The sequence below is a fragment of the Urocitellus parryii genome, chromosome 10, assembly GCF_045843805.1.
Source record: "Urocitellus parryii isolate mUroPar1 chromosome 10, mUroPar1.hap1, whole genome shotgun sequence".
In the NCBI taxonomy this organism is placed as follows: domain Eukaryota; kingdom Metazoa; phylum Chordata; class Mammalia; order Rodentia; family Sciuridae; genus Urocitellus; species Urocitellus parryii.
This window is the reverse complement of record NC_135540.1, coordinates 140,938,459-141,007,353: the sequence shown is the minus strand read 5'-3', so window position 1 is coordinate 141,007,353 and position 68,895 is coordinate 140,938,459. Positions and strand designations below refer to the sequence as shown.

Below are 68,895 nucleotides of genomic sequence, written 5' to 3'. Positions count from 1 at the left end.
ACAACCCCGGGCACACAGACAGCAGGCAGAGAGGCAGAGGCACCTGGGGCCAGGCCGAGATCTACGCGCTGGCTCCCCTGCCCACCCCCTCCAGCCGAATTCCCAGCTGAGGCTGGGCTCCTCAGCCACGTGGGCCCCGACCTGCCCCCTTGCTCTGTCCTCCCCGCACCTGTGCTCATCCTTCTGGCTGAGCAGGTCCCCTGGTCTGAAAAGCTTCCTCTCACTCTCCCCTCCTGTTCTACCACCAACCTGAGGTGTCCCTGTCTTTGCCTGCCTGTGACAGTGGAGGGACCACCTTTCACTTTCAAAAGTGGCCCAGTTTGTTGACACATGCTATAGCCATCCTAAACGCATGCTCGGGCCACAAGTCTCAGCAGCTGGTTGAACAGCCCTGTGCCCAGGGCCAGGTGACACCTTCCCAGCATAGTCTGCACTCACCAAGGAGGCCCTTGTCCTAATCCCTGGCGGGGTCCTGTGATTATGCGGAGTTGCATACATCTTGTAATTATGAATACATCATAGATCACATGGCAAAAGGAAATAAGTTGAAGCAGTTAAAATTAAGGGTCTGTCTGGGATGCAGCTCAGTGTTAGAGCACTGGCCTCACATGCACAGGTCCTAGGTTCAATCTCTAGGACCAGGAAAAAAATAAAATTAAATGAAGGGTCTTAGATAGGGATGCTTCCCCAGCAGGTGTGAGGCTCTGGATTCCAGCCCCAGCCCCACAGAAAAATTAATCAATTACTTCAGAAAGATCTTAAGGAAATTAACCTGTGTATTATAGGTGGGCCAATCTAATCACAGAGTCCTTAAGAGCAGAGAGGGAAAAAGAGAGGCAGAAGTGGTCAGAGCTCCCAGGTATGAGGTGGCTGCCCTGCCATGCCAACCCACGTGGGCAGAGCCTTGGGACTGAGCTTCACAGCTGGTTGGTTAGCTGGTTGGTCTGGACAGATTCAAAGCACAAGAAGAATTTGATAAAACACTGCTGGTTCTGAGATTCAGGTGACCCCGGGCAATGGCCCGAGAGTGACCTATAGGGGTGGAAGGTGGTTCCTAGCTGACCATCAGCAAGGGAACAGGGATCTGCATCCTACAGTCCCAGGAACTGGAATCTGCTGACAGCCTGAACGATAGGGGAAGCAGTTATCTCCCACAGCCTCCCCCGAGGGCCCAGCAGCCCGGGGTTCCTAATTTGGGGCACGGGAGACCTGGAGTGGAGACACCAGCTGAGCCCACTGTGCTTCTGACCTTCTGAGCTCTGGTGATTGAGCTGTGTGGTTTTGTGCTGCTGGGTCTGGTCGTGGCAATCCTTTACCTTAGCAGTAGAAGTGAGAGAGGGAAGGTCTGGCTGAGCGTGGGCCTGGGTGCAGCCTGCAGGACATTTACATCTGGTGAGGGGAGCCGAGGCCCCTGCCCTCCCTGTTCTTTGTAAGCATGAGAGAAAGTGCAGCCAGTCCTGGAAGCCTTCCCTGGAGAACTCTCTGGTTCTTTTTATACAGTTTAGATCCTTTTCTTTTTCCCCAGAGTGTGTGTTGCAAATATCTTCTCCCAATGGAGACTTGACTGCTTTTTTAAAAATAGACTTTATTTCTTAGATGTTTTCGGTTTATAGAAAAACTGAGATGATAGAACACTTTATTTTTTTCATAAACAATATTTTACTTTGAAGTTTTGTGGTAAAATAGGCCACTTTGACCTGAGTGTGCAGTTTGTGGCTTTAAGCACATGCACACGGCTAGTCCAGCTCCAGAACTTCCATCTTCCCAAACTGAAGTCTGTCCCCATTAGACACTAGCTCCTCATCCCCTCCCCAGCCCTAGCACCTGTCATTCCACTTTCTGGCTCTAGTCTTTTAAAATTTCAAGGTGAAATTCATGTAACATGCCATTAACCACTTGAAAGTGTAAGATTCTGTGCTATCTAGTGTCTCAACACCGCTCTGCAGCCACCAGCTCCCTCTAGTCTCAAAACTTTTTCATCATCCCATAAAAATATGTGGCACCTGGGGCTGGGGCTCAGTGGCAGAGCGCCTGCCTCGAATGTGTGACCCTGGGTTCGATCCTCAGCACCACATAAAAATAAATAAATAAAAGTATTGTGTCCGTCTACAACTTAAAAAGTATTTTAAAAAACTATCTGGCACCCAACAATCGCCTCAGCAAACTTAGAGCTCGGAAGCCCCCTGGGCACCTCCGGAGACGCCTGGCCGGGTGGGGAGAGATACCTACTCGGACTTTAAAAGGGAGGCCTCAGAACCCACTGCGCGATTGACTGAAGATGGCGACGAGAACAGCGATGGTGGTCCCCCCATCCAAGTCAACACGAGAGCGAAGGAGCAGACCCAGAAAATTTGAGTGACACCATGGATTTTCACACTGAGGAGGATGTTGACCACCTCGTCACAGCAAAGAAAGCACAAGACGAGGGGAGGGGGAGGAAGGTGGAGAACCCCGGCCTGGGGCGTGGCAGAGCAGTGAGGAGCAGGCGAGCAGGGCAGAGCAGATGAGGAAGGGCCCTGGAGGAGTGGTGACTTCAGAGGCGTCTCCCTCCTGCCCTCTCTCTGGCAGGTCCTCCACACTCCAGGAACGGCTGCTGGTCCCAGTGCTCATTCTGTACACGAGGCCCGTGGGTCAAGAGCCTCTGTGCAGCAGTTCAGCTTGCAGTATGGTCTTGACGGCCGTTAGGTTGTGTGACCATGGTGCATTTTAATCAGTGTGGCACCTGGCTGGCCAGTGGTACTGAGGACCAGAGGGTGACGGTGTGGGATTGGATGAGGAAGCAGCCAGAAGAACAAAAGTGTGTGCCAGACTCAGGGCAGCTTCTCACCAGCTGGCTCTGAGCCAGACTCCCCTGTAAGTCCCTAACTTCAGGTGAAGTTACCATTGATCTCAGGCAAGGGCAGCAGCTCCAAAAGTGGTGGTAACAAAGAGAAGGAGAAGAAAGGGGGACTGTGGGCAACGTAGGTGGAGCCCAGCCACACCTGCTGGTGTGCAGTGGGTGGGCGAGGTCAGTGCATGAGGCTTTATGACCAGAGACAGGCCAGTGAGAAGGAGAACAGCGGGCGAGAATCCTGTCCTCATGACCTCGCCGTGGGATTCCGAACTGATGAGGCCAGTTTTGTGGGCAACCACGAGGCACAGAGCTCCACGGGGCTGCGGTGACGACGATTAAGAGATGGAAGGGCCACAGAAAAGGTGCCACAGTGAGAGGCCTGGATTTCTAGGGCCCCAGAAGGGAGTCTGTGGTGAGCACTAGTGGCTGCGGCCCACGTCCTCGGGGAGAAAGCATCTTGCCAGATCCATCAGTCCGTGGTGGGAGACAAGGGCGGTAGGGCTACTGTCCTGAAGCCCGTCCTCGCCTGTCTTAATGGCAAGCAGTGGCCTGGACACGATGGCAAGACCTGGGCCCCACAGCCCCAGCCTCCACTGAGCTTTCCAGCAGAACAGGCGGGAAAGAGGCCCAGGGAACTTGCACCCCCACCGCGTGACAGTCCCAAGCTTGGGCTCCTCATGAGTCACTTACACAGGTCAGTCATTGCCAGCACTGGGAGGTCCGGCCTTGAGGGCAGGAGTGCAGACTCCCTAAGTCTTCTAGAACCTCTGAGAATCTGGGAGGAAGAACCCAGACTGTGCAGAGCCGGCCATCCTGGGGGTTCAGCCCCTCGAGCTAGGAGTCCCTGTAGACTGGACTCAGATTCAGCTGAAACACAGATTTCCTTTGTCTCCTGTTCCTTCCTGTGAGGTGGAAACACTCCTTCCTCCAGCGCTCCTTGGCCGCACCCTCCCTCTCCCCGTCCTTCTCTCGCCCTGCCTTCATCCTGATCCTTCTGTGGACATATAAGTGAACCAGCTGTGCGGCTCTTCCTTTGTTCCATTTTAGTCAACCTCTGAAATTTCCAAAGTCTGGTAACTTCTCATTTCTGACCCTCTAGAAATTGCCAGTTTTAAATCTTTAGTAATTCACTTCTGAATATCAAGTTCTTCATTTGTCCTGAAATTTTTATTTTTTTTTATTTTTTTAATTTTTTTTTTAAAGAGAGAGTGAGAGAGGAGAGAGAGAGAGAGAGAGAGAGAGAGAGAGAGAGAATTTTTTTAATATTTATTTTTTTTTAGTTCTCGGCGGACACAACATCTTTGTTGGCATGTGGTGCTGAGGATCGAACCCGGGCCGCACGCATGCCAGGCGAGCGCGCTACCGCTTGAGCCACATCCCCAGCCCTGTCCTGAAATTTTTAGAAATATGTTTGTGCTTGAGAAGTAAAATAAACCATGTTTTTGTTCCTTGAAAAAAAAAAAATCTGGCACGTTTATTAATCACTCCACGTTCCACCCCGGGCCTGGCAACCCCGGTCTGCCTTCTGTTTCTGGGTTTTTCTATCTGGACACGTCACGTGTGCTCGGGCTGCCGTGACGATACCACCGGCTGGGAGGTGGGAGCGAGAATCTGTGCTCTCACTGTTCTGAGCCCGGAAGTCCTACACCAAGGTGCCAGCAGGGCTGGGCTCTCCTTTGTGACTTGAAGACGGCCTCATTCTCACTGTGTCCTCCTGCCCCTTTCTCGTGCAGACACCTCCCTGTGTCTCTCCCTCTTCTTATAAGGGAACCAGTCACACTGGGTTAGGATTCCATCTTTATTAACTCACTTAACTTCTTTTTTTACTGTTGAAAATCTTTTTTATTTGATATTTCATCAAGTGTAGTGTCGATGGTTTGGTGTCTCCATCTGTGGCTTTCTTTGGGGAAGCCAGTCCCAGGAGGGACATTTCTCCTTAAATTACTCCTGGGGATTGATAGCTGCAGGGGCCATGCCTGTGGGACGTCAGGCCTGTGAAGGAGGGTAGGTTCAGGACTCCCATTCCATACCCAGTTCATTAGCTGTCCTTAATATTGATGTTTCTTTCTTTTTTAAAATTTATTTTTTATTCTAACTTGTTATACATGACAGCAGAATGCATTACAGTTCATATTACACATAGAGCACAAGTTTTTATATCTCTGGTTGTACACAAAGAATATCCACACCGTTTGTGTCTTCATACATGTACTTAGGGTAGTGATGTCCATCTCATTCCACCATCTTTTTTTTTACCCCCCTGCCCCCTCCCTTCCCCTCCCACCCCTCTGCCCTATCTAGAGTTCGTCTATTCCTCCCATGCTCCCCCTCCCAACCCCACTATGAATCAGCCTCCTTATATCAGAGAAAACATTCAGCATTTGGTTTTTTGGGGTTGGCTAACTTCACTTAGCATTACCTTCTCCAACTCCATCCATTTAACTGCAAATGCCATGATTTTATTCTCTTTTATTGCTGAGTAATGTTCCATTGTGTATATATGCCATATTTTCTTTATCCATTCATCTACTGAAGGGCATCTAGGTTGGTTCCACAGTTTAGCTATTGTGAGTTGTGCTGCTATAAACATTGATGTGGCTGTGTCCCTGTTTTACTCACTTAACTTCTATCACCTCTTTAGAGGTTGTATCTCTGTTATGGTCTAGATATGAGGTATTCCCTAAAAGCTCATGTGTGAGACAATGCAAGAAAGTTCAGGGGCAAAGAGCTTGGGTCATGAGAGCCTGAACTTAATCAGTGCATGAATCCCCTGATCAATAGGGATTGACCGGGTGGTGGCTGCAGGCAGGTGGGGCGTGGCTGGAGGAAGTGGGCACTGGGGGTGTGTGCCTTTGGAGTTTACCTTTTGTGGTGGTGAGCACAGCTGTCTCTCTCTGCTTGCTGGTTGACATGTCCTGAACTGCTCTCCTCTGCTGCTCCCTCCACACCATGTTCTGCCTCACACTGGAGTCGGCCGTCTATGGACTGAGACCTCTGAAACATTGAGCACCAAATGAACTTTTCCTTCTCTAAAATCGTTCTAGCCAGGCCCTTTGGTCACAGCGATGCACAGCTGACTAAAACAATCTCCAAATCCAGGCAGGGCTTAACCTGAGTTTGGTGAAGACACAGTTCAGTTCATAATGTAACAAGAAGGGACTCACACCAGCTGGGGGCTGGCGCAGTGGTGAGCGTTTGCTCACACTGTGAGGCCCTGGGTTCTGTCTTCACCAATGGGGAGAAGAGGAATCACACAACATGTGGTTTTGTGTGCCTGGCTTCTTAGTGTGTGCACGGCCCTGGGGAGGAACCCAGGGCCTCACACATGCCAGCAAGCAGCCCACTAGGAGCCCGTCCCAGCCTTTAGCCCAATATTCTCAGGTTCATCAGCTTGTGGCGTGTGACAGCACTTTGTTCCTTTAAGTGCTGATAGGGTCCCCGGTGTGGCTATTCCAGTCTGTTTATGCTTCCAGCCATCGATGGCCATGGGGCTGTTGCTACCCTTGGGCTATTATGAAAAGCATTCTGTGAACATTCGTGTACGAATTAAGATTTTAGTTTGGTGAACACAAAATATCAAACTTTACTTTTATGCTTTGTTGTTTTGGTCTTAAGAAATCCTTTCCTACCCTTTATACTCTCTGAAATACTTAGTGCTTAGATTTTCCTATTTGTGGCTGACCCATCTGGAGATGATTCTCAAGCTGTTTGGGGCGGGGCCCTTATTGCAGAGCCTCCACCCGAACTCCACACATGGCTGGTTGTCCTCGTGCCACATGCTGACTCTCCTTCACGACCCAGGGTGGCAGCGCAGCACCGGTCAATGCGTCAAGCCTCCATGTTTGCCACACCTGTGTCAGGGCTGTCCGCGCTTGTGTGTGGGTCTCCATGTCCTGGCCCCTGCTAGCTCCTCAGGAAGGACCTGTGCTCGGTACAGTGTGGCAAGTGCCCTGGAGAGTCCTGGTTTTTCTGGTGAGATTTCTGTTGGGCTGCTGACCCCTGGACCAGTCCACAGGACAGCAATGCCCGTCAGCCGTCTATTTAGCTATTCTTTAATGTGTTTTATGTCATTTCATGCATAGAGACATTTCACATGTTACAAATTATACATGCCATGTCACAGTCCCAGCTGCCACTTGAGCTGGGTTGAATGGTGTCCCTCTAAGACTCATGTCTTGGAACCTCAGAAGGTGGCACTGAAACAGAGCTTGGCAGATGTGATTAGTTAGGACTGGGTGTCAATTGCTGGGTCAGGGTGAGCCCTGATCCACTGATGGTGTCCCCCTGTGAAGGCCAGTGACCACCGTGGCCCACTGGACTGATGAGCTGCAACACAAGGAGAGCCGAGGCTGCCAGCAGTCCCCAGAGCCGGAGGGGTCCTCCCTAGGCACGTGAGAGAGGGCACAGCCCTGCAGCACCCCAATGCCACACTGCTGGCCTCCAGAACTGGGGACAAATTTCTATTGTGGCATTTTGTTGCAGAATCCCTAGGAAACAAATACACATCAACAGTTTTTTGTGGATCCTATTATAAATGGTACCTTTTAGAAACTACATTTCCTCTTTGGTTCTGGTGGAGACGCTCCTGACTTCTGTGCTTGTGTTGCCTCTGGAAACCTTGAAACGCTGGGGACCCCGTTGTCCACACTGGCGATTTGTCTTTAGGTCCTTGACTCAGTGGTGTTTTAAAAACAGGCCATGACTAGAACGCGGGGTGGCGCTCACCGCGCTCTGAAAAGCACCCAGATTCTTGCTACTCCAACAAGCAGAGCTCCATCCCCTCCCCTGGACTGCGGCGGCTACAGACGGCTGGGCTCTCAGCTACAGACGGCGGGGGCAGAAGCCGTGTGCCCTGATACCAGGCTGTGGAACGTGGGTTCTCGTGGGCACTCCCTCTGGGGGCTGTGGTACCATGTTGGGAGTTCCCCAAGGGGAGCTCGATGTGGCAAGAAGCCCTCTCGGGAAGGACAGGGAACACGCAGCCTACAGGAGTCATCCAAAGCCACGGGGCAGGGGGCTGGGGCTGGGGCTCAGGGGTAGAGCACTCGCCTAGCGCGCGCGTGAGGCACTGGGTTCCATCCTCAGCACCACAGAAAAATAAAATAGAAATATTGTGTCCACCAAAAAAAGAAAAGAAAAGCCACTGGGCAGGAAGAGCAAAAGCCCCAGGGAAGCCCCTTAGCAACTGGCCCTCTTTCTAGAACTGCTTTGCCCCCTCCCCTCTGGGTGGCCAGCCGACGCTCCTGGAGACTCTTCTTCATCCATTACCTTCCCAGGCCACCTGTGGAGTCCAGCTGGGAAGTGCACCCCTCTAGGGCCATGCAGCCTCTGAAGCCTGGTTCCTGCTGGTGTGGGCGAGGGCTCAGGAGGGCCCTGCAGTGGACGCCTCAGGTTCTAACAGGGCCAGCTTGTTATTTCTTTGGCAATATAATGTTTCCAAACCCCAGGAAGCCTCCTGTCCACTCCCACCATCCACATAGTGTAACAGAAGTATCCAGCTCTGCTGGTGCTCGATAAGGCCAGTGACTCGGGAGACAGTGGCAGGAGAAGAGCTTTACTCAGTGGAGAGTGGGGAGGGGGCTTTGCTCACAAACCACCTCTCAGCTCCAGGGAATTGAAGAGATGGGACAGGAGAATGGGGGAGGGAGACAGGCTCCTAGAGGGAGCAGTGGTCAAGTCTGTCCTGGGAATAGGCAGAGAGCTCCCTGGAACTCAGGGGCCACCTCTTGTGGCTTCTTTTATGGTCTGGTGTTTCAGATCATGGCGGCTGGTGGTGCCTTTAGCCCCAAAATTCAGGCCGCAAAGCAGAGAGACCCAAGATGAAGACAGATGCCGAGCTTCTGCCTCTGGTTCTGGTCACCCTACGGACACCTGCAGGCCCAAGTGAAGAGCCAGTGCTCTGAATGAAAGAGCCTCAGGTCCCTGAAGAGTAACCCAGGCCATTATTGGCATGGTCCTCGCGGCAGAGGCGCCAAAGGTGGTGGGAGACAATGTGTCACCCCGCTGTGTGACCTCCAGAATCAATGATTTTTAAGTCAGCTAAAAGCAAGTGAAGCTAGAGGTCTATGTAGGCCTTTCCTCAGGGACGTGGTCACAGCCAAGTCTCCCGCAGTCTTTGGTTTGGTTCTGGTCTCTGCTGTTGTGGCCCTGCTCTCTCCACTGGGGTGTCCACGTGGGAAGGGGAAGGTCCTCATCTAGTCCTAGCTGGTTCGGCAGGTACCCCCAGCTGGGGGCGCCGGAGGGAGCTGCTCAAGGACAGCCCGTCTGTCCTGATATGGCTGCTCCTGGTGCTGTTCCAAACTGCTTTAATTTGGGGTACAGAACCCCCTGCATTTTCAACCCTTTGAGGCCCTAAGTGACTGTGCAGATAGCCTCTCAGACCGGTTACAGAGGTGGCTGAATGACATCCTCCAACTGTGGCATCTTTGGCTTCTCCATGTCAATTAGGTGGAAGCCACGCCCACCCCTCAGAGGGACCAGATTCAGGACTGAGCCTATTGCTTCCCCACGATGAGCGGGGCAGAAGACCCTGGACGCCGTCCTGCGACAAGTGTCCAGCGATGTTCTCCACTCCTCCAGCCCACACCTGTGTCCAGGCCTTTGCAACTGGAGCCACCATCCGCCTGGGCCTCATTCTTGGAGAAGACCTGCCCTCCACCCCTCCTTGCCCCTTGCTGGTTAGTCTGTGAAGGGAAAGCCCCCATTTCCCCACGTCCTGTGTGCCATCCAGGAGCTGGGTCGGGGCTCCACGCCCTCCCCTGCCCCACTCTTGCCCACATGGATTCTCCTGGGTGCTTGCTAACCATCTTCCAGCCTCCCTGCCATGCCCACCTTCATTCCCATCATTCCCTGCAGCTGGCTGCTGGCTGTCCCTGCCGCTGCCGCTGCCCCAGTAAGTTCCACATTCACATGACCACTAGCCCACACCTGGGCCTCCTCACCTCCAAGGAGCTGCTCCACTCCCAGGGAAACCTGCCGCACCTCCACAATCACTAGACAGCTTCATCCCTCCAGGGGACATTTCCACCATAATCACCGACACATTAAATAAAAAAAAAAAAAAAAAAAAAAAAAGCCCTGACCCTCCCATTCACATCAGCTTTCTCCATCTTTTGTTCCTGCTCATCATTTCCCCACTGATCTGTTTGGAGTACCTAGCCCATCACTGCAGCAATGCCCCCACCCAAACTTGTAACTTTTTGTATTAGCTTTTCATTGCTGTAAAATGCTTGATAAAATCAACTTAGAGGAGGGAAGGTTTATTTTGGCTCACAATTTCAGAGGTTCCAGTCCATTGTCAGCTGGCCCCATTGTTTCTGGTCTGTGGTGAGGCAGAACATCATGGTGGAACGGCAGAGGAAAGCTGCCCACCTCACAGGGGCCCGGAGGCGGGGAGGGAGAGCAAAGGGTCTGAATACGATGTAGTTCCCAGGGGCACATCCCCAAGGATCTACTCCCTTCAACCAGTTTCCACCACCTTCCAACTGACCAATGAGGTCAAAGCCCTCATATCCCATCACTTCCCAAGAGCCCCACCTCTGAATATTGCCACTTGGGGACCAAGCCTTCAACACATGAGCCTTTGGGGGACATTCCAGTTCCCAAACATACCACTTCAATTTCCCCTTTTCCTTCTTCATTCCTCTCTGGTGAAAATACAGCCCTAAAGAACCCAGTTGTCGTCACCCATGTAGGCACCAGAGGGCTGCTGTGACCATCAACTGGGCTGCAGGGCAGCTAGGGCTTGTAGAAGGGTAGCTTCAGCTGTGAGAGTTGGTAAAGAACGTTTTTTGAAAAAGCAAAGATGAGTTTGGGAATAACAGCCTGGCGTATCTTGTGAACCAAGAATTAGAGTTTGAAGCGGAGGAAAGGGAACTAATCAGTATTTTGAGGATTTGGGCAGCAACTGAAGCAAGCTCTGGATGGTTTTAGTGGATTTACCTGGCCACAGTGCTAACCAGGATCACAAACCCCACTTACACCTGAAAGATAGTAGACGCCTAGGGTGCTCCATGTTTACCTGCTGCCTGGATGGGAGATGATGGACAGAGCCAGGTATTTGACTTTGGGCATCCTGTCCCCCTGGAGTCATTAGAGGGCAGAAAAAGTGAATGAGTGACACAGGAGGTATTTATTGGACAATGATCCCAGGGAGGCAAGAGAGATCACAGTGGAGGATACAGGTTTCAGGAGGAAGCTTGGCTTTTGAGCAAGGCCAGGAAAGGAGGAAAATATCTTTTTCAGTAACCTCAGTCTAGGTTTAGTTTTTTAACAATCCCCAAATCTCAGAGGGTTAAAACCACTTGTTTTTATTTTGCTACAACTTTGCCATAGATTGTCAGGAAACTATGCTCATCAAAGGCACACAGGCTGACAGCCAACCACCATCTCAAGTGTTGCTAGTCCCCATGGCATAGGAGACAGAGGGCTCTGGAGGCCATCATGTTGGAGGTTCTGGCTTGGATATGACAGGTGTCACCTGCCAATTAGTCACATGGGCCCACGCAAACACAAGGTGGTCAAGATGTGCAATCATACTGTGTGCCCAAAATGTAGACAACTGGAACTTATTTGAACAGCACTAATGATCCCTACAGCACTTCATCCCAAAATAGCTTCAGTGCTAGAAGTCACTCAGAATGCGAGGGCTGCAAAGAACGTGGGACAAGCCATGTCAGCCTAAGATCACTGAGGGCAGGTGGAGGATGAAGGGAGGCCAGGTCTTCCCATACTCTCTGGCACTGCCCTGAGCCTTTATCTTCAGCGGATCTGCAGCTCTTCAGTGTTCTCCCTTCCTCTGGGTTAGACATCTGTCAGTGTTTTGTCCCCAAGAGTTGTGCCACGGCTGTTGCCGGTTCTGGCATGATGCCTGGCAGAATTAAATCTGCTTTGTTCCAAAGGGCCTTGGCAGTTCTTCAAGGCCTCCTTGGCTTGATGCTGACCAAGTGTTGAAGCTGCAGGCTTCATTCTCCATACTTGCCCGTTTCTCCTCAGGGCCTGTTCCACACCTGTCTTCCAGATGCCTTTTCCACTCTCCCATGTTAGGAGACACCCTGCGCTCCCACAGCCCTGGTGACTTCTCTTGAGAGGGGAAAAGACTCACAGATCACATAGTATACGCCAGAAAATTTTAAAAAAGTATGGGAGAGTGTGCACAGAAACACACACATCACAAATGTGGACTATTCATCAGGTTGCTGGTATAAGGTTGTTTCTTAGGTGAACTGAGATGCGGGGGAGAGAGGAAGGATTGCTCTTTTATCCTGAATATTGTCTCATTAAGTATTATCCGTTTAAAAAAATCAATTACCCAGTGCAACGTAGTGCCCTGAGTGAAAAAGGGCATTAGTAGAAAACTGGTAAAATAAGAATAAAGTCTAGTAGCATTAGATCAATGTCTAATTTCTTAGTTATGACCAAATACAGCTTAGGTAGTTGTCTCCTGATTCATAATTCCACAAGGCCCAGTTTTCCCCGCTAGAGAAACACAGGGGGAAAAAAAAACCCCTCTGGATCTCTGGCATTTCCTTACACTTTTCCCAGTGACTGGCATGTTCCCCATCCTTCCTGACCTTGGAAGCCAAGTTCACCAATTACTTCCTCTGGACAGGTTTCCCAGGCACTCCCTCAATGCTCTCCTTAGATATGGTATTAGCGCTGTTGATACATGACTTTCTTTAGATTTGCCTACCAACTAGGTCCCCCCCAGGAAGTAGACTTCCTGCTGCTAGTTTACTAGATGAAAATTAGTACAGGTAAGTTCTTTAGGAACCAATACCTGAGGAAGGTAAGGAATGTTAACACTGGGCTGTGATATAGTCCTAACCAAAGCTTCAGTAGACCCAACAGGAGTTCTGAAGCAGAGATGACTTATATTGCCACAAACTGGGAGAAGAAGGCCCTATCTGGATGTGGACCACCCAGGAGCAGGGGTGTGGCTAGCTAAAGCAGCTAGGGGAGTAAGTCCTTCACTTCCTAGGGGGGTGTGGCTCATCATCACATTGTACATTGATCCACCCCACTGTAACTTTATTTTATCATTATATTCCCAGTGCAAAGAATAGAAACGAATATGTTATGATTTGAAAGACTAAAGTCATTTGGTTTCTTAGAAGACAGGGCCTGGACCACAGGATTACATGAAGTTCCTTCCTACACCAAGAGCTACCTATGTTTTTTTCTTTATCCTACTCCTTAAAGAGCACTCAGAGTTGAAGCTCCCTTTCACAACAGCTTAAGACCACAGGATGTCACCCCCACTCAGGAACAAGGACAGCCAAGGAAAAAGACTTAAATTTTAAAGATCAAAAATTTCTTAATAACTTTCTAGATATTCTGTCTTTTCAAGCAAATGAATACTTTTATTAACATGGTAAGTTTGTTTACTTTTTTAAACATGGTAGGGTTTTGACCTCAAATATTTAGCAGGCCTGCTATTCAAATAAACTTATAGCTGGACAACATATGAACCTTGAAGATGCCTCTTCCCTGTCCAGTTTAAGAGTTCAATGCAGACAGTTCCAGGCTTCCCTTCCCAGCCCCTGAAGGGTCTTTGCAAATATCTTTCATTTTATGTCCAGTATCCCCTAAAATACATACGGGTGTCACATCAACCCATACAGAACACCAAGATCTCACCTCCTACTCTAGGTTCCATGGCAAATAGAGCTGAATTAGGTTGTCCAAACAAACCCACGAGACAGGTTACATCCGATAGTGTACCACATAAAATTTAAATTTTGAACAAAATACATCTCTCCGCCTTTGGTCTCACACAGAAATTAAAGTCCCCCAATACAAACAATACCATCCTCCACCCGTTCTCCAGACTCATCAGTCCTAGCCAGGTCAGGCCCATCCGCATTCCCAGTCCAAGTCTGGCCCCTTCCTCAGCAGCTGCTGCGTGGAGTGGTCTTCGGAGTCCACGCAGCTCCTTGGGCATCTCCAGAGCTGGAGAACACTGAGTCTCATGTGTTGCACACAGACCCAAAGTTCCAGGGAGCTATCAGGTCACACTAGAAAGAGCAAAGCACCTCAAAATTCAGAAATAACAACCAAACCCAGGAACAAATGTGACTGCCGCAAGAGCTCACAATCTAGGCCCTAATTCCTGTATGTGAGAGCTTTTTCCAAACAAAAGTTACTTCCCCAAACAAAAACATTTAACAATCAAAACTCATATTGAGGTCATCAACCCCCAACCACAGCAGAAACGTAGTGTAGGTGAGGACAGAGTGTAGACAGAGAAAAAGGGAAAACAAGAGGCTCTCTGGTTTCAGCTTCTCCAGGGTGTCACCAATCTCCATCACTGGACCAGGACCCGCTGCGGAAACCTAGGGCACAAACGGGAGACACGCATCAGAGAGGTCAACGCGGGGGGGGGGGGGACCCGCAAAGCCCACCACGCAGGACGCCCCTCTCCGGAAGCCGCCTGACTCATCCCGGCCTTCCAGCAAAATCTGGGACCGTCCAGCGGCTGCCGAGGGCCACCGTTTCCACGCCCCGCGGCTGCACGCCTTTGGGTGCCGCAGGTCGTTTATTTCGCAGTCGCTCCCGCGGGTGCGACCTGGGCGGACACCGAGCCGGCCTCCCGCGCAGCAGCGCCCCGCCGTCCCCGGCCGCGCGGCCCCCGCGCCCACGTGGCCGCGCCCGCTCACCGCCGTCACGCCGACTCGCCCTTCTCTATCCGCCGCACCAGCGCCACCAGCATCTCTGCCATCTTGGCCAGCTCCTTGGCCTTCTCCTCCGCCTTCTCGCAGCGCGGGGCCGCCCGGGGCGCCGCGCCGCCGTCCGCGCCCTGCAGGTGGTTCAGCGCGCTCTCCTCCGAGGCCTCCACCTGCGTCTTGATCTGGATGAGCATATTGTCCATCTCCCACAGCTTGCCGCGGTTGCGCGCGTGCGCCCGGCCGCGCTCGCGGGTCAGCGCCGCGATGTCCTCGCGCATCTCGTTGATGACCGGCAGCAGGAACTGCTCGAAGTCCTCCTCGGGCTCCAGCACCTCCACCTCCTCGGGCTCGGCCAGCTCCACCACGTCCAGGGGCCGCATCTCGCGCTCGGGCCGCGCTGCCGACGTCTGCGGGGGCAAGGTGGACGCTCGCGGCGCTCAGCCACGCAGCCGCAGGGCGGTCTGTGTAACTTTCGCCCTTTTAAAACTTTTCCCCTCAGAGCAGCCACGGAAACGGCGACTGGAGAGCGAGAGGCGACGAACAAAATGGAGTCCTGGCCGTCAACCAGCGCTCTGCGCGTTGCGGCCCCTTTCACGACTCGGCCACGCCTCGCTTTACGGTCACGCTGTGAAGCGCGGCCGCGCGCTAGTCGACGCGCGCGCACACGAGACCCTGGTCCCGTGTGCGATACCCCGAGCTCCGCCCCGTTTTGCCCAGGTTTGTGGGCGTGGGCTTCTGTCGCGACCGCCTCCCGTGGCGGTTCCCTGGCACGGAAGTTTACGTTGAAAAGGAGGTTTTCCCGCGCTGGACGCGGAGAAGGCGGGGGCCCAATGCCGACGAAGACTGTAGCATCTCGAGCGACGCTCGGAGCCCTTCCTCTTGGACTCGACCATTGAAGCGCGCCTCCGTCTCCGCGCGTCGGGGGTCTTTTCTCCACGCAGACCCCGCACTCCGGGGCCCGCGCACCCCCGCGCACCCCCTCGCCAGCTGGCCAGCGGCGCCAGTCTCCAGCGCAGGGCGCCGCGGCCTTCGCTCAACACAGAACGATATGCAAACTGTGACTTAACTGGTATTTTGACCCAAGTCCCCCCCCCCCACCCCCAGCGATCTCCAGTTGACAGATAAAAAGTCACAGTTGGGAACTAAGATAAAAATCATGAAAGTACTTTGTAGACACCAAGCATACACATGTGTAAAGTGCATCTCTTTTATTTAGGCCTTTGTCAGATTTGTTTTTGTTTTTGTTTTGAGCGGGGGTGGGGTCCTGGGCTTTGAATCCCAGAGTGCAAAGATGATTTATCACTGAGCTACATCCCAGCTTTTTATTTTTATTTATTTTTGCAGTTGAGACAGGGTCTTGCTGAGGGCTTGAGTTGCTGAGGCTGGTGGGGAACTTGCTATCCTCCTGCCTCAGCCTCCGAGTCACTGGGATTACAGGCGGTTGCCACCGTGCCTGGCCTCGTTTCTTTATATTTTGGTTGCTCCTCTTGTAAAATTCCAGGTTTTGGGGCTTTCTTGATATATCAGAAGCACCTATCTCAAATTTTTCTTAAGTAAGAATTAATGGCCCAGATGACAATGAGATTCCATTACACACTTATTAGCATAGTTAAGATGCAGAATATTAACAATACCCAATGCTGGTGAGGATGTGGCTCAACAGAAACTCTTGTTCCTTGCTGGTAGTGAAAGACCCCAGCCCAACAACCTCAGGCCTAGTTGCAAAACCACCGAGGCATGTCACAAACCTACGCAGGCACCAGAGGTGTTTTTCAGACAATCAGTTAGGTGTAACCGGTTGAGAAAGCACAAAGGACCAGGTCCTAAGGCATGCCTGAATGAGCAGCAACAGGAGGACCAGAGTGCTAACATGTAACTTTTATGTGGCTTTTCCAGTAACATAAAGTGAAAAACAACTTTGCCCTTTAGGTAGCCTATATGCTGGGTTTAAAATTAACTAATAAGAAACCTATTGTTTACTGTGCTCGAAAACTGCCCCTTTACCCTATAAAAATCTCTGTATCCCCAAGCCCCGTGTGCCAGCTCACCAAAGCTCCGGCTGAGGTTCTGCTGGGCACCCGCAGGCGCCTGTGTCCCAATAAATCACCTCTTGCTTATTGCAGCCACTGTTTCGTGTGATTCTCCTTGGACAGGGAAACGGGGGTCTTTTCAGTAGGAGTGCAAAATGGTACAACCACCCTGAAAGACAGTGTGGTAGTTTATTATTATCATTTTGTGGTGCTGGGAATTGAACCCAGAGACTGATGCAAGTTTGGAAAGTGCTCTTGGCAATGTGCTCATTGAGCTACATCCCCAGTCCTGGTAGTTAATTTTTAAAACTAAAGAAACTTCTTAACTATGTGATTCTGCAATCACACTCTGATATTAATTCAGCTGGGTTCAACCTGTTTGTTCTCACAAAAACTTGTGCATAGATGTTTATGTCAGCTTTATTCCTAACTGCCCAAACTCAGTAGCAAGTGGCCTTCAACGGGTGAATGGATAAACTATATCCCAGATAAATGGAATATAATTCAGTCCTAAAAGAAAACAGGCTATCAAGGCATGAATGACATTGAGGAAACCTTGAGTGCATCTTACTAAGTAAAAGCCAATCTCTACAGATTCTACATGATTCTGATACTTCCGGTTTTCTGTGATGAGTCCTGCTTCCCCACATGTTAAAGTTTGAACGTTAGAGAAGCGCGCTGAGGCAAACATATGAAGCAGGGTTTATTTAAAATGGGGGAACATAGGGTTGGGGCTGGGGCTCAGCGGTAGAGCACTGGTTTAGCACGGTGAGGCCCTGGGTTTGATCCTCAGCACCACATAAAAATAAAAGGTATTGTGTCCAACTACTCTTAAAAAAGAAATGTTTAAAAAAGGGGGGGGCTAACATAGACCTAAACCGTGAGGGAGAAGGGGGCCATAGCTGGTATCCCAAGAAGCAAGGTGTTCTGCCCTTTTTATGAGTCCTAGGCTTCCTTTGTTCTCCTGCCTTTCTCCCACTTATCTTTCTTTTTCCTGCTTACCTGACAAGGCCTAGGAAATGCTCGGTGGGAGGGCCAGAAAGTGGAAAACCCTCGGCCAAGGGGGAAGGGCAGGGTGGAGTAGAGAGGGACCCTTTAACAATCTGATAACTCCCTGGAGAGAGGGGAAATTCCTGGGACAGGTGACCTTGGCAACAGGTTGGAACAAGGGCAGGTTCTTGTTAAGATCCTTCAGGGGACAGTCTCCAACTTCCCAGACTCACTCAAAATTGGCCTCCTTGACCCGACCTGACTCGATTTACCTGTTTATACTGACTGCCTGACCAATTCTGGCTTCAATTCCAGCTACTATGGAGATAGCAAAAAGCTCAGTGGCTGCTTGAGGAGAAAGGGGTAGGCAGGCAGAGCTTGGCGGACCCGAGGTTCAGGGCAGTGAAACGGCTCTGTGTGAGACTATCCTGGTGGATACGCGTCTGAACCCTCAGAATGTATGCCACCCCGAATGGACCCTAAAGTAAAGGCAGGACCGGGTGACGATGGTGTGCCAACATGGTTTCACTGATTGCACACATGCTGTGCTCTGCTTCCGGGAGCAGTGGTGGTTGGGAACTGCGCTTGCTGCCCAGTTTTGCTGCAAACCTAAAACTATTCTAAAATAGAAGGTTGATTTACAGGGAGTGAGGGGCAGATGACTCACACCCTGCCAAAGAACTGGAAAACACTGCCTCTTCTCCAGGATGAGGTGAGGTGGGTCCCCTCCACCATGTACTTTCATGCCCGGCATAAGATGCCAGGTGTCCAGTGTTCAGTAGGGGCCAGGTCTCCAGCATTTCTTTATTTTCTCTGTTAACTGAGTTAGGACACCTAGCGCCCAGATCTCTCCTGTTATTTACAGATAAACAACTCAGCAGGGTGGCTATATGCCTAGGAACACTCTGTGGGTTTTCCAAGGACAAGGGTCACGCCATGTCCCTTTGGACAGGCCTTGAGATAGAAGCTGGGTTTTCAAAAATGGAGTCATCAGTTTCTCAGTAGATGGACACAATATCTTTATTTTTATTTATTTAGTTTTATGTAGTGCTGAGGATCAAACCCAGTGCCTCAGGCATGCAAGGCAAGTACTCTGCCTTGAGCTACAACCCCAGCCCCTCATTATTCTTTATTTATAAGTACACTTATTCCCACTGTAATTTTTGCTTGACAAATTATTAAATTTTGAAAAAATGTTATTCAAGCCAGGTGTGGTAGTGCATACCTGTAATCCCAGTGGCTTGAGAGGCTGAGGCAGGAGGATTCCAAATTCAAAGCCAGCCTCAGCAAGTGAGTTGCTAAGCAAGTCAGAGAGACCCTGTCTCTAAATAAAACACAAAATAGGGCTGGGGATGTACCCTGAGTTCAATGTCCGGTAACCCCCCCCCACCCCCCGCCAAAAAAAAAAATGTTTTTCAAACATCCGAGAGCCATTTATGCTCTTCTGATTTCTAACTTAATTGCATTCTGTTTAGAAATGGAGTTTTGTTTTATGCTGTTTAAAATTTGTTAATATTTGTCTAATGACCTGGACAATTTTAGCACGCACTTTGCATATGTGCCTGAGAAGATTGAGCATTCTCCAACATTTTTTTTTTTTTTTCTGGTGCTGAGGATAAAACCCTGGGTCTTGTGCATGCTGGCCTCCTCCACTAGTTTACCTCTCTAGCCCCATGGAAATGAAATGGATCCATTAGACCTCCCTTAGAGGCCACACCAGAAGCCACATGGATTAGAAGATCCGAAAATAAAGAGAAGGTTCTGTGCCAGTCATAGGCAGAGGACATTTTCCTGTTGCGACCACTGTGTGCGTGTGCTATTCTTCACTGCTGTACACATGATCGACAGTGCTAGGTACTTCTTTGAATCATCCAGTTTTTCTAGCTGTTCTGAATTGCCTGGAACCTCTTAAAAGTAGAGGTAGTAACAACACATTTTGTAAATATCTTGTTAAAATTCACCAGAAATGTTGTTTTGGGGAGAATAGCCTAGCTCCTTTGTTTGTGTGTGGGTCTGGGGAGAAGGGGTGCAAAGAGCCCAATGTTAGAGGGCTCGCATGAGGAAGAGTAGCCTTGTCCTTGGGTCCTGTGCTGTTTGCCTTTGCTGTGTGCACTGTGTAAAAAAAGGAGAGAGTGTCAGTTTACAGCATCTGGTCTCTAAATGTTAAGGAAATTACTGGTGCATGACAGAACCGGAGCTAGTGTGCACACTCCAAGTGTGTTCAGAGCCAGGGGCTGCTCCTAAAACCAATTGTGTACCAAGGGGAAGTTGTTACAACCCCGTATGCATCACAGAAGCAAGCACCTGGCCACTGGCTGACAGGAGAGGGAAGGGGAGGGCTCTAGGTGGGAATGCTCCTACACAGAAGCCACTTTCTAATTACCGCCTTCTTGGTCTGCAGACCAAGGCCTCTGTGCACAGCAGGACGCCTCAGCCCTGACTGGAAGCTTGCAGTCTTTCTAGATGTTGAGAAGGGCACCACGTGGTGGGAGTGGGCTGCAGCAAGCTCCTTGGCAGGCTTTCTGCAGTTTCACAGAAGTGTTGCACTGGGAATTGTGAACTTTGATGCGTCGGAGACTGTGTGGGGCCTGGGTAGTGGTGGGTGGAGCAGGAGGCAGGATGCAGAGGCTCTGCCCCAGCTATGTTAGTTTAGCTGTCCAGCCATTTTAGTCAATGTATTAAGGATAAGCAGGCCACATTGCCCCCAGTATACTTAAGGTGGAGGTGGTGAAATAATCCCTGTGTAACCGTCCTTTTGTTAGTTGTTAGGAAGTACTGTCTCTGGGAGCTAGACTAGTGCCATGCTCCGTGGCTGGAAAGGTCAAGGGGGAGCAGAGCAAGGTGTGTGTGTGGGGGGCTCCTTGCTAGGACTTCTGCAGCTCACAGCTGGTTTAGATTGTACCCGTAGGTCTGGTGCTTTAACATCAGGTACATGTGTTTAATGTGGAGCGAGGTGGGTCTTTATTTTGAGGCATCAGGCTTTGTAGATGTCCTGCACTGACACCTGTGGGGAAAAGTGAGCTACTGAATGAGCTGATTTAAATATCTTTGACATCGTTGAGAGAAAAGACGCATCTCGATGTGGAGTTGTTTCGCCACCTGTCGTGTTCCTCGCAACTAAAACACTCAAGAGTCACTCCAGGGGAACTGGGCTGCACGAAATAACCACACAAGAGACAGAGATGCCTTTTTCTTTGGGTCCTGTGACGCCTCCTCTGACCTTAAGGGTCTGCAGAATGAGAGAGTGAGAGAGTACAAGCACGTGCTGACCCCTTTTATTGAGGAGCAGCCATTCAAATGAGGCAAGAGGTCAGGTTTCAAGGGGCTGAGTCTAGCTTCATGATGTATGCTGTCAGCTAGGAAGGACGGACCCAAAGGCAGAGCAAGAGAAGGGGACACACAAAGGGTGTTTCCATGGAGACACTAACCTAAACAGGGCAAGGGGGTAATATCACAAAGCTAGACCTGTGGGGCTACAGGAAGGCGCGCCTATGCATGAGGACATATTTTGTGACATTTTGCGACTTCCAAGATCGGTGTAGCCACCTAGAGCCACTTTGATGTGGCCAGATCACTTGGAAGTGACCGACAGGGCCTCAACTGATCAGGGAAGGAAAATGCTGGTCACATAGCGCGATGGCCTCCCACAGCCACCTCTAGGCAGTGTGTGTCAGGACTTGACAGTGGGCGGCAGCAGAGGGTGGAGGGACAGGGAGAGGTGTGTGCACATGCATTCAGGTTTACTTTTTGTCTTTCTCTTCATGGTGCTGGGGATGGCACCCAGGGCGCGGGTGAGCCAGGTGAGTGCTCTCGCCCCTGAGATCCACCCTGGCCTGTGGGCACCTCTCTGGCTGCACGTGGGATGTCAAGCAGTCAGTGGCACAGATCTTCTTGCTGACGCGTGAAGTGTGGATGTGGAAACAAGCGCTCCTGAAACCGTGCCTCGTGCGCCCCGTGGTCTCGTCTTCAGTGGGGCGCGACACAGAGCAGTGTTTCACCATGGCTCTGCCGGTCCTTTACCTCAAAGTTGTGCCATTTTTGTGTTTTGTGAAAAAGGCAAGATTACATTTCTTTTTTGCCCAGACTGAATTTGCAGTGTATTCTTGGTTATCAAACCATGTAGCGCTGGGATTTTGAGTTGGTAAATATTCATGATGTGTGGGAGGCATGATATGCACCAACAGCCCGACCACATGAAACTGGACGTCATGTGCATTGGGGACCTAGAAGGACACGCAGCTGTAAGCTGCCCGTGTGTTGATGACTTTGTTCATTGTGTTTTTCTGTTTCCTATAATGCACATAACTTTTTTTAAAAATAAAGGTTATTTTAAAACCAAAAGAAATTAAAAGAAAGGAGGAAAACATCCTTCACGTGTGAGGAGAGTGGGGGCGGGCTTGAGCACTGGAGAAAGAACCCAGACTTTGTAATATAAATTTTATTAAAAAAAATAAGAGAAAATCCCAAATAGGACCATTTTCTGCTGCCAGCCTGTGGGATCAGCAGCTCGTTCCCGACCCCAGACCCTCTTGATGGCTCTTCCTCTGCTTCGGCACTGACGGCTGGGGCAGTCCTGAAGCCGTGGCAACCCACTCATGGCTGCTGGAAGTCAATGAAGAACGTGCGGATTTCCTTGGGGTAGACAGTGACGATGGGGCCTCTCTTCAGTCTTGAGGGAGAGGTGGGATGGCCTGGGGGAGCACAGAGTGTGTCCAGCAGGGTGCTTCTTCCAGACTCCCCCCAGAACCTGCAGCTGCATACAGCCTGCTGTGGCTCCCATGGTGACCAAGGCCCTTGAGGCCTGTGCCCACCGGGGTCCTTACACAAATGGGTCTCTCCACATCTCCTCTCCTGAGGCATGGCCCAGGCGGAGCATGTCATACAGGCTGGCCCCGGCCCCAGTGGACGGGTTTTCCCCTGGAGTCTGTACTCAACACCTGCGGGCTTTCTAACTGGGCCACCTGGTAAAACATGGCCACTGAGGAGGCACACGTGTCCTGCCTCCTTCCTCACCTGGGTCCCTCCTCTTCTCCCTGCCACTAAGTGTCCACTCTGCACTCGGCACCATGCTGTGTGCAGTGGACAAGAGGCGATGCCCAGGATAGAGGAAGCACTGGGGCAGGAGAGCAGCAGAGCCACCTGCCTAGCGGGGACTTGGGGAGGCCAGAGCAGGAGCTGCCAGAGAACAAGGACAGGGACCTTCTGAGGAGGAGGGAGGGGATGGCAAAGCTGGAGGCATGAGGCTGCCCAGCCTGTGGGAGCTAATGGTGGGTGTAGAGTGGGCACAGGATGGCCACTCTGCAGGGCCAACTCTGGCAGAACCCCTGGGCCACACTCAGGAGCTTGGGGGCTCTTGCCCAGGGCACGGGCAGGGTGTGCGGTCCGCGTGTATGTGTGCATTTCTCACACACATGCACGCTTGTGTACGTGCCTGCGTGTGGCGTTGGCAGGCAGAGACTGATCCAAGCCTTTCTTGACCTACTCTGGAAATCAGGAGGCTGCAGGGTCATGGGGGAAAGGGCCCCTTGAGACCCCGTGGCCAGGAAGGTGGATGGCTGCATCCACACCAGGTCTGTCCAGCTCCGGAGCCTGGCTGGGACCTGGCTGGGACTATGGCAGGGGTTCCCACCTTTCTGGTGGCCAGTCTTCGTCCTCCAGTTCCAGCGCTGCAGCGAACGTATGTCCCAGGTCCCAGTGAGCGAGCGCTCCTTGACCGCCACCAGGGGCCCCAGCCCCCGCAGGATGGTCTGCAGGGACAGAAGCAGAGTGAGGGGTGTCCCCAGATGCCCTAGATCCGAGCAGAGCAGCAGTGGGGGTGGCGCCCATTGTCCAGGGCAGGCCCTGCCTTGCTGGACGTGTCTGTCCAGCTCTCCACTCTGAAAGGAAGGGTCTGCCAGCCCATTTACAGAGGAGGAGACTGAGGCCAGGCTGTGTGCTTCCCTGTTGCCTGGCCGGATGAGGGCCTGGGGGACAGGCACCACCCTGGGGGGATGCTGCGACCCTCAGGTGCCTGCGCTTGTGGGCAGGCTCTCGCTGCATCTCCACAGCCTTTCAGCCGAGTACTCCCTGTCTCCCCAGCTGACCAGGAGAGGAAGTTGGCCCAGAGGCTGGTGGGGTGGAGACAGCCCAGTGGTGGGGCTGGGTGGCCCCTGGACCTCTAAGTCATCTTCAGAGGAAGGCCGCCACAATCTGCTTTGTTCCTAATTATGCAAACGCTGTCTGTGTTGTCAGTGATCAGAGGGGAAGCAGCAGACTTGCTGTAACTGACAAAGCCAGGAGACCTCGAAGGAGTACTCACTCTGCAGGGCCAACTCTCGGAGTACCCTCGGGGGTACTCACTCAGGGCCTCAGACTCTCCTGGGGAGGCCGGCCACAGTGGTCTGCGGGGATGGGCCAGGGGCAGTTACCTCCAGATCCACAGTCACCGGCTGAGACAGGAACGGGTCCTCCTTCGCCTCATACAGGTGGTGCAGCCGCAGCATGACGCGGTGCAGGTCGGCTTGGGCCTTTGGTTGGTGGCCTTTAAGGACCAAAGATGGCAGTGAGGACCCTTACCAGCCAGCCTCAAGGCCCTGGTGTGTCCCAGGTGCTTTACATTTGACTCATTCCACATCCTCAGCCTCTCTGAGAGGCAGCTGCTCAGTCCCCACTTGACAGCAGAGGAAGCCAAGGTTCAGGGGGAAGTCCCTGCCCATGGTCAGGAAGTTGGAGTACCGAGGAGGGAGGACTCCAGGCCTCCCAGCCTGCCATTCGGGGTCGGAGGCCGGGTCCTCTTTCCCTGTGAGGTCATCAGCGGGCTGTCTTCACGGCTCCAGTTCTCTCCTGCCCTGCCTCCCAGGCGAGGTGCAGCCACACCACCCAGAGTGGTGGGAGCCAGCTGTCACTTCCCACAGTAAAGAGGAAGCAGGTGCTGCAGCACAACCTGCACATGGCGTCCTGGGGCCTCAGTGAGAGCGGCTTTCCTGCCGACCCCCATGGAAACACACGGGGAGGAATGAATTCATGCTGCAACAAGTCAGGGGTCCCTGCGACCACGGCACGACCGGTCACCCGGCCTGACACGCTGGTCTTGTTCGCCCTAGTGTCCTGGGATCTCATGTCCTACCCTTGGCCGCCCCTCACGGGAGGCTCGGTGCTGACGCTCCTGTCTTACAGGAGAGAAGGCTCAGGGGAAGCCCTGGGTCCAAGGTTCCGGGAAGAGGGCCCGCTGACTGTGAAGCCCTGGCTCAGGAGCCCAGCCCTGCAGCCACCCCGGCTGCCGGCAGACTCTGGGCTGGCGCTGAGGTGCTGAAGTCCTACAAAGCTCGCCCTGAGGCTGGAGCTTGCTGGCTCTCAGATGGCACACAGGAATGGCTGCCAGGGCCCACACAAGCTAAGAGGTTTGTAAAAGGCGTTTCTGTATGCTCTTGGTGGAATGGTTACGGATCTGAAACCTGGAGTCAAAGAACGACCCCACCTCCTGCCCTGAGCAGTGGGGTGCTATGGGAGCCCACTTTACAGGCAGTTGCAGGTATCCGGGCCCCTCATCTAGCAAATGGGGATGGACCACAGCCTGCACACAGGCGAGGAGTGGTCAGAGTCAGCCAGCACGCTGGGCAAGTGGGCTCCAGCCCAGGACCAGCCACCCATTCTTGGAGTGGTACCTGCCCGTTTTCTGGGAGATGGACCCTGAGCAGCCCTAAGAGTTGGGCAGAATAAGGACAGCCATCTCTGGGGGTTTTCCGCAGAGAAGGGACCAGATAAGGGCCCCACAGAACTGCAATGACTCTGAGGTAATTCCTCTGTCTGGTGCTGGGCTGAGGGGTCTGGTGGTCTCCTGGAAGAGTGGGTCTGGACCGCTGGACGCCTGCCTCACCTTTCTGAAGGTACCTGTGCTTGGTGTGGACTCTGCTGTAGTTCCAGCCAGGGATACTCAGGATCTGCAGGTGCAGATTTGGGGGCAGTGTCACGGCTTCTTGCTCCTGGGGTACTGGGAGCTTTGGAGCAGATCCTGCAAGGCAGACAGACAGGGTGAGGAGGGGTTCAGGACCAACTCCTCCTTCTGGCACTCAGAACTCTCCATGTGGCGTCTCCCCGGCCTCCGGCCCATCTCTCTCCCATCCTGTGTGCAACCAATGCCAGTCAGCCTGAGACCTGTGGTCCTGGTGCCCCAGGCGTCCATGCCCTTGCCCTTGCAGGCCCTTCCCCCTGAAGGCTGTTCCCTCCACATCCAACGGCTGGGATCACAGAGCTGAGGGGCTGGAAGGATCTGGAGCCTCCCCAGTCTAGACATTCAAACGACAGATGATACTAAGGCCTAGAGAGCTCGTCCAGGATCCCGCAGCTCTGCCTTCTACTTGAGGTCTGGGAAGCCAGTTGCTCCTGTCCTGACATCCATCTGCCCTGCTCGGAGGCACGCTCAAGCTGCAGCTGCGCACGGCACCCCAGTCACACAGACACCTCACACCAGCAGGACCATCAGAAGCCTTCCCTGGGCCTACTGCACTTCGAGATGGGAAGTCAGAGTCTCAGTTTTGAGTGGTGCTATGGTTTGGAACTTGTCTGTCCCCAGAGGCCATGTGTTGAAGACTTGGTCACCAGCCTGTGCTCTTGAGAGGGAGTTAGCTCACTGGAGGCAGGTCTTTGATGGGGACACTGATTCTCAATCCCTTCTGTTTCCCAGCCTCTGCAAGGTGAGCTGACATCCTCCACCAAGGCTCCAAACATCACGGATTGCTTGCAATCCGGGACTGGAACCTCTGAAACCATGTGCCAAAATAACCCTTCTCCTTAAAGTTGGTTTTCCCAGAGATCTCATCACTGTGATGGGAAGCAGACTAATCTGGGGAGCGGGAAACAGGTGCCGTCTGAGCGCAGCATGTCCCAGCTGGGAGGACACCTGGAGTGGTGTGTGACCTTCCAGCTGTGCTCCCCCTAAGGCAAGGCACCATCATGTCCCCCCTTCAGGCTGTGAAAACTCCTGCAGGGCAGGGCTGCATCTGAGGCACCCTTGCCCTGCAGTTGGGGAAATGCATGCTACAAGAACCCTGGGAAGGTTCTGGTCTGAAACTGAAGGAGGAAATACGTTGCAAGCACACCCTAATCAACACCTCTGCAAGTGGGTAGGCAACGAACTAAGTTCCAGGATCCTGAGGATGGGGCCAGAATGTAGCTAGGTCTTTACTTTTTCAAAGCCTGCTCCAAGGACCGTCTTCTGGTGGAATCCGGGTTTAATGTTACTCTGGTTCCACTATTTTAATGATACAGAACTGCTTGGTTGCTAATCTACAGATGCCTCCATGGAGGCAAAGCGCAGCGTTGCAGGCCGGGCCGCCTGGTGAGCATGCCCAGACTCAGACAAAACCTAGCTTTCAAATGATGGGACCCCAGGCCTCAAGTGGCATGGTGACAGTGTCACATTAAGACACATCCGGGAGAGGTGCAGAGTGGCACAGCTTTGAGCCCCCGCTCTGTGCTTGCCAGCAGCGTGCCCTTGAGAGACCCATTGTTTGCCCTCAATCTCTGAGGCTCCTCCTTGCCCCAAAGCTGCCCAGATCCCTGAGGGCATGAGTCCCTCCTGAGGCCACCATGGCTCAAAGGCTCGTTCTGGGGCAGAAGCGATACTTACGTGCCATGGGCACCCCTTTGCTGGCCAGCTCTCTGACCAGCACGATGGGCCTGTGCTGCAGTGCCAGCCCCATCCTTGGGCGCAGGGCAGTGGTGACTGAGTGGGGCCCCAGCAGAAGCCAGAGCATCGGGGAGACAATCGAGGTGTCATTCAGCGTGAGGTTGTAGTTCAGGTTCCAGGTCAGGTTGTTCCACAGCCGCCGATGGAGCATGACCTGCAGGAGGGGCTGTCTGAGGGCCTCCCTGTGTAGAGCGCTCACGGGTGGCTCTGAGGGGCTGCAGAAGGTCAGACCACGCCTCCTACCTCCACCTGTCCGTTGTCCTGGCTGGAGATGCCGTGGGCGCGTTCCGACAGCAGCACCAGCCTGCTTTTGTTGTCCTCGATGAAGGCCGACTGCACCATGGGGAAGTAATTCTGCAACATAAGCACCACAGCGGGCATTCTGGGTGAAGGGTGGTGCAGGCTGCCCGGCCAGACCTCAAAGGCTTGGTGGCACACAGAGGAGGTGCCCTGACCTTGGAGGCCAGTGCACGAGGGTTCAGCTCTCTGCTCTGTTGCTCCCTAGCCATGTGGCCCAGCTGATGGCTCTAGGCCTTCAACACACAGCAGCACACCAACCCTCAAAAGGACCCACTGACAAAGCACTGATTCTTCAGAAGAGGAAAGAGGTATAAACCGAGCTCTCTCATACATATGTGGTAGCCCCAGAATCCAGTCACAGTCTGACTGGGAGCCTGTGCGCTCAACCCTGCGTAGGCAGATCTGGGGTACGGGGGCATTAAAGGAACTCTCTCCAGAGGCCTCTGCTGCTTAAAGGGGTCAGGCAGCGTGTGGCAGGGTGCAGTGTGTGGCGGCAAGGTGGGTTACCCGGGCGATGACGTTGTTCACAAAGGCCTGGTAGGGCCTCCGCTGCATCTGGTAGCCGTTGTTGTCTGAATAGATGAGCTTCTCGTTATTTATATCACTGCTGGTCCTCAGGATGGCCTCTCTATTCAGCTCCAAGGGGCCCACTCGGTACTTCTGCTCTATCCGGTGACAGAGCAGCTCTTGGTCGGGGTCCGAAGACACGTGGGCAAGCCGGGAGTGGATCGCAAAGGTGTAATTCTGGGCAGTGGTGTTCCTGAAGGAGGAGGAGGTGTGGGAGATAAGGCTGCAGAGCCTCCCTGTGCTCCTTTCCTCTCCCTGTCCTTCCTGCTGGCAGGGTGGGTACAAAGGGGGCCTCCCAGGGCCACGTGTACAATGGCACACTCAGAAATGCTGCAGGAGGAGCCTGGGTCCCTGACACCATGGAGCTGCTGTGTGGGCCTGGACCTAACAAGAGCCCCTCTCTGAACCCAGGCTCCGGCCAAATGCCTAGGCCCATGCACATGAGAAAGCATGCCCAGAGATAGCAGCCTCAACTGAATGCCAGGGCGGCCCCCAGGGTGGCCGCACTCGCTCATCGGCTAGTCCAGGGCATTCCCAGGCACCTGTAGAAGTACTGCCGGACCTCAGTCACCAGCTTGCCCCTCACGAGTTCCATCACCACAGTCTTCCAGGCGGGCACTGCAGTCTTGTTGGCAGTGAACATGTAATTGTCAGAAACGGGGCCCTGGTGCACGTCGCCGTTGGCCTGGTACTCCAGGAACTCCTGCGTCAGGGGCACTGTGCGGTTGCTTTCTCTGCAGTGGCGAGCAAGAGAACACACCACCGTTGTCCTGCACGGGGTCTGGAGCCAGCAGACCATCCCCCGTCCAGATGCAGCCAAGAGCCCAGAATGAGGAGAATCACCCCGAGGAGCCTGCATAACGGTCACCAGGACCCAGCGGGGTCCACGTAAAGACCCCAGCCAGAGCCAGCCGGACCTCGGATCCCACCCCTATCTCTGTGGGCTGCATTCCAGGCCCAGCAGAGGGCACCATCACAGGGGTTGGGCCATCCAGGTGGCCAGCAGGGTCTGTGAGCCACACCACTACTGGAAGGGATTTCTGTCCTGCTGACCCTGAGCTGTCCAGCAGGACACCATATTTATGACCCCATGTCACATCACATGCCAGGGCCTTCCTTCACCTGGTTAAATTCTCCTGACCCTCAGGCCCCAGGGACACGACCTGTTAACCAGCTTCACTCTGAGGCACGTGGAGGCACAGCGGCTGGGCCATGTGCCGTGGCTCGACCAACGCGGTGCATCTGGGAAGGAGGCCAGCCAGTTCAAGTTCAGCTCAGACTCTAAAACCCGTGCTTACCCCCCTTAGGTTGTTCTGGTTAAGATAGAGGATATGGGCAGATGGGGAGGGGTCCCACGGCCCTAGAGATGTATATTTTAATTGCAAATATATATGCAGCCTCATCAAGGGACGTGTTGGTATATTATTTTTAATGGGCTTGGACTTGCTGTGGGCAGAGTGGGAAGAACCGCACAGCTCTGCGCCCACTTTGAGGACTTCCGTGGTCTGGGGAAGGAGCCAGGAGGGGAAGAAAGGAGACGTGTTAAGAAGGGTCCTGCTGAGACCCTGATGCAGAGGAGAAAAAGCAGTGATGTCCAATTGTCTGACACAAAAGGCCTCTGATCTCCTGGCCCAGGCCCACGGCCCTAGCTTCTTTTCAAAGGCCACGGAGACAGGATAAAGTCCAAGACTGGGGGAAACAATGTGCGAATCCTATATCTGCTCAAGGACCACCAACCTACATTACATAAAGAGCTCCTACAATCCAACAGTGCAAAGACAACCCAATTTAAAAGTGGCCAAAGACCTGGGTACACATTTCACTATGGTGATAGGCCACTGCCAATAAGCACCATCACTAGTCATCAAGGACATGCAAATCAAAAACACAGGGCAGTAGCACTTCACATCCACAGAATGGCCATGACTGAAATGGCAGAGACAAGTGACGGGGGATGTGACACACGGGGGCCTCCACACAGTGCTGGTGGGAAGGCAAAGTGGAGCAGTTGGGCACAGTGGCACATGCCTATAATCCCAGCGGCTGGGGAGGCTGAGGCAGGAGGATCATGAATTCAAAGTTAGCCTCAGCAACTTAGTGAGGGCCTAAGCAACTCAGCAAGACCCTGCCTCTAAATAAAATATAAAAAAGGGCTGAGGTGGCTCAGTAGTAGAGCACTTGCCTGGCATGCATGAGGCACTGGGTTCAATTCTGAGCACCACATACAAATAAATAAAATAAAGGTCCATCAACAACTTAAACAAATTTTTTAAAAAAAGGGCTGAGGATGTGGCTCAGTGGCTAAGTGCCTCTGGTTAGATCCCTGGTAAGTCCCCGCCAAAAAAAAAAAGCTGAAACCCAGTTTCCCCACAACCTAGCAAGTCCACTCCTGGTCATACCCAAGGGAAATGTCAAGCACTCGTGACTGTTCACAGCAGCATCATTGACAGTAGCCAGACAACCCAAGTGTCCCTTGACTAAAGAAAGGTGAACAGAATATGGCCGGTCCGTGCAATGGACACCATTTGGCCTTAAAAAGGAATGAGGCGCTGGCCTTTGCTACCACATGTAAACCTGGAGGACAGGTCCTCGGTGACACAAATAGGCCACAACAGGTAGGTCGCTACGTATATGAAGTGTCCAGATGGGATAAATCCATGGACACAGAAAGCTGGCTGGGGTGGCCAGGGCCCTGGGGGAGGCTCCTGGGGAAGTGGCTGCCACACTGCAGGAGGGTAATTGGGTGACAAAAGGGCTCAAAATGGACTGGGGGACAGCTGCACCACTGCGAGGACACTAAAACTGCTGAATGGCACATTTAGAGGTGAAAAGTGTGGAAGGTGGCCACCTCAGGAAGCTGTCACATTAGGGCCAAGGGCCTCTCAACTTGCATGGCTCCTCCTGAGGCTCTGCGCGGGCAGGTTCCCTTGAAGGGGAAATGGGCTCCCCCGCTCTGTGCCTGGATCCCGGGCTTCAGCCACCTCTGCTGCGCCTCCTCTGAGCCCCCCAGCTCCCGCAGCCCCTCCTCTGTGCAGGTGACAGGTGGGCTTTGGGAACCTAATAAGAACATCCCTGTCCTCACCCCAGAGTTCCAGAGTGAGAGAGAGACAGGGCCAGGCACAGGACAGCATGGCGTGGGCTCTGGGACTGGAGACTGCCGGGTGGGCAGGGCCTAGGTGCACCCATCTGCGGACTGGAGGAAGGAGGTGGCAAGGTGGTGCTGGGGACTGACGGAGGGAAGGCCCTAGGCCTCTCCCAGCCTGGCCGGGAAGCTCACGCGGCTGGCGACCTGCTCCGTTTCCGCCTGCTGCCTACTGCCAGCTGCTCCAGCTGCCCACATTTGGGAGGAATCCGTGGTCCAACTCCCAGGGAAGTCCCACGCTCTGGGCAGGGGAGGGCTGCTGAGAGACCCTGCCCCAGCCCTGTCCACACCACCAGCACAACCGCCTCTCCCACAGCACGGCCAGCTGGCGGGATGAGCACAGGGCTGAGTACGGGACAGAGGGAAGGCTGAGAGCGGGGTGGGTGGGTGGGGGTCCAGGTATGAATGGATGGATGGAAAGGTGGGTGGACAGATGGCCTGGGAGTGGGTGGGTATGAATAAACGATGTTGAGGGTCCCTTCCTGTTGTAGTTTGAACTGGAGGACCCCCAAAGGCTCATGTATGGAAGGCTTGGTCTCCAATAGAGCAATGTTCAGAGGCAGGAATCTGGGGGTGACTGGCTCCCGAGGGCTGTAACCCCAGGGAAGTGGTGAAAACCAGCAGGAGGAGGGGTGCGGCTGAGCAGAGTGGGTCCTTAGGGCCATGCTTTGGGGAACTTTTATCTTGTACCTGGCCCCTCCCCTTCTCCCCTGCTCTCTGCTGAGGCTGTCCTGAACTGAGCGGCTGTCCTCTGCCATGCCCTTCCACTATGATGTTTGCCTCAGGCCCAAAGCACCGGAGCTGGCTAACTATGGACCAAAACCTCTGCACCTGGGAGCCAAAGAAGCCTTTCCTCCTCTAAGTGATTTTCTCAAGTATTTTGTCATAGCAATGAAAAGCTGACCAATACACTTCATGTTCTAGAGACAGTGTGACTATTTCCTGAATAGAGATTCTCAGTTAAACTGGATAATGTGAACATATTTTTTCTCAGGGTGATTTCCTCAATGCCCTCTTTTCTCTGGATAACAGCTTTGGAATCTTTGGAATTAGAAGGCATAAGAAAGCTTTTTTTTTTTTTTTGCCTTGGCCTAGACTCATACGCCTTGAATTAAAGATCACAAGAGCAGGAAGAGGCCTCACCACATTTGGTCCTTCTCTCAGGCAGGTGAGCCAATGGAGACACCAATGGGAACTGGGGCCCTACTGGTCCAGGCCCTGGGTGCGCCTCTGCTGCAGACCAGCAGTGACTGAGCCTTACCTCTCCCAGATGCTGTGCATCAGGTTGGTGTCCTGGTCGAACTGCACGGTGTAGCAGTCGTTTGCCATGGTCACCAGGCGCTTTTTCTGTGAGCTGCTGTGTCTCCTCAGCTTGCTCTTAAACCGGAGCGTGGTGGCCATGGTGGTAGCCTCCTGGGCCTCTGTAGCGGGCATGACCCTGTAGTGCCGGTAACTGAGTCCCGGGATGACGCTCAGGATGAGCAGGTCGTAGGCAGAGGGGTCCTTCGTTGAGTTCTGCATCTGCAACCAGCAGGACGGAGTGGAGGTGGATTTCAGCGCAGGGAGGACACTTGGTCCTCTGGTGACCCCTGGCTTGCATCCCTCCTGGACAGGGGGTGCTCACTGTCCACTGAGCCAGCAGTGTCCTTGTCTCCTGGATTGAGCTCTCCTTGTCCTCCCTTGTTTTTGGCTGCACCCCCTAGGACCACCACAAAACATAATGGCCCCTGGAGCATATTTTAGTGGCCTGAAGATGGCTGGCTCTCAGGGTGCCCAGGGCTTCTCTTCCTCAGGGTCACCCCAGCTCCTTCAATCCTCCTTCATCTGCCAAGTGACTGATGCCCTGATCTTAACCTCTGACCTGTCCTGGAACCTGAGACCCACAAGGACCGCTTCCTGCTAGATGCCTCCACCTGGTCGTCCATGGCTGAGCTCAGGGCCACTCCTCCACCCCACCTGCTCCCCCAGCCTTCCCCAGCCGGAACCCTGCTGTGGCCCTTCCAGCTCACCACCCACAGCTACTGTCCAGGCCACCATGCCCCACCATGCTCATTCCCAGGACTCGGCCTCTCACCGGCTCGTCTTTGTGGCCTCCGGCTGGTGATAGCTGCCGTGGACCCTCCCTGGCAGTAGCCCAGGAGTCCCCAAACCCTCTCTTGTCCCAACCATCTACCACAGCTCCAGAGGAGTTTTTAAGACCCTCCTCCTCCTCCCCCCCGGTGAGGGGGTCCTCAGTTCCAGCAAGATGCAGCGCCCCCTCACTTCCTCGGAAGGGGCAACCCCATCCCTTGTCTCCACAGAGAAGGACCCTTTCAGGTCAACCCTCCTGGCTTCTCCCCAGCTACAAGATATCTGGCTTGGGATGGGGGTGTTGGAAGGGGTCTTAGAAAAGCCCCCGGCTTAGGTTGCTTTTAGCTACTTTACAAATCACTCCCTCTGGAGGTCACACAGGGGAACTATTCATATTAGTCACCCATGATGGGAACAGCTCGGGTGCCTGCTTTTTTTTGGTACCAGGGATTGAACTCAGGGGCACTCGACCACTGAGCCACATCCCCAGCCCTGTTTTGTATTTTATTTAGAGACAGGGTCTCACTGAGTTGCTTAGTGCCTCCCTGTTGCTGAGGTTGGCTTTGAACTCACGATCTTCCTGCCTCAGCCTCCTGAGCCTCTGGGATTATAGGCCTGTGCCACTGTGCCTGGGGCCAAGCCTGCTTTTGTCCTGCGGGTGCCATAACAGGGCGGGAAAGCTCTGCCTCCAGGCTGGACCTGCCCCCCTTCCCACTGAACCCTGCATCAGGTTTCTGCTCAACTCTGCGGCAGCCAGGGTGCCCATTTAAGGCCTGCCGTCCAGGTCTGGGAGCACAGGCTGACTTGCCTGAAACTTACCTGACGTGTCCCCCACTTTAAGGCAGAAGACACCAAGATAACGGTAATGAGCCATTTCCAAGGCGGCCAAGCTCTCACCATGAGCAGACCCACCCAGGGCACCTACGCGCCTCAGTCAGAGGCCCTCGCCTGTCCTCTGCCCCCTCCCTTCCCCTGCCTGACTCTCACTGGGGGGAGCTGGGTTTGTGAGCACCACATCCTGCCATCTTCTCTTCTCTGGGCACCATGAATAGATCTTTTTCCGGCCCCTTCAACTTGTCTGGTTCACTGACCCCTTTTTCGAGAGCCACAAGTAAGAGGCTTGGGCTGGGGACCTAGTGTTAAACCCACGTCTGCCACTCCTGCCCCCAACCTGACCTTTACCCCAAACACAGACACTGTCCCCGTTCACCCCACTGTGGGGGCTGCGACCTGGGCCACCCTTGTCAGGTGAGCCCCAGCCCTGGTGCTTGTTAACTGTTCCCCACGGCTGTCACTGGCCCCGTCTTATTTTGCTTCTCACCTGTCTCACCACTAGAATATCCCTGACAGACAGCAGGGATTCTGTCCTGCGGTTACTGCAGTGTCCCTGCACCTAGGAAGGGTCTCACACACGGCGGAGCTCCAGAAATCCCTGCGGAGAGGACTCCTCTCCATGGGCCCTGCATTCAGGACACAGGGGTGGCACGTGCTAGGTCTACTCCGGGCCTCCCCTCCTCCTCAGTCTCAGCTTGGGGACCCTCCACTGGCTCCTGAGTCACCCTCCACACCATAACCATCTGTGACTGGGTCCCCTGGTGGGCTGGGCCTCACTCCTGTCCAGGGGCCCAGCACCCCACCTGGAGGGTGTGTGCTGAGTGGCTGAGGCATGTCAGTCCCTCTCCCTCCTCCCCAAGGGGGCGTGGGCTGGATGACGGAGTGCCTTCTGGAACCAGGGCAGCTCCGGGCAGCGGAAGGCGAGAAGAGATGGCAACTCATGCGGATGTCAGGGGGGTGGGAGGGGCAGCCTGCGCCTCGCCAACATCCGCAGCCCTGTTCAGCCCTTTAAGACCCCCAGGCCTTTCTGCATGTGCAAGTGGGACACAGATTAGATCAGCAAGTGGCAAATGGCAAACGTCCCTCCTGCAGGACCACATGTCCATACCTGTGCGGGCACGGGGTGGCCCATTTCGTCTGTGACACTGACTCTGGGGAAGTGAATAGTCAGGGTGACGATGGTGGTGACGGTCCAGGCCAATGGGTTGTAGACTGAGGCAGAGTACCCATCAGGCCTCGGGTTGCTGCCTGGCTCACTCCACACCTCTGGGTACACGGGAAAAAGGCAGGTGAGACCCAGCCCTCTGGAGCCCCCAGGGGAGCCAGGGAGGAGCAGGTGCACAGCTTGGTCACATGTGACTCAGTGCAGTCCCTGAGCGGGGACGGAACAAAGGGAAAATGAGGTGTCCCTCGGGTGGCTGAGGGTCCGCTGTCCCTCACACATCTCTCCCCATTGGCCCACTTTACTGATGAGGAGACTGAGACACGAGAAGTACAGTCATTGGCCTAAAGTGACCCAGCTTCCGAGGCCTGGATCCAAAGCTTTGAGTACTTGGCATTGTGAGGAAAAAAATTCTCTGGAGCCTGAACTGGCACTTGGGGGCCCTGCACCATGGGCCTGGCCTCCCGTCTCTCCCATCCTGCCATCTCCTGTGCAGGAAGTCCCAGGATCCCCAACACGGCACCCGCTTTGCAGCCTCCCCGCTCTGCTGGCTCCTCCCCTGTGCCTGGGACGGCTTCTCTGTCTTCTCTCCTGACTCCCTGTGTGCCTGTGGGGATGGCATGAGCATGGCATTGGAGTGGTTGCCCATCAACTGTGCCACTTGGCAATGACATCAAAGCCCATCTCACAGGGGCCTGCCTGTGCCTGTCTCTCTCAGCGCCCTGATGCCCCAGGGTGGGGGTCCTATTTATTCCAGTCCTGGTCCCCAAGGCCTTCCAGACCTGCAAGAGGGAAGGGCAAGGGCAGGGCTGGAAGATGGCACTGCCCAGACACTGCTGGGGCGGCGGGAAGTGCGTGACCACAGTGAAGGCAGAGGCGGGGATCAGGCCCGTGGATAGGAAAACCTCGTGCTTCTGTAGGGAGACCAATTGACCCCATTTGCCCAGGATTTTTCGGATTTGACAGCCCCCGTCCTGGGTGAACTGGTACACTGGACAATTTGTGAAACCTTGTGATCAGGAGGCGGATCCAACGGCCTCCAGGAAGTGATCTGCAGCCCAGCTGAGCCCAGGAGGGTGCTGGGAGCAGGACGGGGCCAAGGACACTGGCATCTTCCCTGCAAGGCAGGGAAGCATGGGTTAAGGGGTCAGACCCCTGCTCTGTTCCTTCCGACCCGTGTGGCCCCGAGCTAGTAGATAAATGGTCTCAGGATCCCAGCTATGAAATGAGGACCATGACAGGCCCAGTCTTACAGATGCCAGGCTTACCATCCCCAAGGCTCACGTCAGCCCTTCCTCATCCTGTAGATGAAGAAGTGGAGGCCTGAGGCACTGGAGCCACTGCCAAGGTCAAGGTCATGCCAACAGTAAGGGGTCGCAGGGGCTGTGGACTCAGGTCACTAGGCCCCCTCCTTGGCCCTTCTGGGCTCTATTCTCAGAGGGGGGCCTCAGCCTCTCTGTGGGGGTCTGGCTTACCTGATTCGGCTGCCCGGGCTGACACCCTGAGCTGGAACTTGTCCAGGACAATAGAGGACATTATCTTGCGCACGCCCTGCATCCCTGTGGCCAGATGCTCCATGTACATGTCTCTCACCTTGGGGGACTCAGTTCCAGTGATGGCATCATGGTGCTGGACCTGTGGCACCCGTTGTCAGATGTGAGGAAGAGGCGGGGATCAGGATCTGACCCTACAAGGTGCTGGTCTCATGCCAGGGAGAAGGTGGGCGTCCCTCCCACTTCCCAGAAGAGGAAGCTGAGGCGAGAGAGGCTGCAGAACCGGCCCCTTTCGCTGACCTTGAGGAACCCCTGGCCAGGTCTGCCATCCTGGGCAGCCAGGAGACTCTGGGAAGGACCTGCCCCACCCGGTCCATCTTGCCCCACGCGTAGCTGGTTTGTTCTGGGCACCCTTCACACCACACGACATTCACACTCCTCTGCTCCGAGGCAGGGGCAGGACTGTGTCCTCACAGAAGGGGACATGGAGCTCCACAGTGGAAGCTGCTGTGGCCAGCCGCTCTGACGGACTTTAGGGCAGTGTACGCCCAGCACAAGGCGAGTTCTGCCAGCTGCCCCTTCAGGCAGCTGTAAAGAAGTCACAGCCAGCATGGTCCCGTGTGGATGGGTGACCATGGACAGCATACAAGGCTCCTGGGGCCTCACTTTTCCTACCTGGGGAGCACGTGGAGAGGGAAGGCCAGGAACCCTGGCTACCTGGCAGCCGCAATGCCAACCAGGTCAAGCCTACTGTCACGACTGCCCCACCACCCTCCTAGAAGTTGTCACTGAGGTCACAGTGGGGCTATGGTTTAGCTCCAGGCAGGACTGGCTGACACCACTGCCATTCTACTTGGTCCTTATTTCTCTTGGAAGAATTACATATAAAGCTTTGAAGCCACCAGCTGGGTGCCAAGAGAACTTGGCCCAGCTTCATGGTACATGACCCAGTGATGGGGAGTCTCGCTTTTCTCATCTGTGAAATGGGGCCCCAAAGCCTGGGCTGGAGGATTTGCTAGGACAAGGGTGCACAGCAGGGGTGTCAGTCCCACCCCTGTGGCTGAGAAGCCTGGCCTTACCTCCGAGACGGCCCAGCGGAGCTGCTGGAGCTGCTGCAGGGCCCAGGTGGGGTCCAGAGCCCCGTGGGGCACTGGCCACATGTAGCGTGTGAACATGGACTCCCCTGCGTACAGCAGGGCGCTGGCTCTCCGTGCCATCCCCTTGAGCATACTGCGGGAGGTGTAGAAGCCCGTCCAGGCAGCAAATGGTTCTGGGAGATGAGGGTAGACAGGGAGTTTGAGGGTCCCTTGCCTGTGGAGCTCACTATGTCCTCACTCTTGCACTGCTCAGGAACGGGGACCAGAAAGGCAGAGTGTGCCTGGGTGGCCTAGGAGGGCAACTTGGGCAGGCGGTGACCCCAGGCTGTGGCTCTCAGTCCAGGGACCTTCTCCAAGCCAGAAGAGAACTGCTCAGGGAGCCCTGGACAGAGCCTGGGGCAGGGCAGGAGTGTCAGGGCAGGTTGGGGACAGAGTAGGTGCAGGAGGATCAACGCCAGTGACAAGATGGTATCTGGGAAATCTCAGGGAGGGAAGAGAGCAAGACAGGAACCAGGTGGGTAGGACACAGCCCCAGAAGGAGGACTTTGTGTGAGCCCTGGGCCACGGGGGATCCTGGGACAGGCCTGCACTTCAGCAACCTCCTGAGGCCCAGGGAGAATGCTCCGGTGGTGTGGGAGCTGAGCCATCCCAGGTAGCTGCTGTCTGGCTGCCAGGGCCCGGGGGAGGCGGCTGAGCACCTCGGTCTGCCTGTCTCCCAAGGGGGTTCTCAGTTCCCTGCGGGGTCTGCCTCTTTGCTGCCCTGGGTTTGCCCTGTGCCTCTTCCCCACAGACCTGGGCCAGTCCCTGGTGGGTGGCCCCACGGCCCAGAGGAAAGGCCACAGGCTGTGGAGTCAGATAGGCAGCGTCCCCTGCAGCTTCATGGCGAAACGGATGAGGGCTTGGGGTCAAGGCTGGGGGCCGGATTCCCTATCAGGCAACTTTACAGCCCAAACGCTAATTAGAGCAGCCAGCCTGGACGTGGCCACGCCCACCTCACTGCTAGCCACGCCCACAACTCTCCTGCCTAGCTCTAACCACCCGCCCCCACTGAGGGCGCATCCGGTCCCCTCCCACTTTCACTACAGCCGCGCCCACATCATCTCCGCCCACCTTGATTGTAGCCGCACCCCTCAGCAAATTGGTGCAAACCAGAGGGTCCTGGCAGCTGTGCAGCGCACCCCATCTCCTCGCAGCCTGAGACCGAGGCCCAGAGTGGTAAGCCTAACCCCCGACAGGCATGAGCCTGAGCAGCAGCCAGGTCCCCCGGAGCCCTGCAGCCACAGGGCTCCCCTTCTGTGAGGGAGAAGGGGGCTGGCCACCAGGAAGCTTTCACGTGGGTGTCCCCCCTAGTCCTGCAGAAACCCCATTTTACCACGACCACCCCAGAGCTCAAGATGTGTCTCCACTTGCTGGAGCAACAGCCCATGCTGGGAGGGGTGTGACCCAAACCCAGGTGTGCTGGGAGTCACTGCCCAGGGCCGGTCCTCCCTGTCACTGTGGCTGGGAGGCCCCAGATAGGCCTAGCTCCAGGTGCCCAGGCCACATGACATGGTGGCCACCTGGCCAGATGCCCCTGGGCTTCCTCAGCTCTCTGGGGACAGCCTGGCATGCCTCTTCATCACTGCCTCCTTTCCCAAAGTAGCCAAGCATGGGAGTCAGTGCTAGGCAGAGCTGGGAGGAAGGGCTGCATTTGAGAGCCTGCGCTTTCCTGGCTCATGGTGGCCCAGCCACCATCCCACCCAGCCTGGCTGCTCATCTTATGCAACCAAGGTAGATTTTAACATTTGGCCAAAGCCATCCCCCTGTGGAGGCCCGAGGGGGTCTGGGAGTAGGCTGAGAAGAGCAATTTCTACCTGTCCCCCAAGCTAGGCAGGTGAGCAGACCTGCAGGAGGCGCCAGCGGGGTGCCCGGGGGTGTGGGTTGTAGGGCCCACAGGGACAGGGTGCTGATGCTACCAGCAGCTTTGCTGTACCCTGCAGGCCATGAAGCAGTCTCTCAAGCAGGGGCTGGCAAGCCACGTTCCTAACCTGGCACAAAGGACTGGGGACAGCGCTGAAGCCAAGCCCTCGTCCTGGAGCAGGGCTGGTGGCTGGAGTGCAGGCAGCCAGCTCGGCTGCAGCTGCTGGAGCTGGGCAGGTGTGGGCCTGAGGAGCACACAGCCAGGGCCCAGGCCAGCCAGGGTGTCTCTGGGTGGCCATGCCAAGGCCTGGTGCTGGTGCCCTCTCTACACAGTGCTGCAGCCTTGAACCCCTGAATACCCATGATCCTCTGACCTCAACCTCCCCCTTCTCCAGGAGCGGCAGGAAAATGAAAGCAGGGCAGACCTGAATGGGATCGCAGCCCGACCAACAGCACTGGTACTTTTCCAAACCCCGTCGGCAAAATTTGGACCCATAGCATCGACCCAGGCGCTACCTAAACCCTTAGACTGGCACACTTGAGCGGCAACCCCTGTCGGTCCCCTCTTGCCCTGAGAGAGCTCTGGCTTTTCTTGCACTCACTCATCGCTGTCTGCGGATTTCATTCTTTGAATTCACTAGACAAGAACCCAGAAAGAAGAAATTGGGGGTGAACTGCGGGGGTCGCTGCAGCACTGAGGACACAGACTGCTGTGAGGAGGGGCAACACCTCCCCCAATGGCTGTGAAGAACTGGCTTTGGCGGCTGTGACTCAGAGCTGACAGGGAGGCACCCCTGCCTTGATGGGCTGCTACTGGTGACAAGAGGCCTTCCCGGCCAGCTTACCAGACACATCCGGGGGCTGAAGTGGGGCTCTAGTTTCATCTCAGACTCTGGTCTGAGCATCGCAGTTACTCCCAGCTCCCTTGGCTGAGCCCCCTGTGTGCTGGGTGGGAGGCTAACCGCTCTTCTGGTCTCATGCAATTGTTACGACCATGAGAACAAAGCACACTGGTGTCCCCATTTTGCCACAGGGAGGCCTCATGACTTCTACAGAGCCCCGGAGGAGAGGGTCATAGGTTGTGCTATGTGTGGCCGGCCAGCTGCGGGCCTGAGGACACATTCGTGACGCAGAGGAGACCAGATCCCCGAGAGTAGTGAAGCAATTAAAAAAGAAAGCCTGGGGCTGTTGGGACACTGTGGAGTCACCCAGCCCAGACTCAGTGTCTGGGGAAGGGATGCCTGGAAGAGGTGCATAGAGGGCACAGGAGAAGGAGCAGGTGAGGAGGGTGCCCCCTGCAGGGCACTGCCAGGGCAGGGCGGCAAACTGCTGGTGTGGGCAGGGTGGGAGCTGAACCAGGAAGTAGGCAGGTGGGGCCAGTCTGCCTCAGGGCCCCACACAGGGCCTGTGGGGCACCCCTGTGGACACCGAGGGATGTGCAGTCCTGTGCCAGCCCTGACACTAGGCTTGTACCTGAGGAATAGGGCAGGAAGTCATGGTGGTTGTAGACGGCCCAGGAGATATTGAGGGCGTGCAGGGCGCGGAAGTAATCGCCCAGTGTGGCGTACTCCACCGAGACGCCGAGCTCCTGGGACCGGTTGTTGATGTGGTCCAGCAGCGGGTCCATGTTAGCGAACTGCACCGAGGCATTGAAGAACTGCTTGTCACATCCCTGCAGGGGACACAGAAGCAACGGCTTGTGCCTCAGAGCACAGACCTTGCCCAGGAAGCCCTGCCACTCTCTGTGGCGCCAACAAGGGTCACCGGCTCCCACAGCTGGCACCCCTGCGCATCCAAGGCCCATGGCACTGCTACCTGCCGACATGGCCAATGTGATAATCACTAATCCCTTGGCCTTTATGCACCTTCAGGAGAGGTAGCCCTGGGTGACCGGTCTGGACACGAATTCCCGCCCTTCCGAGCTGCCCTGCTAAGAGGCTGAGTGGCCTTAGGAAACTCCTTAACCTTCCTGAGCCTCAGGTCCCTCAACTGCAAAACGGGTCAACAGCAATGTCCGCTTTCTAGGCTCAGTGGTGCAAATCAGATGGACGAGGCGAACGGTCCCTTAGAACAGTGCCTGGCACACAGCGGGTGCTCGGTAAAGGTCCGAGACCATGGCATGGTGTCCTGCCTGGCACTGCCCCTCACCAACCCTGGATGGAGACCGTGCAGCAGGTACTGTCATTGTTCCCGTGTTACAGAGGGAACTGGAGGTCAAGTGGGGGGTTCTGGCTTGGGCTTCAGCCCCCAACACTGCAATGGCAAGTGCGGTCCACCAGGCGGGAGTGGAAGCTGCTTGGCCCGGGGGTTTGCTGTCAGGTGGGAGAGGCCGGGGTGAGTCCAGGGTGGAGGGAGGCTGGAGGAGTGGTTGAGGCCCTGTGGTCTGTGGGGAAGGGGCGCAGAGTGGTGGGGCCTGGGCAGGCTGGCTTGGTGCAAGCTGCCACAGGGCCTGAGCACAGGGGCTGGACTCTGCACAGCAAGCCCTGGGCTGTGACAGGACATGAGGCCCAGGTCCCTGCCTTACCCAGGGCCAGAGGATGTAAGGAGTCTGGAACCAGGCAGCCCTCTGCTTCACGTTGGCCACCAGCTCCTTGGCGTAGAGGTCGATGTTAGCTGGGGTGACAGGCTCGCTCATGTTGGGGTACACCCCGTCCGGAGGTGGCTCTGGAAAGACAGCCACACCATTCCAGTAAAACCCGGACCTGTGGGGAGGCAGAGTGCAGAGCGGGAGGAGAGGTGTGCCCAGACGGGGCTCCAGGCGCTGCTCCACTCACCCACATGGGAACAGGGGCGCCACGTCCCCCGGCCTGGTCAGCTCCATCTGCCACGAGGAGCCAGCAGCCCCTCTCCCCCACCAGGACCAGCCGGTTCCTTTGTTCACCATTCACAGGTGCCCAAAATCTCGGTCATCAAGATCAATGACATATTAATGCAATACTTAGAAAAAATCAAAATCAACACAAAAATCCATAATGAAGAAATACCAGTCGGAAATAATGAAGGACGGGTATCCAAGGGTCTCCCCTTTGCCTAGGGCTTCAGGGTGGCTGGGCATGGCACAACGCCAAGAATGGGGCCTGGGGACTGGAAATGCTCAAGACGGTGTCGCAGCAACTGCTCACCACCTGCGGGGTCCAGACACGCGGGTCTGGGGTCTCAGGAAGGTGCAGAGGGGCAGGTGGCAGCCGCTGGGGAGGGCTGGTACCTGTTGGAGAAGGACAGCTGCGAGGGCGTGCAGTAGCTGAACTGGTCCATGACGTGCGTGAAGATCTGCTGCTGTGCCGAGAGGCTCTTGGACCCTCGCCACACAAACTGCAGCCCCTGCAAGGCCACGGGGGCAGTGAGGACAGGACAGCCGCAGCCCTGGCTGCACCACCCCAGCCCAGCTTGTGTCCCCTGGCCGGTCCTCACCTTCCACTCTCTGAGGGCCAAGACCTCCTGCTGCTGCCCCCTCTGTAACATCCCTCCAGGCCACTCTCAAGCCCCCCGTGGGGTCTGGGGGCCGTGGAGCCTGCCTGCCAGCAGCTGCTCCTTCACCCTCCCGCTCCTTGCAGGCTTCTCGCTGCCAGGTCCTCCAGGAGAAGCCTGCTCCACTTCACCTGAAGACTCCCGGGCCCGGGGCTCACTGCCTCTCACAAGCGCGAAGCCTGCTCCTCAACAGTTCTGATGCTCAGGGTTGCAAGGCAGGTGTGAAGTCCTAGTTCTGGCTTGGGGCCACACACAAGTCCTTATGCCCCAGGATAAATGGGGAGCCACCCCCAGCACTCATGGGTCACAGGCAGGTGAAAGCAACTGGCTAGAGAGGGTCCTCACCACCTGTCTGCCAGGCCCTCAGTGAAATGTTCCTTTGCTGACCTGCCTGGAGCCTGATGTCCTTCTGCATAACTTCCCCTGGCCAGCTCTACCACTCTCTACCACTGCTCTCCAGGGCGTCCTGGACAGGACAAGTTGGCCTTTTGGGCCTTAGTTTCCCCATCTGTGAAATGGGTACGATTATGATTCTGCTCATCTATGACGGGTTGAATAACACCCTCCACAAAGTTACCCTGAAGTTCCAGCCCCCAGAACCTTGACTGTAAGCAGGGTCTTGTGGAGGTGACCGTGTTAGAATGAGGTCATTGGTGGGTCCAATGCAAGTAGGACTCGGGCCCTTATAAAAAGGGACATTTGGACACATAGCAGAGACACAGAGAGAAAACAACATCGACAAGCCAGGAGAGGGGCCTGTGGCAGCTGCCCCTGCAGCTCAGGCCTGCAACCCCAGATGTCTGTGCCCAAGCACCAGTTGGGGGGACTTTATTCCCGCAGCCCCAGCCTCCTGGGCTGCTGAGGGAGGTTAATGGGAGAGGAGGGTGGAGCCCGCGGCTCCTGGGCACACAGCCAGGAGGTCTGCCCTGTCCACTATCTCACTGCCTCGGACGTCAGAGGCCGCTGCTGTGCTCCAGCCGGGCCTACTCTCCTCCTCTGGTTCCTCAAGGAGGCTTTGCTTGGTCCCTGGAGGGGCCTGAGGACCTGGGCCGGCCCCAGGCCCTGTGGAAGGGGAGGAAGGAGTCTCTGGACTGGAGGGGGCCAGGAGGGCTGGGCCTGCTGGAAGAGGGCACCCTGGGGAGGTGGCAAGACGAGGGCAGGCCAGGCACCCCACACGCTCGGGCTCAGGCACCTGGCGGCGTCCCCCAAGATGTGCTGAACGAGGGGTGACGGCAGGTGTGGCGCAGCACGCACCTGGGCCTCCTGCATGGCTTCCTTCAGGTCGTAGTCGATCCGGGAGATGAGGTGGGCGTTGAAGCCCGCCAGGGCAAACAGGGTGGGGGTCGTGGCCGAGGCACCGAATGGGTCAACGTGCCAGGAGAACTGTGGCCGGATCCCAAAGGTCTCATAGAGAAACCCGTGTCCTTCTGCAAAGAGAGCGTCGCCCTGCTAGTGACCCGCGGCAGGCTCACTGCCCGTCCAGCAGGTGGGGCACCAGCCGCCAGGCCAGGCAGGTCCCACAGAGGTTGTACCCAGGGTCCTGCAGCATCACCGCCATCCAGATCTCCTTCCGTCTTGCATAAGCCCTCTGAACGTCAACTCCTGTCCCTGGTGATGGCCATTCTGCCTTCTGTCCCTGTGGACCTGAGGGCTCTGGGAACCCCCTGTAAGTGCGGTCCTCCGTGTTGCCCTTCCTGACTGGCTGACTCCGTGCCCTCAAGGCCTGCCCATGTGGCAGCCCGGGGGCCGGTGAGGCTCTCTCCGTGAGCTTGGACAAGCTCTGGTGCTGAGGGGTGCCGGGCCGGCTGCGGGACCTGGGGACTCACCCCCAACAAACACGGAAGTGGGCTGAGTGCTAAGGGGCAGGGCACCTGCCATCACCGCCACTTCTGCCTTCTCTCATCAGCAAAGGAGAGGGAGGGGGCACCAGTAGGGGGACAGGACAGTAGTGGCCTCCTTCGCTCCTGCCTGGACTCCTTCCTCCCTCCACTCCGCCTGGTGTTGCCCGGCCTCCTCAGGCCGGCTCAGGGGCAGGGGTGGTTACTGCTGGCACCTGCCACTCCCCCAGGCCTCTGAGAATCCGCTAGGGCACTGCTGCCTGAGGAGGGGGCTGAAAGCTTCAGTCACGGGGCTGCTGCCCACCTCTGACTCATCTCGACCCCAGAGATACTGGAAACAAACGCCCCCTCAATAAAAATGTCACATCCAACATTCAGGTGTGGGTTGACATGAGGGCCAAGAGGAGGGCAGGAGCTCCCCACAGCCCGGGCAGCGGGACAGGTCTGGGCCGAGGCACCTCACGCCCCCACTTGGGAGGGGGCCCAGCTCCATGTGGGAGGCCAGCTGGGCGGGAGGCCGTCCACTGCCCGCCTCTTTCTTCCCTTCTGGGGCCCACTTCACAGCAGGGCCCACTACAGCTCAACCCAGGTAAAAAGGGCCCAAGGGACCAGAGATGGCGAGGGTGGTCAGCTCTCCACTCCCACACCTCTGAGGAACACGGCCCACGGCGGGTGTGGCTACAGCCTGCAGCGTGACGTGCCCACTGCAACCGTGGTGGGGACAGGGAGTACGGTGACCACGGAGGGGATGGAGAGGGTGAGGACGAGGATGGTGATGGTGCAGGGGAAGAGGGTGCTGGTGCTGGTGGTGACTGAGGTGGTGACCGAGGTGGCGATCAGGGTGATGATGGTGGTGAGGGTGACCGTGTTGAGGGTGGGGGTGGTGAAGTCAGCTGAGCACCCCAGAGGACCACACATTCCACTTAAAGTCCTTCACCTGAATCATCCCAACTGAATCCTCACGACGACTCTCTCAGGTGGCATCGACATCACACTTATCAACAAAGGAAACTGGGGCACAGGGAGGCCACATCCCATGCTCAGGGCCACGGGGACGGGACTGAGCAGGGTCAGGATGCACCCACGCGACACGACTCTGAAACCCAGCTCGACCCTGGCCCTCAGCTCCCTTGGCCAGGCATGGGTGTGCTTCAGGAGTCACCGTTTCCAGGGGGCGGGCTTCACACTGCGGGGTGGCCACAGCTGGAACTCCTAGCCCACTGGAGTCCCAGGGTGTAGGGCGGGGTGGCCATACCTGTGAGCTGTAGAATCTGGTCATCGAGGTGGGTCACAGCCTCATCATGCATGACCTGGCCTCCAAGGACAAACTCCAGCTGTCCTTTCTTCAGGAGCTGGTGGACCTTGGCAGGGGTGGGCGGAGAGAAACAGCCAGGTTCAAGCCCTAAACTTGGCTGGGTCTGTGAGGGCCGCGCCCGTAGCACCTCATTAAGCCCCTCACCCTACTTTATTCCACAAAAGCAGGACACTGTTCTGGTCCAGACTGTGCCAGCTGCACCCAGAGAGCACCGGGCCATGGCTGCTGTCTGAGATTTTACCTATAAGTGCACTTCTAGTTTTCAAATAATTTAAAACTCAGCAAAAAGTTGTAAGGCTGGGTTACTTGGGAGGCTGAGGCAGGAGGACTGTGAGTTTGAGGCCAGCCTGGGCAACTTAGTGAGACTGTCTCAAAATAAAATAAAGGGCTGGGGATGTGGCTCAGTGGTAAAGCACTTGACTGGCCACCACAAGGCCCTGGGTTCAATCCCCAGTACAACAAAACAAACAAAAACCTTCAAGAATAGTACAAAGAGCTAAGGTGCAGCCTCCTGCCGGTTTGCCCATTGCTCTGACCTCCTTTGTTGTAATGCTCCAGCTCTGACACTTCCCATCTGTTTTGGAAGTAGCTCAGGAGCAGCGAGGCTTTCGGTGCACTTCAGAAGAGCAGCGGTAATTAATTATAACCACAGCATAATGATGAAAATCAGCACCTTTAACGTCAAGACAACACTACCAGCTCATCCACAGACTTTGTGCCAAATTCCTGTTCCTTTTGCCAGATTCAAGCCAGGACCACGTAGTGCATGACACTGTCATTTCTCTTCTGGACCCTTTAACTTGAAACAGCTCCTCTGGCTTCCCCTTTCCTTGTGGGACTGACCACTCTGAGACCACAGACTAGTTATTTTGCAGACTGTCCCTGGATTTGGGTTGGTCTCCTGAGTAGCTGATAAATATTTTTGGATAAACGAGTGAACAGGAGGATGGGAAGGTAAATGATCCCAAGGACGTGGGCCTGCAGCTATGGCTGGTACTCCAAGGTACAGCATTTGTGGGTCATTCACTTGAGACATATGGGCACCGCACTGGGCAGGCCCTGGGACACTGCAATGGACAAAGGAAACCAAGTCCCTGCCTCCAGGGAGCTTCCCAGGAGTGTCCTGCCAGGTCTCCACCAAGACATGCCTGTCACGTCCCTCATCCCTCTCAGAAAGGACTGTGGACTGTCCCCAGCGTGCTCCCAAGTCAGACACACTGATCACTCACAGGCTGTGTGACCTGCTGCACGCCCTCTCTGTAAAGCTGGGTAACATCCCCGTGGCCAGGCCCTTGACAAGCGGCCATCACATGCAGGGTTTCTCATCATGGCTGGACAGGCTGCAGGCTGAAGAGACCCCCAGGGAGGCGGGGAGGAGTCCTTGCTCTGCCTCTCAGCTTCGCTGCCTCAAGCAAATTGCCTAACCTCTCTGAAGTCCACGCTCAGTAACTGTTCTGAAAAGAGGAACAAGCTCCTGCCTAGGTTCTGGGTGTTTGTGTCACGGAGAGGGGGTGCTCTGGCTCTTTGCACTCGGTGAAGCCGTCACGCCCTGGCCCACGCTACAGCGCCCTCGCAAGGGCCACCACCCCTGTGCCTGGGGGCCAGGCAGACAGAGCAAATAAGGGAAGGGGTGCAGGGGCTCAGGAGGGGCCAGGCAGCACCTGGGAACGTGCCCCTCCTGCCAGAGCCGGAGACTTTTTCAAGAACCCCCAGAGAGCCTGGATTAAAAAGAAAACCCTTTCTTGCTGTGGCCCTGACCACGAAGCCTGGCCTAAGTGGTCCTGGGGTTTGGTTCATGTGGACGCAGCTGTGGCCTCAGCCCCAGCCCACGAGGCTCCTGCTCTAGGCTTCACCGGCCGCCTCACCTGGTGCTTCTGCTTCTCCGAGGCCACGCTGGTCCACCACAGCCGGAAGAACTCCTGCTCCACCGCGATGAACCGGCGCTGGGGCCGGCTGGTCAGCTCCGCCACCACGGAGGTGTAGACGTTGGCAGCATACGCCCGCATGCTCTCCTGGGGAGGGGCGCGTGTCAGGCCAGGGCCCCAGGAGCTCTGCAGGGCTTGGCCCCAAGAAGCAGGAAAAGTCCAGCTGAACAAGTGTCCCAGGGCCCTGGCACTTGCAGGGCACGTCTGTGGTCTCTCCCCCTCGTGGCTCCCCCCTTGAGCACCTCACCAGTCCAGGGTGCCCATCTCTGCCCAGTCCAGGAAGAGGGACGTGCTCCCTACCCGTGGGGGGAACGGGCTCTTGGGGGCCAGGCAGGGGCACCAGGAAACAGGCAAGGACACCTAGTGGGAAGAGGGATGTGCCAGCCAGCCGGGGAGCCAGTCAGCTGGGCAGAGAGGCGTGTGTCCGCTGGCCCTGAGGGTCCATGGGCAGCAGCCCAGTGAAGCCCCAGATGCGAGACGGGTCGTGGCTCAGAGACCACAAAAGGGTCTGCTGAGCTGACGTGAAGGGGGATGTGGGTGGTGTGAGCTGAACTGAGAAGAGGTGCTTTGGATTGTTCCTGGGGGACTTGCTGCCCGATGCCCCCAGGCTGGGCACTCTGAGGACCAGGGAGTCTCCAGGCCCTGCACACTACCTCCTGAGTAGTCTCAGAAAACGCATCCACCCTCTCTGGTCCTCAGTTTCTTCTGGGAACTGGGAGTGGTGGGTGCCCCTTCCCCCACCTTCAGACTGTCACCTGTGGGTGGGTGGCCTCCCTGACCGGCTGCCAAATGCATCAGGGACAGGATTTTACATTTGGCACCAGGTCTGCTTCCTGTCTCTCTTTAAAATGTCACCATTTACCTACAATGTCCTTTGTAAGTTATTCTGTCCCTAATCACCGATTATTTATTCATTTATTTATTGGCAACAGGGATTGAATCCAGGGGCGCTTAACCACCCGGAGCCACATCCCCAGCCCTTTTTCTATTTACTTATTTATTTTGAGACAGGGTCTGGCTAAGTTGCTCAGGGCCTAAGTTGCTGAGGCTGGGCTTGAACTCATGATCCTCCTGACTCAGCCTCCTGAGCTACTGGGATTACAGGCGAGACCACGGCACCAGGCCACCGAGGGTTTGGCTCATTAACTTAGGCATCTCCTTCCTCACCCCACAAAGGAGCTCGGGAGGCTGAGGTGACAACATGCAATGCCCACAGAGACCTGAGGACCTCAGGGTGTCCACTGGATTCCATCCGCACTCTTCTGGGCATGGTGAGGACACAGTGGACCCAGTTGACAAAGCCCCTGCCCTGAGGAGTCAGGTTCTAGTTCACGGTCAACAAGCAAAACATATGGCCCCTTAGATGGAGACAAGTGCAACAGGGACCATCCTGAAGGGAGAGGGGAAGAGGGTCATCAGGAAGGCCACACCAAGAATGACTTTCAAATGACAAGCGGAGGGGAGGAAGGGACTGTGTCCGCAGGTTCTCAGGAGGAAAGCTTCCTGGGCAGAGAGCACAGCCAGGGCAAAGGTCCTGTGGCAGAAGGGGTCTTGAGTTGTGGAGGAGGCCCAGGGCAGCAGTGTGGCTGGAGTGAAGCAGACCAATAGTCATGTGCCTCAGAGTCCGGGTGTCAGCTGACCACCACCTGCCTCCACGGTACAGGCGCAGGCCTAATGGGGACTGAGCACTTACACTGACCCTGATGCTGGTCCCTCTCCTGCATTCCTCTCAGGACTCCAGGGGGTGGGTCTGACCAGTGTGGGCCCCAGCAGGGAACTGCAGGGCTGTGCAGGGAGCTGGACGTGGGGCGGGGCAGGCGAGTGACTGCTCTCACAGACAGAGAACTGAGGCTTAGAGAGCAAACCCCCTGCCCAAGGTCCGGGGCAGAACCGGGAGATGACCCCTGACCCGACCCAAGCCATGGGCTGGGAAGGCGGGGCATGCTGAACTGGCCTCCAATACCCAGCCGCACAGGGAAGCAGCCTCTTTCCAGCGGTCACCTGACGTCCACCTGCCCTGGAGCCTGCCTGCCCCTCCTGCTCCAGGTTCACATGGGCCACCTCGGTCAATGCCCAGGCTGGGGACGCCACTCCCCTCTGCAGTCTGGAACGCAGGAGCCACCCATTCACCCATTCAGTTTCCCGACAGAAGGGAAACTGGGGTTCAGAGCAGGAAGTGACCAGAGAAGTCGGGGGCTCCTCCGGCCCAAGCCCAGCCGGGACTTGGACCCAGCGGGGCCGCCTGCGCCGGCACCAGGACCCGGGGCGCCCCCCGCGGAGGGAGGCTGCAGCTGCGAGGGACGCGCGTGGAGCGCCCCAGCCACCTACCTGGACCGTGTAGACCCAGCCCACGTCCATGTGGCTGTGGGGCACCACGAAGACGCGGATGGGGCCGGCGGCCCGGGACCCCGGCGGCTGCAGCAGCAGCAGCTGCCCGAGCAGCGGCAGCCAGCGCGGCCCCATCCCGGGCGGCGGGGACCGTGCTCCTGGCGGCCGGCCGGCGGGGCGGGCCGGCGACTTCCGGGTCCGCGGGCCGCGTCACCCGGGCGCCCCGGGCCGGGCGGGGTGCGCAGGCGGCCGCGGGCGGGTAGGGGCGCGCGCTCCCGCCAGTTAGCACCCGCCGCGCGCGCCGCCGCCGCGCAGCCCGCCCGCCGCGCGCTCCCGCGGACGTGGGGATTGATGTGCCCTCCGGGGGCTGGGGACCCACTGAGGCCCGCCCTGCACTTGTCCGGTCACACGGCTAGTGGAGGGTCAGGACCCTGCTCTGTCAATAAGCCAGTGACTTAACTGGGGGCCGACTGGTGACCTGGGGCCAGTGCTTAACCTCTCGGCCTCTACGAGGGGCCAGAAATGAGCCCCGAGTTGGTGGAAACTCTGGGCAAAACCAGAGAGGCCAGGGTGGAGGTCCAGGCTTCAAGTCCCTTCCACCTACTTGGAGCACAGACAACACTGTGAAGTCCACCATCAGACCTGACCCGACCCAAGGAAAAACCAGCTCTCAGAATGTTTTTGCTCAACCGGTAGAATTTTTTTGTTTTTAGGGCCTGATTACTTCGCCTGTTGCACTCTGGGTGGCTGCTGCGTCCTATGCAGTTGTAAGACTCTTAAGTTCACAAGAATAACCCTGCCTTCCCTGTGGGGAATTAATAGGGGTTTCCCACCAAACCCGAAGAAAACAGCCCTGAGATGTAATGGTTAACATGCTGAGTCACCAGCGGAGGAGAACTGAAAGGAAACCAAAACCGCCCTCTTGGGTCCTGTCCCTGCCCTATAGATTTTGTAAATAAACATGCCTTAGCCAGGTGATGCTGACCGTCCCTCTCCAGTGCCTCCCTCTAGGAAGCTCCTTGCTTTCCCTTAAGTCAGTCAATCTGTGCCTCACTGTGACTCACCCTTAAATCCTTTCTGCAAGGAAGTCAAGGAGTCCTCCTGTTTGGGGACCTTCTCAAGACTTGCCCCTCAGACCAGCAGAAAACCTTCCCATCTCCTTCCTGCCAACCTTCCAGAGGTGCGGAGGTCACATGGTGCAGCCTGGTGGGCAAGAGTGTCCTCCATGCCATCACTGCTCCCCAGAGCCGGAGGCCTACGGTGGTTCCTGACCAGGAATCAAACAGCTAGGCCCTCGTGGGCTTGGCTCTGGACCGTTGTTGGAGTGGTGCACTCAGGAACATGTGCTCCAGGCGAGCCTGTGTGTCCTCTGCCTTGTCCAGCTCCTTGGGCCCTCTGCATCCCCAGCCCAGGGCAGACCCTCCGACCCTTTGTGTGTAGCGCTCATGGTGCCACATGGCCTTCCAGGACTTTAGCTGGACCACGCTTCCCGGCCTCCTCCATTCAAGTGTGGCCACAGGTCTGTGTTAGCCAGTGGATGTGGGGACAGGGTGCTGCACTTCTGGCCAACCCCGGCTCCCCATCCCTGGCTGTCCCAGTGGGCACTCCGAGAACCTCAGGGGAGGGAAGGGGAAGGAAGAGCCCTGGATGGAGGCTCCCAAGAACCACATGGATCCTCGAGGAGGTCACCAGAGTGGGATGTGGGAGACAGGTCTCACTGTGCTCGTCACTGGGCTAACTGACAGAGCAGCGTCGGCCTCCCCTGTGCCATGAACTCCTCACAGTGCGACCCAGGGAAGGACAAGACACCCCCCAGCTGCTCTTGCTTTCAGTCAACCTTAGAATTTTAATCCTGGAGGTCCCACAGCTGAGCAGTGTATTAGTCTCCCTCAGGCTCTGCCTGACCCCGCTGCCATGTGGGTCATGACAATGGCTGCCTGGCTGCTCGGCCCTCAGGCTGGGTCTGACTCCTTTGAGGCCTTAACCCTGGGTTGGGCTTCTGCTCAACTCTGCCCTTGGGCGGGTGCCCATTTAAGGCCTGCCGTCCAGGTCCGGGAGCACTGGCTGGTTTGCCAGCACTTGCCTGGCTGCTGAGGGACCTCAGCCCAGGTGATGTTGCACCCTTCCTTGGGGCTGTCACTCTGGGGGAAGCCAGCAGCCATGTCATGGGACACTGCAGCAGCCGTGGAGAGGCCTCAGCAGAGGGGACCCGAGGCCCTAGCCCACTGGGTCAGGGGTGCCACTTGGAAGCAGTCTGTTGGGCCTTGGCCCTGCAGTCCTAGCTGACATCTTGACTGGGCCTCAGGAGAGACTGGGAGCCAGAAGCACCAGGTGGGTGCTCCTGACGGGTCACCTAGTCACACTGTGATGATGATGATACACATTGTGTTCAAGTCACATCCCTCAAGATACATGGGTGCTCTTTCCCCAGGGTTTGGCTGCCTGAATAAGTGGCTGTAAGCTACACTGGACGGGGGCCTGTGCATGTGCCTTGGTCAGGTGCGGCAGGTCTTCTCCCCAGGACACAGTCTCCTCTGTCCTTGGTGTTGGATTCGAGAACCAGCTCAGGTCTGGAAACTGCGCCAGGGACCAGGGCTTTTGCACTTTCTGTTTGGATCCCCAGTATCTAGAGGGGTTCTCAGCAAATATTAATTTCTCTGTAGTCTGAGAAATCAAGGCAGGCAATGGGGTCTTGGATGACTTACCTGAAAGAAATGGTCTAACCCTAACCCAGTGCTGCCTGAGCCTGAGTGGACACACCATCGGTCAGACGTTTGTAGAGTGCATTTATTATGGTTTTTGTTTTCTATTTTAATGTTGCTCTGGACATTATTATTTTTCTCTCATCAAGGAAGCAGTTCCCCTTCGGGAGGGAGGTTCCCTGCCCAAACCAACCATGGCGGTGAAGCCAGATTTAAAGTTAGGTAGTCAGTGTAGTTAGGTAAATCGGGTCTAATACCGAGTGAAATCTAAAATGGAGGCCATGCTGGGAATGACTCAGGGAAAACAGGACAACTCATGGAATGTTAATGAAGTTCCGAAAAGGCCCTAGGCCAAAGTCCACCTGGAAGAAATGTTAATGAACATCCCCCAACAGATTTGAAGACAGCCCATCCCAAAGAAGTGTTAATGAAGCCCAGGATACAGCCCCCAACAGATTTGGAGATAGCCCATCCCAAAAAAATGTTAATGAACAGCAAACTTGACTCGGAAATGACCAGATTACTTCTTTGGCCCACCTGTGTCCCAACCCTTCCCACCTACATTCCATCACCAAACCTATAAAAAGGGGAACACATTGCCCGCTAACTGGATTCCACCTTCTGGGTCCCCTTCTTCCTCCGGGAGAAGTCTTTTCTTCTGTCCTTTAATAAATTTCTAATTTCTACTCTGACCTTGCCTCGGCGTGCTTCTTTGGTGTTATTCTTCAGCATCAGGGAGCTCCCTGATCTCTGACCTCACAGAGTGGACCTGAAGCCCTTACCCCACCTGGGGCTAGGAGGGGCTGGCTAACTGGGCACTGCTGAGTCCCTCTCCAGGACTGTCCTCCACTACTGAGCCACCTTACCAAGGCCACGGCCGCTCTCAGGGAACATGTTTCCCAGGAGGGGTGAACCTCAGTGGTAGAGCGCTTGCCTAGTGAGCTCGAGGCCCTGGGTTCCATGCCCAACACTGCAAACAACAAATAAAAAAATAAAAACAGAAATGTTTCCCTGGACAGACCACAGGCAATGATTGCTCTCTGCAGGGGAAGGCAGGTCAGGCTTGTTTGCCTCTGGGGCAGCTCAGAAGAGCCGACTCAGAGCTCCTGGTGGGGCCAGCCGAGCCCGTGCGGCTTCTCCCATAGGCTTGACTTCTCCGGTGACAGTCCTGCAGCTTCTCTCTCCACTCCAGGTGACCCCTGCCCTCCCCTCCAACTTCCCAGTCAGAAGCCCACCCCCTGTGACAACTGGCTCTGGGACAGCAGTTTCTGATGTGGGCCTGGGGTTGGACCGTCTGCTGAAAGCAGGCCACAGGTCTCTCCTGCTCAGTCTAGCAGTCCTGTCCCCACCCCACCTGCAGCTGCTCCCTGCTGGGTGGTCCCAGTGCCTTGGGGTGTAGCCCTGGTTCTCCCTGGCTGTCTTGGGATGGCCTCTGCTGGGGGCCTTTGTGGCTTACATAGCAGTTGATCTGGGTTGTAGGGTGGATTCTGAGGGCAGCCTAGGGTCTCCCCAGGTGAAGGTGAGGAGGAAGCTCCATCCTTTAAGGGAGGGGTTGGCCAGTGGGTTGAGGAGACCCAGGATTGACCATGAGCCATCCCCCACCCTTCTCAGGGCCTCCTTCATGGTGGGCCTGGCTGGAGATGTGGCCTCCCCTCCTGCTCCTCAGGCCTAGCCCAGCTGCTGCTGGCTTTCCCGCCTCCTTGGGCTTCACACAGTGGGGATTACTGCCCTCAGCTCTTTCCTGTCTGTCTCCACAGCACTGGTAGCTCCAGCAAGAACCTGCCTCCCCTCCCCTCTGCTCAGGAGAAGGCGGCTCTGACTAGGTGACACTGCAGCCAGGGCTGGGCCTGCGTCCCCTCGGGCTCTCCAGTGCTGGGTTAGGCGTAGACCATTCCCTTCAGGTAAGTTCTCCAAGTCCCTGTCGCCTGCCTTGATTTCCCAGACAACAAAGTAGTTGCTGAGCACCACTCTAGGTACTAGGGACCAAAATACAAGGACTCGCCGTCCCAGAGCTCCCATGGGAGGGGGGAGGAACAGACAGATAGCCACGGATGTGGATGTGGCGCCTGGTGATGGCAAGTCCTGAGGCAGCTGGGGACGCGCAGAGGCGGGGTGGGGCAGTGTGTTCCTGGACTGCACTCATCTCATTTCCTCTCTGTCAGCCTCCGATGGCCGGATGGCCGGGTTGGGTTTTTCCCTCCTCCATGTTTCCTGAGCTCTGGGAGCAGGGAGGTCTGGTGAGGCACCCCGCTGTGGCTGGGATGGGCTGGGGCAGGTGGCCAGGGCTCATGATGGGGGGGGGGGATCTGGGCAGTCTGTGATATCCTCTGGTGGCCGCTCAGCACCGGAGGGGAACATTCCCCAGAAGCAGGCCCTGGCCTGCCCAGCCCCAGGATGCTGTTGCAGGTTTCTTTGGTTGGTAGGAGGAATCCTCAGGGAGAGCCCTGGGGCCCGCTGTCTTCCCCTGGGATGAGATGTCCCGCGAGCCCTCCCATCTGCCCAGAAACACTGGGGAAACAGAGCACGCCTGCTGCGATGTCCCCGGTCCCCAGTGCATGCACGGCCATGTGCCTTGGCCATTGCACATGGAGGACACAGCATGCCCGCAGCATGCTTGCAGGCCTGTTCTGGGTGCACCTGGGGGAGGGGGGAATCAATCTGCAGGAGTGACAGTGCAGTAAGAGTGCAGTGCAGTGTTCCCGCAGCCCAGACCCCTGTGACACCTGTGTTCTCTCACTGCTGCAGCCAGTGGGACAGGTCTGGGGCTTGCTGTGGCCTTGATGGACAAGTCACCTGGGGCTGCACTGGGTTATGCCTGGTGCTGACTGGCCCTGGCATGCTCCTGCCTCAGAACCCTCACAGCTGCCCTTGGCTGCCTGGCCTCCCTCAGAGGCGGATCCTCAGCCTGTACTCTGGGCTCGGTCTCCAACCTGCCCTCCTCCTGGACCCTTCCTGTGCTCGGTTCCCTCCAGCACCTGCAGCCCCCTCCATGTTCCCATCCTCAGGCCCTTTTCTTCTACCACAGCTCCTCTGCCTGGAGGGAGCTCCCTTCCTCCCACCACCACTGCAGCCTAACCAGCCCTTCCTATGCGCTCAGCCCTCGCCCTTTGCACATGTAGGCCCTCCTGCCTGGAAGCATCTTCCTCCCCTCTTTTCTGGCTTACTATTCTCCTTTATGGGGCTCTTGGAATGTCCTGCCTCATTCCCTTTGTCCATGCAGAGAATTCCATGTTAATTGGTGGGTTGGTCACTCTTCCTCACCCAGGATGCTTGATGCTTGATGCTCGGTGCTCTGGGAGGCTCCCTTCAGCTCACCACTGTTTTCAGTACCTGGTACAAGAAGGGGGCTCCTGTTTTTGTTGAAAGAACCAATGAGGTTCATTGTCCCCTGTCCCTGGCTGTCCCCCTCCCTACTCTGTGCAGTCTCACAGAGGTGTCCAGCCCAGCCCTACCTCCTGTGCTGCGGCTGCAAGCAAGTCACTCTTGCTTGCAGCCGCGTCTTGGGGTTCCCCGTGGCCTGACCCAAGCAGTGGGGCCATCTGCGTCATTCATAAGGCTGTTGGAGACATGAACTGGGGACAGGAAGGGACTCTGCGCTAAGTATTTACCAGCACAGGCCCCACAGCCCAGGCCTGTGCTAGAAACCACGCTGGGGAACAGGGTGAGCAGCTGCTGGGGAGCCTTGAGGCCCCTCAGCCCTGGAGGTCTTCCTGGGGGAGGCCAGGAAGGGGGGGGGGCAGACAGAGCACAGTGATGCAGGTGCTGGGACTTGGGACCGGCTGGGGTGCAGCTCAGGTGTAGTGTGGGGCCAGGGTCTGGTCTGGAAGGACAGCAGGGATAGGGGAGGCAGCTGACCCTCCCCTCCCTCCTCCTGCCCCTCCCCCTCCTCCTGCCCCTCCACTTTCTCCTCCTGCCCCTCCCCTCCCCTCCCTCCTCCTGCCCCTCCCCCTCCTCCTGTCTCTCTGCTTCCTCCCCCTGCCCCTCCCCTCCTCCTGCCCCTCCCCCTCCTCCTGCCCATCCCCCTCTTCTTGCCCCTCCCCTCCTCCTGCCCCTCTGCTCCTCCTCCTGCTCCTCCTCCTGCTCCTCCTCCTGCCTTTTCCACACCCTGGCTGGCACTTTGCTGGCTGCTGCCCCTCCATATGCCTCCTGGCCCTAGTGGTGGCCTGTGCTCTGGACACCTGCCTGTGGGTAGGGCGCGTTGTGCCCCCTGTCTTAGGATGGGGCAGGAGCCCGGGAGAGCCAGGGTCAGCCCTGGGCCTTCTGTACAGGCTCTCCCTTTCTCCACAGGACTTTCCGCCTCCCTTGGAGGCTGCTGGGAGAGTAGGGCAGTGAAGGGCCCCTGCTGGGCCCTCGGGGGATGGCTGGATGTAGAAGATTCTGGGGGAATTAGAGTGACACTCTGCTGAGTCCCCTCCCCTCCTGCCTCAGTGTATCCTGGATAAAATGGGGCTGCAGGAAGGCAGCGTGTGGTCGCTGTGCGGCCCACAGAGGCCCAGTGGAGGGGCTGGCGGGACAGAAAAGGAGGCACGGCACCCACCCCACCCCCCGTGACCACAGTGTCAGCATGGGACACACAGGCCAGGTGCACAACCCTGCCCTCTCCAGTGCCCTGCGGTCCTCACATGGCACCTGGCACCCTGGGCTCCCATACCCCTCACTGGGCACCCCATTCCCTCTCTCCCAGTGCCCACCTGGGCTGCAGGTGGGGCCTCCAGGCTCACTTCCCTGCTGAGTTCACTGCCCAGGCCAGCCCAGACAGCCCGAGGCCTCCCCAGCCCTGACACTGTCACAGGGCAGGGCCCGCCCTGCTGGGGTCTGTGGGGTCAGGAGGGAGGCCCAGTGCTTGGAGCCCTGCTTCCACTTGTCCTCTGTGAACTGGACGCTGAGGGCCTCGGGTGGTCTGGGCCCTGCTCCCCATTCAGCCTGTCTCCTCTGCTGCCTGCGCTGGGAGGGCGCAGTCCTTGCCTGGCCACCGCAGCAGCACTCGGCTGGACAGGCCCTGGCCTGCACTGGGAGGCCGCGCGGTCACTGCCCCTCAGGGCTGCCGTTTCTCTCCTGTAAAATGGGGAAGAGGTTGGCCAAGTGGCAAGGTGGTGGCAGAGGTGAAAGCAGGCCCCTGACCCGGAGTCCTCACCAGGAGTGTCCCATGTCCTCCAGACATGCGCCTGGTCATGTCTGCAGGGCCCTGGCTGCTGGCAACCTCCCAGCTTCTCAGTTGGGAACTGTGCCTGAGGGTGGACAGGGGGTGTGACGGAGGGAGCCTGTGACGGCCCCTGGTCTCTCTGTCTCAGGGCTGCCTGAGCCTGCACAGTGGGAGGGTCATGGCCAGAGAGTGACCCTGGATCCAAACGAGTCTGTGTGCCTTTGTGTGGGTGTCCGTGTGTCCCTGTTTCCAGGATGCCACCTGTGAGCTCCTTCGGAGCAAGAGCCTTGTGACTGCCCAGGTCACACCCCCACGAAGCTGGTCCCTCACCCCACATCCATGGGTGAGCGCTGAGGAGAGCTGCTGACCCCAAGAGTGCGAGGCCACGCTCTCGACATGTCGGCCTTCCCGTGACCATGACCCTGAGGGAGTGGGGGGCGGGGGAAGGACAGTCAGCGTAGGTGGTGAATGCTGGGTCGGGAAGGAGGCACTGACTCAAGAGAAAATGAAATGCTGATACCCCCAGAGACCACCGTGGCCACAGCTACCCAGCTTGCAGTTCTGGAGGCCAGGAAGTCCAAGTTCAAGGTGACAGCCACTCAGCTCTGGAGAGGGCTGCAGACGGGTCAGAGCGCCTCTTCATCAGGGCTGCACCTGGGAGGGGCTGAGGAGTCCCTGGGCCTAGAAGCCTTGAATTTGCCCCCAGTCACTGCCCACAGCCCCTCCTAACTCGACCATGTTGGGTTAGGGTTTCAACGTGAATTTTGGGGGCCACAGATATTGAGTCCTCAGCATGAGGGAACTTCTGAGGGACCTGCGGGGGTGCAAGGATGGAGCCAGGGTTCAGGGAGGGATGCACCTGCTCATCTGGGTACCAGTCTTCATGCATAGTTTTCTCTGCACCCCTGCAGCCTCAGCTGGGAGCCCTAGCCAGAGGGCTGGTGGTGGATTCCAGGTTGTGCCTGGTGAGGGGGAGACGTGAGCATGCTTCCTCCTGGGTCTGGAGTGGACAGGGGCTCAGGTCTTTGTACCATAGGTGGCCTCATGTAGGGCTCCATGTTGAGCAGGGTGTGGTCTCCACTGGGAGGACTGTTGTGCATCCTCTTGCCTACTCCTTGTTGGAGACTGCTGTCCCCATCAATGACTTAGTCACTGTCTTCCCAAAAGTCTTTCCACAGCAAAAAACAAAACAAAACAAACAAACAAAAAAAAACCCCAGCTAAGTCTTTCTCAAGTGCAGAGTGGATCAGGTAGTGTGTAAGTCTATCTTCTGTTGCTATAACAAAGTATCAGAGACTGAGAACTTTATAAAGACAATAGGTTTATTAAGCTCATGGTTTTGAAGGCTGAAAGTCCAAGATCAGGTAGCCCCATCTGATGAAGTTGTCCTTGGCTGTGTCACAGCATGGAAGATGGCATCATGGTGGCAGTGAGTGGGAGAAGGGATCACATGATGAGACAGGAAGCCAGAGAGGGGTCCAGGGGCCAGGTTTGCTGTTCTTTGTCACCTGTGAAAAGTCCCTAGGATTCCCTGAGGGTGACATCAACATCTTCCAAGGGCAACATGCCCGGTGACCCAGCCACCTCCACTGCCCCATCTCTTACAGGTCCCACTACTGCCACACTGTGTCACCAAGATGCTTCTCAGCGCTGACACGGTTGGTGTGGCAGCCGCCCAGTAGATGGGACCGCGGCAGGGTGCCTGCAGGGGGAGGGGACGTGGCTGGGTCAGCAGGCGCTGGCCCAGGTGGGAGTCTCTGTCTGGCTGCTGTGTCTGTGGGGTGTGTCACGGCAGCCACGGGAAGAAGCAGAGTGGGCATGAGGGACCCACTGTGGCAGACCCCGACCCAGGCAGGCGCGGCAGGGCGGGCCCCTTGCTGGGGTGCTGGACTCGGCCCTGCCGTCTGCCAGGTCCTTTGCTGCCGGGCTCCTCACTGTCACTCATGACACCTTTCCCCGCACTCCCATGCCACCCGCGTTCACTCCTGTCCCTCCACAGGTGGCTGCCTGACGGGCCAAGCAGGGTGCCGGTGCAGCCCTGGCTCCAGGGCTCTGGGATGGGGCTGAGGCCTTGAGTCTTCTGCTGTATGTGGCACTGACCAAGGTGGCTTGGTGGTTTTTGCTGGAGGCTGGGCTGGTTGGGTGGCCGCGGCGGGTCCCCCGTGTGTCTGATACTGTCATTATACAGACGTCCCCTGGGCACCTGCCACAGCCTGGTCTGTGCCAGGACCCAGGGTGTGCGCTGGGGTGATGGGCAGGCACTCAGGAGGTGCTGGGCTCTCTGGGCATCTTGTGATGGGTGACATCTCTTGGGGGTGTCAGCCAAGCCCTGCCACCCGGGAGCCGGGTGTGTGGCTCATCCCCGATGTGCTGGTGCGGGCTGAAGGGCAGGGGCCAGGCCTGCCGGGGCTGCTCAGCTGACACCTGGAAAGCAGGGCTTTGACGTGGGCAGGCCGAGCGCAGGGCCACCTGTCTGCCTTGGAGGTGAGGAGGGGGCAGCGATGTCCTCTAGGAGGGCCTCCTGGGAGAGACCAAGTATCCCGAAGGGTACTTGGAAGAGTACTGTGGACGGTCCCCGGGGCCTGGGCCAGGGGGAAGCAGCCAGTGCTGCCTCCAGGCTGGAGGCCTTTCCAGGTAGAGGGCAGAGGGCAGGAGGCTGGATGGAGGGTGCGGAACTCTCCAGGGAACAGTGCTGCTTTGGGTGGCCGCTAGGAGCCGTGGCTTGTGTGGGGAAGGACCTCGCCTGGGCCCGCAGCAAGGCCACCAGGAGGAGAGGCTGAGGGGTGCTGGGCATCTAGAGGGTCTCAGGTGTCCCCTGGAGAGGCTGGGGCCTGCCGGGGGCTGGTAATGGCGAGGGAGCTGACCGTTTTGAACTTGCCAGCTGGCGTCCATGGGGAAGGGAGAGGGAGGGAGTGGACGAGGGGGACACTGGCACTCAGGGGGCCGAGTGACTCCCCAGCATCACGTAGGCAGTGAGTGTGAGGTGAGACCCAGCCTGTGGGTGAGCCTCCTGTGACCTCAGCCACACCTCCTGCTGTGGTGACAAGGTGACAGTTTGAAAATAAGGTGCCGCAGTGGGGGCAGTCTTTTATTGGCACTAGGTGACACTTGGCTTTGTCACTTTTTAAAAATCTTCTCTGCAATGTCACATGGGCAGGTTTCTTCCTAGACAAGCACCTGGGATCTGAGAGGGGCACATCACAGCCACGGTCCCGTGAGGACGGTCAGGACTGGTCAGTCATCAGCACTTAGTGAGCACCTGCTGCATGCCACACCCTGCACAGGAAAGGAGATCAGCCCTAGAGCTCCTGGCCTGGTACCTGTGCTGCCTGGGCCCTTGTCCTCCTGTAACAGGGAGGGGCTGCCCGGGGCCCTCGGCCTCTGGTTTTGGCCATTCCCGTGGGTGTGAGGGTCTCACTGGGAGCTGAGTTTGCTTTTCTCTCATCTTTTTCTGAGCTTACGTCTGGGCCTGTGGTCCATCTGAATGGCTGTCCTCTGCCGTGTGTCCAGTTCTCTCTCTTGGTTGCAGGCGACCCTTTTACACAGGCCAGGACCCCTGCGGGAAGTCCTGCCTTCTGTATGCGTCTGCTTCCGTGTGGGGCCAGCGGTCACCTCCCAGGGTCCCCTCTACTTTCTGTACTCTGGAGTCCACGGGGACTTCTGTAGACTGAGGCTCAGCCTCGCATTTCTTGTGGGGAATGACGTGGCCTCCCAGGGTGTCCCACCTGGCCCTGGAGCACACGCTAACCTTCCCGAGGATCTTCCCAGGGTCACCTTCTGTGTCTGGCCTTCTCAAAGTTTCAGGTCAGGGACTCTAGTGACCACCCCCATGGGGACTGCCGCTCTGTTGGCTGTGGCCGCGGCACTGTGGTTATGTAAGAGGCGCCTGCTAGAGTGTGAGGCTGTGGTTTTGCTTCAAAATCTCCATCAGGGAGAAGTGGGCAAGGGGAGAGAGGGGGAGACGGAGCGGCGGGCAGAACCTCGGTGAATGTCAACTCTGAGCAGCTGCCTGCTTTGAGGGTGAGCAGTGCTTTCTGCAGCTGAGGCCAGGGTTGCAGAAGCCTCCCCAGCCCCCAGCCCCAGGCCTGGCCAGGTTCTCGGGAATGAGCTGTTGGGAGACTGGCTGCGGCTGAGGTTAGGCACTATTTGCCACTCCTCTTCCTCCCCACTCTTTATCCCTCCTTTCCCCTCTCTCCTTTCCCTACTTTCAACCCCACCCTTTCCCCAGGAGACTGGGGGGACGCATGAGGAGCTCCTGGCCCAGCGTCCTGTCAGGTCCTGCTCTTTCTCATATGGCCACCAGAGGGCGCCGTAATCCAAGCAGCCGCTGTTCTTGGTGCTGAAATTCGACAGCGGGTGGAGCCCGGGTGCAGTCGCGCTGCTGGGTGGCTTCAGCCCTATTTCTGTCCCTTGGAAAACACGTGTTCACGCCCAGGAAACATGCTACCTTGGCTTCTCCAGCAGTTGTGGGCCCGACCCTTGCACTCTGAGGTTGGAAAGAAAGAGACAGTTAAGATGCCTTGCATGGTGTACACCCTGGGAAGGCTTGATCAGAGCCTGCCACTCCCCAGCTGTGTGACCCTGGCTGGCTGTTACCTCTCTGGCACTTGATTTTCCCACCTGTAAAATAAGGATGACAATTGTACTTTGTGTGTGTGTGTGTGGGGGGGTACTGGGGATTAACACAGGGGTGTGCCACACTGAGCTACAACCAGTCTTTCTAAAAATTTTATTTTGAGACAGAGTCTCACTAATTTGCCCAGATCAGTCTCCAATTTGGGACTCTCCTTCCTCAGCCTCCCAAGTTGCTGGGATTACAGGTATGTGCCGCCACACCTGGTTGACAATCATACATCTTTTAAAGATCACTGTGAGCATCAATGAGCGGCTGCAGAGTTTAGTAATCTCACCATACTGTTATTTCCCTGCCAGAGGCCACGACTTTTGATACAGGCACATCTTATGTATCAAAAGTCTTCCAAAGCATCCGCTCCCAGGGGGAGTCGGGAGACTCAGGAGCTCTGGACATTGCCGCTGGTGCAGTTGGTTGGTGCCAGTCAGTGGCAGCCCTCCCGTCATTCTGGGCCCTTCTGGTTTAGCCACACACTGATTCTGTGCTTGTGGGTGAGGCCCAGGCCCCCCACCTCTTCAAGCCTCTGTGGAATGCCTGCCCTGGGACTGGGCTGCTGGAGCACGGGTCCCCTGTAGCTTTCTGCCTTAGTCACCACAACCCTTCAGAACTCAGTCGAGGGTGGACATTTGGCCAGCGATTAGGATTTGCTACCAGCATCTTCTTTGAATCTATGTGGCAGAGCCCAGCAGCAGAAAACCTGTGTCTAGATTACCACTGAAGAAACTTAGGCCCCAAAGAATGAGATGGCCTGCCCAGCTGCCCCTGCCACTCAGCGACTGCATGAGCGACAGCAGGGCAGGGCCAGGGCAGTGCAGAGACTGACTCACAATGTGAGGGGGTGGACGTCCAGCTGGGACAGGGACTCGCCCGACCCTGGCCCAGAGCCTCTTCACTGGAGTCTATTTTCCACCTAGAACCTTGTGGGTGGGGTGGAAACAGACCCACATAAGAGCAGAGTGCCTGGCTTTGCCACCCCCAAGACTTGGGACTTGGTTCTGTGCACACTCAGGCCTTTGGAGCCCTTGTGAGCAGGGGCAAGTTAACGTACCGATCTTTTTTTAAAAGAATTTTTGTTATGCCAGGCATGGTGGTGCGCACCTGAAATCCCAGGGGATCAGGAGGCTGAGGCAGGAGGATCGTGAGTTCAAAGCCAGCCTCAGCAAAAATGAGATGCTAAGCAACTCAATGAGACCCTGTCTCTAAATAAAATATAAAATAGGGCTGGGGGTGTGGCTCAGCAGTCACGTGCCCCTGGGTTCAATCTCTGATAACTCTGCCCCCAATTTAAAAAAAAAATATTTATTTTTTAGTTGGACACAATATCATCTTTATTTTAATTATTTATTTTTATGTGGTGCTGAGGCTCAAACCCGGGGCCTTGCATGTGCTGGGTGAGTGCTCTACCACTGAGCCACAACCCCAGCCCCTCCCCCAATTTTGTTATGTTATTTTTATCTTTAAAAAATAAGAATTTTTAAAAGTACAAGTCTCCTTCAAAGTTAACATTTTATCTTTTATCTGTCCTTGATTTCCATTTTCCTCTACACTAACCCACCCTCCCCAACCTACTGACCCGGAGCTGCACTGCATTGGGGTTTCAGTTGTTTTGTGGTGACTGAGGTGGTTGCTGACATGGTGTCTGCATGGAGCTTTCTGAAATGAATCATTAACAAATTCTCTTAAAATGCATGGTCTTTCTTCACATGCAACGGTCAACTGGCCTGGAATTTTAAGATACACGGTGCTATCAGGGTGAGGGTCAGCCTGGGAGAGCCCCGAGCTGCGGGAACCACTCCTTTGGAGACCAGTGTGACAAGGGCAGCAGAAACTGAAGAAGATCTCCCTTCTCCTCCTACCACACTTACCCTTTTGGGGATTTATCCTAGAGTAATTATCCCCCCCCCCCAATTAAAAACCTTTGTCTAAGTTTATTTACTGCAAAATTATATGATAATAGAAACAACACAAAATGAGCCTGGAATCACCCCAAACAAGCAGTAACAGGGACACAGGTTTTCACTTGTGGCCTTCATTGCTTCAGGAGTTCCTGTGAGTTTGTTTCTGTGGGTGATGGCAGAGCACAGGGAAAGGATGTCCACTGCCCAGTGGCTCAGGCGTCCTCCTCATCTCTCTGTCCAAACAAGCACATATTATTTAGGAAAGCACTTGGCTTCAAGGAAGAGGAAATTTGGTGGAGTGGACTTCTGGTAGCTGGAGCCTAAAGACACAGAGTTGTGAAAAGTCTTGCCCACAGAGGGCTGGGCGCCTGCAGTCCAGAGCTAGAGGCAGGGGTCAGGACACCACCGGAACCAGGCTTCTGCTGTCTTCTATTCTGCTGAGCTTGGCCTTGAACCTGCATCTCTCTTTGACCTTGGAGACTGGTGGGTCAGGGTGAGGCTGGTCAAGCGAGGGAAGGCTGGGCCACTTTCTCCCCCTCCCTGAGGCAGTCCACTCTGGGGACTTTTACATTCAAGGCGGATCCTTCCCCTGGTGGCAGGCAGCTTAGGAGCCTCAGGGGTTGGATGAGGTCCCCTGAGCTTCCTAGGAGTCACAGAGAAAAGACATGTTCCCACCCATCCCCCCAAGACTGGGGGCGAGTTTTCCGGGTGTGGCTCTCTAACTCCAGGCCCCGCAGTGGTCCCCGGCTTTCCAAGCCTTGTGTGGCGCTGTGGGTAGCAGGGTGGGGGCGGTGGTGGGGGACCAGGTGTGGCCTGTTCACTTGGGATGTCTTTTCTAGCTTCTCCTGCCCATGCTCCTGGTGACCAGCCGGTCAGCTGGAGCTGCTCCCTGGTCCCCGTAACACCATTACTGTTGCTCGAGGCTTCTTGGCCAGCCTCCCACCACTAGCAGCTGAGGTCGCAGGAGGGGGCCCGGGCACCTTCTCACCAGCCCAGACACAGCCTGCTGAGGCCTGTTCTGGCAAAAAGCACTTCCGTGCCTCTTGGGGGGGCTCTGAACCCTGGGGCTCCCTCCGGGCATCTCCTCGGGAGGAAAGAAACTGTGTCCTGGGGGGGAACTCGGCCTTTGGGAAACAGACTTATCCGTTGAGTGGGGAGACTGTGAGGAGGACAGCCCTCGGGCCTGGGTCGCCCTTGGCAGCTGCCAGGCCTTTAGAGGACATCATCTCCTCTGGCCTCACCCCCTCCCTGGCACGCGGCATCGGCAGCCACAAACCACTGTGGAGGCCGCCGAGTCCCAGATGTGACTTGCTTGTGGCGAGGGGCGTTTGGTGGCCTGGCTCTCCATTCTGCACCCCCCAGACAGGTGGGTGGCTGAGACCTTCTGCGCTTCTGTCAGGGTCTGCGGGTGGTGGGTGTTGGGAGGTGAGTTCCTTCCTCCAGGGCTGTGTGCGGAGCCCTCTCAGCTCCGTGGGTGAAGCCTGTCTCACTGGACCCAACCAGAGAGCGTGACTCTAAATCTGCAGACACTTTCTGCAAGTGTCGCAGTAACCACGAGGTTCCTTAGCAGCAAGACTGGGTCCTGCATTCCGTAGTCCTTGGGCTCTCCTGCGGACTCCCGTGAAGGAGAGCCTCTGCCTGTCTCAGCAAACAGCCCAGAGAAGCACAGCTTTAGGACGAGATGCAGAGTGGTGGGTAGTGTCCCCTCGCAGTGTGCTCTGGTATGTAAACGTCCCCCACCCTTCTCTCATGGCTTAGCCCAGTGTCCCTGCTGGCCCACGCCCTGGGTCGTCCCAGCGTCGGTTGTCTCTCACCTCCACTGGCGCGGGGACCAAGGCTCAGACTCAAGTGGAGATGATGGGCGGGAGCACTTTCTTCTTGCTTTGATCCACTCTCTGGGGCCTGATTTCCCACGCGTGCCATCCAAACGTCAGCTTAAGAAACACCTGTGACTTACCGCTCAGGTTAGGAGACAGAACATTCGGTGCATTAGAAGCCTGTGTGTGCCCCCTTGGCCTTCATCCAGCCACTTCCTTGATTTTACACTAGTGACCTCAGCTCATTGTTGGGGCCCTTCAACAGTGTGCTGTGTGTTGCCTGCTTCTACATTTAAATGAAACCACCTGACAGCATTTTTTGATGATTTCTTACCTGATGCTGTGTGTTGTCAAAGGCCACAGTAAGTCTCAGTGCTATGTGGCATTTCATGGTGCAGGTATATCATGGCTGATTTATCGGCTGGGGCACCGATGGGTGTTCTGGTCACTTCTATTTTTGGCATGAGGCTTTTGGATCTCTCTCCTGGTGCACACCCCAAGGACTTCTGTAGATGTGTGTGGGAGACTCGCTGGCCTGTGGGTGTGCATGTGTCCCCTTTACCAGGCAGTTTCACGCTGTGGTCCCAGGCAGCTGCTAGCTCTGCACCTTTCTCTGTGTCCGGCGTGTTTTAATGGCCACCGTTTCTTCTGGTCAGTGTGTTTGCTGGCTTCCCAGGTGGCTCTGCAGGAGGCGGAGGAGGGACCCACAGGCACAGGATGGGGCAGGGGAGAGCAGGACTGAGTTCCGTGACAGCTGTGGCTGACCTGGTGAGGAGCTGGGGCTGAGGTGGCCTGTCCCACCTGTCCTGCACTGGGCCAGATGGCCAGGCTTTCATGCTTTCCCAGTCACAGGAGGGGGCCACGCCTGGGAGATGGCCAGCGACAGCATGCCGACTGCTGGAGCTGGAAGTCCCTCCTCGGAGCCCACTGTGTGGCTGAGCTTGCTTATAGTCTTTTTTTTTACATGATAATTTTTTTTTTTTTTATGTGGTGCTGAGGATTGAACCCTGTGCCTCGCACATGCTAGGCAAGTGCTCCACCACTGAGCCACAGCCCAGCCCTGTTTGTAGTGTTTGAAATGCAACCCCTCCACACTTTTTTCTACTGGATTAATTTTTAAAAATTGATCACCAGATTTTCCTTTTTAATATTTTCTGTGTGTGAACCTTTTGTTCGTGTGCAGTGTCTGAGTCTGAGGCTTTCCGCTTTATGACAAGCACAATGCGTATCTGCTTTCTTATTGGTTCATGTGTCAATTTTGGGGAATTGTACTTCTTTTTAAAAGAAATTTGTTGTTTCTTCTACGTTTTCACAAGATTCTCTCATTTTCTTTTAAGCCACTGTAACACATCTCTGTGGTTTTAGCCAAATCATTCTTCCTTAATTAACATTGCTTGAGGTCCGTCTACTTCATGTTTTTAAAGGTGGGTGTGGGGCTCAGGGAAGTATCCCCTGTCTGTGGTTTCAACCACTCAGGATCAACCTGTAGTCCAAAAATATTGAATGGAAAATCCCAGAAATGAATAATTCATGTTTTAAATTTTAGTCTTTTCAAAGTGGTGTCGTGAGATCTTGTGTTGTCTTGTTCTATCCTGCTCCGTCCCGCTGGGATGGCCTCATGCCTGTGTGCCGCGTATCCATGCTTTATACACTACCTGCCTGTTAATCCTTAGTAGTCGTTTTGGTTATCAGATGAACTGCAGTGCTGGTGTTCAAGAAACCCTTATTATGCTTAATATCGGCCTCAAAGCAAAATTTTATATTATAGTATATTGTTATAGTCATTTTATTTTATTACTAGTTATTATTAACCTCATAACTGTGCCTAAATTGCAAATCAGACTTTATCATAGATATGTATGTAAGGGAAAAGCATCCTGTATAGAGGTTTCAGTACTGTCTGTGAATTTAGGATCCACTGGGGGTCTTGAAAAGTATCCCCCAGAGGTGAGTTCCCTGTGTTTTCCATAACAAAGTACCATAGAAGGTTGTCGTCTCACCGTTCTGGAGGCTGGAAGTTCAAAACCAAGGCCTTGGCAGGACCAGCTCCTTGGGGCCTGAGCGATCCTGGACATCCC

General features: G+C 56.0%; 2 protein-coding genes across 5 annotated transcripts; both read right to left on the bottom strand.

Annotated features, from left to right (window-relative positions):
• Positions 1 to 13,246: 13,246 nt before the first annotated feature.
• Positions 13,247 to 15,074, bottom strand: LOC113187485 (MORF4 family-associated protein 1-like). Its single transcript, XM_077803335.1, has 2 exons — positions 14,491 to 15,074; positions 13,247 to 14,166 (listed from the first exon to the last, which is right to left on the bottom strand). The coding sequence occupies exon 1, from the start codon at positions 14,877 to 14,879 to the stop codon at positions 14,496 to 14,498; it is 384 nt and encodes a 127-aa protein (XP_077659461.1). The 5' UTR covers positions 14,880 to 15,074; the 3' UTR covers positions 13,247 to 14,166; positions 14,491 to 14,495.
• Positions 15,075 to 22,000: 6,926 nt separating this feature from the next.
• Positions 22,001 to 50,780, bottom strand: Man2b2 (mannosidase alpha class 2B member 2). Of its 4 annotated transcripts, none has more exons than XM_026395260.2 (19): positions 50,625 to 50,780; positions 48,237 to 48,383; positions 46,312 to 46,417; positions 44,473 to 44,645; positions 42,956 to 43,071; positions 42,275 to 42,452; positions 41,224 to 41,422; positions 37,834 to 38,024; positions 36,737 to 36,896; positions 35,208 to 35,365; positions 32,457 to 32,716; positions 28,596 to 28,787; positions 27,994 to 28,246; positions 27,430 to 27,540; positions 27,127 to 27,340; positions 25,375 to 25,509; positions 23,927 to 24,039; positions 23,149 to 23,266; positions 22,001 to 22,210 (listed from the first exon to the last, which is right to left on the bottom strand). In XM_026395260.2, exons 1-19 carry the CDS (start codon positions 50,757 to 50,759, stop codon positions 22,113 to 22,115), a joined length of 3,057 nt encoding a protein of 1,018 aa, XP_026251045.2. In that variant the 5' UTR covers positions 50,760 to 50,780; the 3' UTR covers positions 22,001 to 22,112. The 4 variants fall into 4 exon arrangements, with proteins under 4 accessions (XP_026251045.2, XP_077659363.1, XP_026251046.2 ...); XM_026395261.2 differs by lacking the exon at positions 22,001 to 22,210 and adding an exon at positions 22,652 to 22,694; XM_026395262.2 differs by lacking the exon at positions 22,001 to 22,210 and having other exon boundaries at positions 23,180 to 23,266; positions 25,389 to 25,509.
• Between the last annotated feature and the right edge of the window lie 18,115 nt (positions 50,781 to 68,895).

Bases quoted from the DNA above. Each gene is read 5' to 3' on its own strand.
- LOC113187485 (XM_077803335.1), bottom strand. From the start codon at position 14,879: ATGCGGCCCCTGGACGTGGTGGAGCTGGCCGAGCCCGAGGAGGTGGAG.
- Man2b2 (XM_026395260.2), bottom strand. From the start codon at position 50,759: ATGGGGCCGCGCTGGCTGCCGCTGCTCGGGCAGCTGCTGCTGCTGCAG. The intron at 44,646-46,311 runs GTATGGCCACCC...CTCTCTTTGCAG, and splicing joins CCAGATTCTACAGCTCACAG to AAGGACACGGGTTTCTCTAT. The intron at 27,541-27,993 runs GTAACCCACCTT...CTTATGTTGCAG, and splicing joins TGAACAACGTCATCGCCCGG to AATTACTTCCCCATGGTGCA.